This window comes from Cricetulus griseus, chromosome 7 (genome assembly GCF_003668045.3).
Source record: "Cricetulus griseus strain 17A/GY chromosome 7, alternate assembly CriGri-PICRH-1.0, whole genome shotgun sequence".
Classification (NCBI taxonomy): domain Eukaryota; kingdom Metazoa; phylum Chordata; class Mammalia; order Rodentia; family Cricetidae; genus Cricetulus; species Cricetulus griseus.
In genome coordinates this window covers 58105317-58175664 of record NC_048600.1, presented here as the reverse complement: position 1 = coordinate 58175664, position 70348 = coordinate 58105317, and the positions used below count along the sequence as shown (strand labels likewise).

The window sequence follows — 70348 nt, the reverse complement described above, 5'->3', positions numbered from 1 at the left end:
TCTCAAGTGGCCACATCAGTAAGCAGGCCTGTGTTTGGTGCACCTCTAAGTGTGGTTTGATTTCTGGGACTGCCAGCTCACAAATAATTACATGGAGACATATTAATTATGAGACTTGGCCTTTAGCTTAGGCTTGGCCCTCAGGAGTGAGATAGTGAAGCTGGGTGGGGGACTTGAGGATGCCAAAAAAGATGGTTTGAGGAAGTGGCCTTGGAGTAGGACCTGAAGGAGGTGAAAGGAAGCAAACAAAGGGCACAAATGGGTTTTGAAAAGCTAGGAACTGGTCAGTGCTGTAGCCTAGAGGAGGCAGGAGAAGGCAGGGCCAAGTGGCAGACGGTGACCGGCCAGTAATGGGGGAGAGGAAGAGCAACAATGTCCCCAGTAGCAGAAACCTCTAGAAGCCACAGAGCCTTGGGCAAGAGATGACTCAGTTGATAAAGGTGATTGTTGTCAAGGCTGACAACCCGAGTTTGATTCCAGGGGACCCACACAGTAGGAGAGAACCAAGTCCTAAAAGTTGTTCCGTGATCTCCACATGTGTGTGGTGACACGTGCTTGCCCCCCCTCTCCAAAGTAATTAAATAAAGTTAAGTAAAAGAAGCAGTTACAGCAACCATGGACCTGTAAGGGGATGTATCATACTCTTCTACACTTTCACCATCAACCATTAGACACAGCCCTCTTGAGCTCCCCTTGAAGACGGTCTCCACCTTCTGTAGTTCCCAGCTTTCTCAAAGAACAGTCAGCAGCATCCACCTGAGGTACTGGCTGCTCAAGATCTGTGCTCTCTCTGTCTTCCTGTCCTCTTTCTCACTCAGCTAGTCTGTGGCTGGCTCTGGGACTGAAGCAGGACACTGGCTTGGGCTCAGAGAAGCCGCTTGAGGCCTTGCCTCCACCTTGCCTCCATTCCAGCTGACAGGGTGCCACTGAGATCCCATTATCCTCCTAACAGTTCTAGAGATCCACTCACTTTAGAGAAGAGGTTTGTGGGAGCAGAACTTGTGAACCACAAAATCACAGAACATCTGAGCTGGACATAAACTCAGAGTCACCAGGTCCAGCTTCGGAGGTGGCTCTGCCACCATAAGGCTCTTATACTGTGGTGTACGCTGGAATGGAGTGAGTGGGTGGAGAGGTGGGGGTGTTTCTTACCTCTCCTTGCGATTGCCAGGAACTACCAAGGCCAAAGTTTTCTTGTGGATATTGCATCAAAGTATCAGGTGATGGATTTTCACACTCTACCACCTGATTCTAATCTGTGTTTGAGTGAGGACCAGGGCTGAGGCTCACACAGCTTCCTAACATCCCAGTGTTGCATTCATTATGCTCCGGGCTGGGCGGGGGTTAGACTGACTTGGACTGGGCCCACTGTTCTGCAGCTTCTCCACTGAGTGTCCTCTACCAACTTCCTGAACCCCTTTGTCCTCATCTGTCAAAAGGGCATCATAGTTATACGCCTACCTTCCATGTCTCTGGAATCTCATGTACAATGCCAAGCTTCTATTGCGAATGCCAATAAGTATGGGCTTTGACTGTTATGGCTCTCTCAAGGCCCAGTACTCCAGTAGGCAGCCCTTCCTCAGGTTAGGCTGAACTGTTCTTACAGCTACAGAAGTGACCTCAAACCCCGTGTTGGTATATGCTGCCTGCCGACTTCAGACCTTTCTATGGTTTTCTGCCATTCTCAGGCAGGCAGGTCAAGGTGCATGCCTTTTGTTTGGCATCCCAGCAGCCTTTGTGGTGTGGGCTCAGCTGCCTCTGTTTCTCAGCTTGCCCATCCCCATGAGAGGGAGGATGTCTGTGATTCTTCCCACCTGCCATGCTTTGTCTCCCATGGGGCTTTTGCATGTCAACATCCCTAATCCCCTAACACATGCCTTTTCTACCTGGCTCCCCGCCCCCTCAACTCCCACTCTCCCTTCAGCAGCTCTGTTGTGACTCTCCCAGTGAAGGTCTGCCTTATCAGACTAATCCTTAGCTTGCCATTCATTCTTGTGGCTTCATGTCACAGTGGACATTTTGCTTTTATCTGTGTGGACATTTAGCCAATGTCTGTCACCTCTGTTAGACCCTACGCTCACCACAGGGTTCCCCAATGCCTAATGTGAAGCTTGTCACATAGTCGCAATTAATTATTTGTTGACTATGCAAATTTGGCAAAGTCTAGCAGCTGTTCAGGGGTTACTTTCCAGAGCTCCTCACAGGTCATGAGAGTGGGAGAGATGTTCCCTCCTTTCACCAGCTGCACTACTCAGGAGAGCAGCCCCTGAACCTCATCTGGACAACACAGTAGAACTGGCCTTGGTGGTGTAGGTTTGGGAGAGCTAGGCCTGAGGATGTGAAAGCAGGAGAGCAAGCCCTACCTCTTGTTCCTTGCTGCACAGGGTGAACTAGCCAGGGCGGTGCTGGAGAGCTCACCTGGGTGATGAGGATGGGAGAACTGGTGGGCTGACCTACCCTGCAAATACCATGATTGAGATGGCCCACTCCAACATCCACCCCATTTGTGATCTGCTGGAGCATGTGAAGGGGCCAGTCCTGCAGATCCAAAGCTACAGGATCTCCATGACACAGGGCCACAACAGGAATCCTAGTGAGGGCCCAGTATACGTAACGTAGCAGAAGCCAGAGACTTTGTGAGTCATTGCACTGAATTCTTGTAAGTAAAGATATATGGACTAAAGAGTATGCTATGTGACTCACTGTGTCTCTCTACAGCTTCCACAATGAAATCTTTTTCTTTTCTCTTAAATTTTATTTCATTTTAGTTTGGAAGGAAAGGTTGCAAGGGCAGATAAAAGGGACGGGGAGATTAGTGGAATAGATGTGTATGATGTGAAAACCATGAAAAAGAAATAAAAAGAAAAAAAAAAAAGCACAAGGAACTAAACAAAAATCCCCAAAACCCACATACAAGCCTGACATGTTTGAGCACAAGTCTGTCCCATTATTGGGGACAGAGACAGGAGGATTGCTGGGGCTCGCTAGCTATCAGCCTAGATCCATGATCAGTGAGAGATGCTGACTCAAGGGAATATGATGGAAAATGATAGAGCAGAACACTTGACGTCCTTCTTTGGCCACACACACACACACACACACACACACACACACACACACACACACACTTCTTCAGGGGAAGCAGAGGCCAGTGTGAAGAGTTAACATGCTGGCAGCTTCTTCCAGTAGAGTTACAGTGTTTTAGGAATTTTAGGCTCCTTTCCTGACTCTACTTTGGAGACAGAAATTAAGATTTGATGCCCAAATTGGATCTGAGATCATCTGGACCAACCCTTCATTTTGCTGAAACCACAAATGTTAATAACATGGCCCGAAACACACGAGGGACCCAAAGACACACAGGACTGGACCTAATTCTTGCTTTCCTCTAGCCGGTGTCCCTGCACTGTTTCAGGCTGTCTCTGCCACACATATGGTGCCCTAAACTCTCCCCTGCGTACAAATGTTAGGAATAGGTGGGGCTGACTTGATTCCTTTTCCTTTTTTTTTTTTTTTTTCTTTTCAGCACAAGATCATGACCACGCTAGAACCTTGGCTTTTGTCTGGGCCTCTGAGTCTAAGGAAGTGCGTGCTGCAGAGGTCTGCTGGTTCTTCCAGTCGCCTGTAGCTTGCTGGAGGTTTGGGTGATAGCTGCGCACCCCCTAGTGGCACAAGTAAGGATGACATGAAGCAAGGAAACGATTTCTTCCTATTATGGTGGGGATGAGCAGGGTGGGTGGGCTGTCAAAGCTTCACTTCAGCTTTGATGCAGTCTGTACTTGCAGAACTCTCTCTCTCTGTCACACTCTCTGTCTCGCCCTTCTTCCTTCCCTCCCTTCCTCCGTCAATGTCTCCCCTTCCCTCCCCATTCTTTACTCACTGGAATCCCAGCCCTGTCAGATCCCATCTTTACTGAAACTTTGATTTTTCTCTTTGCTTCTACATTATTTTTGATTTATTGACATTCTGTATTAAAATATTATTGGTATTGAATTTTTGGTCACTTAAATTTTGTGTGTGAGATGGGTGTCTCATTCTCTCCTGTCATAATCTTGATTATAACCCCGCACAGAAAGAGCCCTAGTACATGGAGTACAGCATGCATTCATCTGGAGAACCTGAGGTCTGTCTTCCTGTCTGGGATGGAAGCTCTCTGCCATGTTGTGATCAGAGTTGGGGTTCTCCAAGCTTCTCCAGAAGGGGCAGCTGCCATTCAAAGAGTGTACTGAATGAGAAAAGACCTTTGGACCAAAGGCCATCTTGTGGCATAAAGATGTGCCATTCTACTTCTTCTTCAGTGCATATATAATGGGAAGACCCAAAGACAGGCCCATGTTCCCGAGACCCTCAAGAAACAGCCAGGGATAAGATGAAGGATTAGGGTCTCACTATGTAGCCCTATCTGGTTTGGGGTTATGCAGATCAGGCTGTCCTCAAGCTCACAGAGATCCACCTGCCTCTGCCTCCTGAGTTCTGGGATTACAGGGGCTCACCATCATGGCTGTTAAAACAATTTGTTAAAGAAGGGAATGGAAAAAAAAAAACTGTTTACAAATGGAGGTGCCACTCGATCTCAGAGACTGATCCATCTATGGGGGCCCTGGACAGGATCCTTGACCACATGTTGATCTGTTTGGGCCACAGAGTCCTGCCAAGTTTCTAGACACTTCTCATTCCCATACCATTTCTGACTCAGTGAGAATGATTAAGTAAACCCTGTTTTATTAACATTGGGTCCACTCTCCACAGGACCAACCAAGGCATTGCTTGCTTTTCCATGACTATCCACCAGGGGGCGGTGAGAGCCAACTGCTTGAGAGTTGCGGCTATATCAGGAAACTCCAGCAGTTGATCTTGGCCTCACACCAGCCTCTTTTATAGAGGCTTCTTTAGCCCGACATGCTGAAAACAGCTGGACCAGGGTAGACTTACCTCAGTGCTATTCATCCCTGTCAGCAGAGGCAGCTGGACCAGGGTAGACTTACCTCAGTGCTATTCATCCCTGTCAGCAAACATCCAGGGATATCCTGCTCTATATCCACTGACTAAATAGAACAGTAAAATGCCCAGGTTCTTGAAGGGCTGTATCATGCTCTGAGAAGGTTCAAGGTTATCCCCACTGGGCACTGGTGGCACAGGCCTTTGATCCCAGCACTTGGGACGCAGAGGCAGGTGGATCTTTGTGGTTTGAGGCCAGTCTGGTCTACAGAGCGAGTTCCAGGACAGCCAGCGCTACACAGAGAAACTGTTTCAGGGGAAAAAATTATCCCCATATTAATGTCACACTCTCTCTGTACCCTGATAATAACTTTTTTTGAGACAGCTTCACCCTCAGCCTAGACTGGCTTTGAATTCAATGCAATCCTCCTGCCTCAGCCAGCTGAATGCTGGAATTACAGGTATAAGCTACCATACTCAGGGTAAATCCGTTTTCTTTTCTTCTCTCCATTTAAATTTTTTTTATTTCATTTTATATTCCAACCATAGTTCTTCCTCCCACCCCCTAGCCTCCCCTCTAGCCTTCCCAGCATTCCTCCCACCCCCGAGCCTCTTCCCACCCCCCAGTCCACTCCTCCTCACGGATAAGGGCTTCCATGAGGAGTCAATATAGTCTGGCTCATTAGGTTGGGGCAGGGCCCAGTTAAGTAGAAGAACTTGGCTATGCCTGTGAGGGTCTGTGTGATCTCCTAGCCTCAAGAATCTCCTCTTCCCAACATCCCAATTCTTTCCGGCCTCAGTCAATCCCTCAAGTGCGCCCATTCTTCCCAGGGCAGAGATGGTGTTTGTACCTGCAGGTAGGTCATTTTGCTTGGGGAACAATCCCTTCAAGTTCTCCCATTGCCCTGTGTCCTGCTTTGGGGCTCAGCTTTTCCACGCAATATGGTTTCTGATTTACAATGCTTTGGCCTATGAATGTTTTGCTTTATGATGGTGCAAAAATAACACACATTCAGTAGAAGCCACCTGGAATTTTGATCTTTCTCCTCACTGAGTATGTGTAGGACAGCGGCCTTTGCAATTCAGGACACTGGCAGTGGGTGACCCATCAGGGTGAATGACTGCTCTTCCATGTGCTGTGTGGCTAGACCCTGATATTCACTGTTGAGTGTATCTTTAATTGAACAGTATTTTAAACTTACTGTGTTTCAGACACAATTCTGATATAAGCCGAGGAGCATCTTGTGGCTTAAAGGAATCCCAGAAAGCTGTGGGAGACAGGGGCAGGAGTGGTAGTGGTTTGTTCCTGATCTATTCAATGGTACAGGGTGTGCATATAAGTGAAAATCTGTAAGTTTCTCACTTAAAAAGTATGCCTGTATACAAGTAGACCTAAGAGATGAACTTAAACACACACACACACACACACACACACACACACACAAATATTTCAGCCACTTCCCTATGCCTGTTTCCATGTGGCAGAATATTTATATTGTTTTCTGTGTTTTTTATGAATTGTATTTCCCATGGGGATAGGAGTTCTGTCTTGCCACTGGTGTATGTAACTCACAGAGTTTAGCCCAATGTCTGTTACTTAACAGATATTATGATAATTAGTGGGTGAACAGAGAAATAATGAATCAAAAGCTTGGATTTAATGATTTTTTTTTAAAAGCAGCAACAGAGGAGGCCATCCTGGGAACAGAAGCTCCCAAGACTGCCAGACCCCAGTCCCAGTCAAAGGGGTCCTCCTCAATCAGCACCCAGCCCAAAAACTCAGTTCCTTTCTGGAGACTTAACTCCAGCTCGTCTATACCTCATTGGGGTCTCCTTGGTCAGCGTAGATGAGGAAGCCCGTGAAGAGGCTGTCGGTCCAGTAAGGGTCGTAAAAGAGTCCGTTCTGCTCCGAGTAGAAGATCTGCAGCCAGACTTCGTCACCCTCCTTGAGAGCTAGGATGGTGGAGCCCGAGGCCACGTCATGGTTGCCGGTGTTGGCATCGAAAGTCCGAATTCGGTACTGGCCATTGTGCACCAGGCCAATGGCCAGATGTTTGTTGGCCAACGTTATGTCGTAGGTGAAGTAGTAGATCCCAGGCACGCTGCAGACGAACTTGCCACTGGATGCATTGTAGTGACCACCCTCATTCATCAGAATCTTGTCAAATTTGATGGGCAGTCGCTCCCGTGGATAGCTCTTGGTCACCGCTACCGAAAAGGCCGACTTGGCACGGCCACTGCCGCAGCTGCAGGGCCCTGGGAGCCCAGGTTCCCCTTTCTTGCCTTTAGGTCCCTTCTTGCCTGGCGTGCCATGCTTCCCTGGGGTACCGCTGACGCCCTTGGGTCCTCGAGGGCCGGCCCGTCCAATGGCTCCAGCTTTGCCCTTTGGTCCTTGTTTTCCACGGTTGCCTGTCCGTCCAGGTGGCCCTGAAACACAGAACAGCTGGCTTTATAAGGGATCTGTAAAACCCGGGCACAGCCCATGACCAGAGAGAATGTGAGGCTTTGGGACACACAGGAGGGAGCAAATGAAGAAGGCATAACTGGAGGCACTTCTCTTGGTCTTCTCAGGAAAACCAGGATTTCCAATCAGGGCAGGAGAATAATTCACTGGACTGGGGATGTATGTAGTTCAGCTGGTAGAGTGCTTGCTAAGCATGTGTGAACTCCTGGGTTCCAGCCCCAACACTGCACAAAACTGGACATGGTGGCATACTCCTAGCACGGTGTGTGAGTGTGTGCCGGGGGGATCAGGAGTTCAAGATCATCTTGGCTACATAGTGAGTTTGAGGCCAGCCTGGGCTACATGAGACTGTCACAGGAAAACAAAAAGAAGGAAGTGGATTTACGGGCTACATAAAGACAGCTGTGAAGTTCACTGAGCAAAAATAGCAGCAGGTACCAGAATTTCCAGGTGCCAGGAAAACAATAATGCCTCCCCATCCCTGGGTTCTCTCAGTGCACAGGACAGAGCCTGGCAAGCACCATCTAAGTGTTAAACATCAGTAGGTAAATCCTGCAGAGCATCCCCAGGTGTTTACTCAGAGAACGTGTCTTGGTTGTGAATACTGATACTTCATAAAGTATACATTTCCCTACAAACAGCATTTTTGGGCCAATGATTCCATAAGAAACATTTGTATTTATGATTCTTTAACACAAAATTTTATTTATTTTATTTTAACCAGTCTCACATGGCCTAGGGATGGTGTGAACACACTGTGAAGCCAAGACTGGCTTTATACTGCAGACTCTTCTCCTACCTCTCAAATGAGGGGATTCCAGTATGAGCCACTGGGCCTGGCTCTTCAACACATTTTAAGCAAAACATATCCGGAAGGGGGCTTGGGTTCTGTCTTAACTCAGCTGTGCATTGGCAGAAGCATGTCAAATACCCATCAAAGGCCTTGCTCCTGAGAGGTTCTGATGCTAGTGAACATCTGAGCATCACCAATGGTTTACATTCACTGAAGTGAAAGAGGGGAAACTTTTAGCAAGTTTTTGACCTGACAAGGTACTTTGTTTCCTCTGTGTAGCATGTAGATGTTTCACTGTGTGATGGCTAATCTTTGTTGTCAACTCAACTGGATCTGAATCAGCTAGGAGACGTGCCTCTGGGCAGGTCTATGAGGGAAGGATTAAACTGAATCAGGAAGATGCTATTGTAGAGTAGATAGCACTTTCTGGTTGTGTCCTAGATATAAAGAGATCTGAGGCAGATGTTGCTGCTTCTGCCTGTCTGCCTTCACTCTCTTCTGGTGAGTGCATCTACCCTGTTGTTACTGCTGCCCTCTGCTGGTGAATGTATCTACCCTGTTGTTACTGCTGCTCTCTGCTGGTGAGTGCATTTATCCTGTTGTTACTGCTGCTCTCTGCTGGTGGGTGCATTTACCCTATTCCCATTGCTCAGGTTATCCTTTGCTGACATTACCAGCCTCTCCAGCCTTCCACTGTGAACTGAAGACTTGTGGCCCGCCTGAAATCCTCCAGATCTTCATTGACAGATTGGGACTGCTGAGGTATCCAACCTCGTGGCCTGAATAGCTACTGAGTTATCAGCCTTTTCCATCATGCATATGGTCATTTTGGACTACCCAACCCACATCATGTAAGCCTACCTAAAAGATCCTGTTTGTAAAGGTTGCAGTCAACAAAGCTGGAAGGATTTGGAGTTCTGAAGATCACTTTGACATCAGATATACAGATGCAGATTTGGAGTTTGTCCTGGTCTTGTTTTGGTGCAGTATTTCCTCACCTTTGGCATGGTAATGTATATTCTGTGTGCCACTGCATGTTGGAAGTATGTGCCTGTTTTTTGTTTGTTTGTTTGTTTGTTTTTTGTTTTTTTTTTTGGGGGGGGTTTCAAGACAGGGTTTCTCTGTGTAGCTTTGGAGCCTATCCTGGCACTCACTCTGGAGACCAGGCTGGCCTTGAACTCACAGAGATCCGCCTGCCTCTGCCTCCCAAGTGCTGGGAAACGCCTGGCTGTGTCTGCTTTTTGATTTTGATTTTACAGGGGGTTACAGATAAGAGATGGCCTTGGTCTTTAATCCCAGCACTCGGGAGGCAGAGGCAGGTGGATCTCTGTGAGTTCGAGGCCAGCCTGGTCTCCAGAGCGAGTGCCAGGATAGGCTCCAAAGCTACACAGAGAAACCCTGTCTTGAAAAACAGAGAGAGAGAGAGAGAGAGAGAGAGAGAGAGAGAGAGAGAGAGATATGGCCCTGAGTCTCACAAGAGAAAGAGACTTTGGACTTTTAAACACTCCTAAGACTGATAGACTATGGTGACTTTTAAACAGCCCTAAGACTAACAGACTATGGAGACTTTTAAAGTTGGACTGAATTCATTTTGTATTATGATATGGCTATAAGCTTATGGGGGCCGGAGAGAGGGATGTGGTGGTTTGAATGAGAATGGCTCCCATAGGCTCATATATTTTCATGCTTAGTTTCCAGATGATGAGCTGCAGGGAATGATTAGAAGGAGGAGGAGTGTCACCCTATTTTATGGAGGAATTTTCTTTTTGTTGTTGTTCGTTTTTAAATTAATTTATTTTTTACATTCCAATCCCAGTTCTCTCTCCCAATCCATCCACTCCCCCCTCCTCCTATCTGCTCCTCAGAGAGGGTAAGGCCTCCCCTAGGAAGTCTACTAGGTCTGTCCCTTCATCTCATTGAGGCAGGACCACGGCATCTCTTCACCCTCCGCACCCCTGTGTCTAGGCTGAGCAAGGTATCTCTCCATATAGAATGGGCTCCGCTAAGTAAGTTTTTGTATTAGTGTTAGATCTTGGACCCACTGCCAGTGGCCTCATATATTGTGCCTAGCACCCTGCAGGACCTCCCAGGGTCCAACCATTTCCATTTTTGTCAGAAGTCTTGGAGGAGTTGGTTCTGTGGAATCTAGTCTCAGGAAATCAGGATAGGGGTGAGTAACCCTGGAACAGTGATTTCAAGACTAGTGCTTCACACAGTTCTTGCCTCTCTCTCTGGTAATCACTTTTATAGATATGGGGACACTGAGGTTAGGGGAGGTTAAGACACTTGTCAAAATTAGTATTCAAGGTTGTACCCAGAGTTTAAGCACTTGCAATTGTGACTTGGTCATCTTAACCTTGCTACCCTGAGTCTTATTCTCCTCATTTGAAACTTGGAATAATAAGGGCATTTGCTTTACGGGAGCGTATTGGTGATCTGATGAATGACTTACTCAAAGTGCCTTGTCAGTGTTAAAATGCTGTGTAAGTAAAAGCTATCATGGGCCTGACAGGGTGGAACATGTACTTAAGTCCCAGGTTTACTCGCTAGCACCAAGAACAGAAAACTGTTCTAATTTCCCTGTGTTTCAGATGTACACATGAGGATGTTGATAAAAGAAAATGGTTGGAAAAAAAAGAATACACACTCATACAAAAAAAAAAAAAAAAGAACAGGGGTGAAAGGTTACAGCTAGAAGGAATGTCCAAGTAAAAGGAACCTAAAGACAGTATCCAATGTGTTCTATGCCACCCTTCACTAGTCTGTGTCAACCACAATGACCAAGTACTTCCACTACCGACTCAAAAATGATACAACCTTGGCAAACGGTGGTACTGCATCTCCCTTTGAAAAGGTGAAGGATGGGTATGGACGAAGCCGTAGGAACGGAGACTTGAGTCATCAGCTGCCATTTCAGAGCATCTAGCTTTAGGGGGATGAGATCAACCCCCAGGGAGAAGCAGAGCCCAGACAAAAAGAGTTAAAACTCTGGGCCAAACGGTTCCTGAAGCGCAGTTCTTGGTCTTTGTAGTTTCGTGAATCAAGTAATCTCACTTGGGTTTATGAATTGGGTTGCAGTCACCTACAAATCACGAACTTTGGATAATAGAGCACAGGTTTGATCAATCCCTCCTCCACCCCACTTAGCAATTCAAATGCTCCACAGAGGCAGGAACACAGGAGTGACAGTCTCCATCTGTTCTCTTCCATTTGGTTAGAAAGATGTACCGATGGGTACTGGTTTCAGGAGCTCTGAAGCACCCCCTCCCCATGACAGATGCTGTCAACTCTGGTGGGAGAAGAAGGCAGGTAGAGGTCTCTCACCTTCTTCTCCGATGTCCCCCTTGTCTCCATCCTGGCCATCTTGGCCATCTTTACCAGGAAAACCCATTCTTCCCACCATTCCTGAGGAGCCTGGTGCTCCTGGAGGGCCAGGTGGGCCTTGGGGACCAGGCAGGCTGCAGACGAGTTGAGGACCACCTTTCTGGAAGTCCCTTCGAGCAAAGGCACCGAGTAGCGGGTCAGCAGCACACGGAAGGGCACAGGCCAAGAGTACCCAGGATATCATGGTGGTCACCTGCGGGCGACAAAAGAGCTGAGGCAGGTGAGAGTGGACATGGTTCTGACACACTAGTGGTCAGTCCAAAGGCATCAATCAGGAGGAGGCATGGGATGCAATTACATTTCTGTCTGTCTCTCTTCCCTGCATCATCCAGCTAGACCAGTGGTTCTCAATCTGTGGGTCGGGAACCCTTTGGGGGTTGAATGACCCTTTCACAGGGCATGCCTAGGGATATAGAAAAACACAAATATTTGCTTTACAATTCATAACAGTAGCAAAATTAGTTATGAAAGGGCGATGGAAATAATTTTATGGTCAGGGTCACCACAAGATGAGGAACTGTATTAAAGGGTCACACCATGAGGAAGGTTGAGGACCACTAATCTAGACAGTGACATCATATTTTTTCCCCCAAGACAGAGTTTCTCTGTGTAGCCCTGGCTGTCCTGGAACTCAGAGATCAGTCTGCCTCTGCCTCCTGAGTGCTGGGATTAGAAGTGTGTGCCACCACCACCTGGCAGTGACATCATATCTTAACAGCATACTTGGATAGCTGAATCCTGTGCTCAGATACTTCGTGGGGGTCTTGAGATCAAGCCATTCGCCATGAGGCTGTCATTCACCCACGTAGCTGAAATGCAGAAAGAACTCCCCCACCCCTAACTCAGGGCTTCAGTCAAATATGCAAAGTGAAAGTATATTGTAGCTGGTGATTTGAAGCTAGACTATTTCTCACAGGGACTTGGTGTTGCTTTGAGTATGAGAAGATGAGGATTCAGAGACTGAGGGATGCTGATTCCTTGTAAGGGTGGTAGCCCTGTTCATGGTAACAACTCCTCTCTAAGTGCTTCCGGTGCCCAGGCCCACATTCAAGGCTCAGAACTGTCAATACACTCCTGCATCTCAATACAACAGCCTTACAGAAAAGCTAGGTGATGGGACTGGCTAGGTCATGTAGCTAGGAGGTGGTAGGCTGGGGTTTGATCCAGGCCACACAGCTCTAAAGATTGTCCCCTCCTACTCCAAGCTAGACCGTTCTTAAGCCTCATGGCATAAGCCCCACTAAGTGTCAGTGTGGGACACAGTGGGAGATCCTCCCCATGTACACCGTACAGACACACACACTCAGGCTTGGAGCAGAAATCAGGGGCTTTGCTTAAGGCCTGTCAACAAGCTATATCTGATGCATGGTCACCAACAGCCTCTCTTCCCAGGGGGAAGCTAGGAGGGAGAAGAAATATGTTGGGCATGACTTCTGCCTACCCAGGTGGCTCTCAGTGGTAACTTGATTAGTGACCTCAGGCTAGCCCCTTTCTCTGTCTGACTCCTAGTTTTCCTACCTGAACAGCAAGGGGCTAGAAGAGATCAGTGGTTTTCAATCTGAGTGTCTATTCAATCAGATTGCGGATTGGGGCCTTGTTAAAATGCAGATGGTGCGGTCCCAGAGGGAGTCCTACCCTCTAAATTTATACTGCATACTTTGTTTTCATAGTAAGTCTCTAATGGTGGCGGGGCTGCTGGTCATCTGAGTCCCAATTTGAGACCCGTTCAGCTCTGACACTGACCCTTTCCCTCTCTAGCCTTCCTTCTCATTGTGGAGATGAAGGGTGACTGGCTCCCACACGGCCTTTGACCCATGATCCCAGTCAGGATTCATGGGTGGCAGGGGTGCTGGGGTCAGAGTGGGGACTTTGCTCAAGCGTTGGAGCTCAGGGTTCTTCCTGGGTCCTTCAACCTCCTACCCCCACCCCCACCCCACACTCTTTGTTTCCCACCCTGCTTTGGTCTTGACGATGACAACTGCCCAGCTCTTTGGCTGCTCCCCTTGGAACAAGATGACTCCTTCTCAGCTCCTGATCCACTCCAGGTCAGGACATCTCTTTTCAGTACTAGAGAGGAGCTAGGGCTCCACCCATCCTGGATAGGTGCTCTACCACTAGACGGCACACCAAGCTCCCTTCTTACTTTTCCTTTTCAGACAAGGTCTCACTAAGTTTCTCAGGCTAGCTTGAGCTCCCCTCCCTGACAGATGTTTGTTCATAAAGGGACAGAGGGACACAGACATAGGTGACCATACTTGGTTGCATTTCTTGTGTCAGGCTTGCTCAGCATAACAAACCATGTATGTTAGTAGTGTACCAATGACAGGTGCTTCTGGAAAACTGGCCCAGACACTACTCAGGTTCATTTCTTTCTTTCTTCTTCCTGCTAAATGAGATGGGTGTTGTGGAAAATGACCTGGTATAATTTGGATTTTCTTTTCCCTGAGTTGGGGATTGAATCCATGTCCTCACGCATGCTAGACAAGTGTTCGGCCATTGAGTCACATTTCGAAGTGCTGTTGTTTAGGAGCTAAAGCACAACTGGGAGTCTTAAAGAATGGAAATTAATTTTCCAAGAAGTTTTGAAATGATCTGGAAATTTGTGACCTATAAACATTTCAGATTAGCAAGAGAGGGAGAGAGGGAGGATGAAGGGAGGGAGAAGGGAGGGAGGTGGAGTGACTTTTACAAGTAGACCACGAGCTCCAAGAACAGCTAAAGTCACAGCCAAGAAACAGCTAGACCAGCGTGGGCACAGGGGCTTATCTATCACGGTGCTCTCTATTCTGCCCCAAAGTACAGACACAAGGCCCCTGAGAGGGAGAAACTTGCTCTCTCCAGTCTATTCTTCTCTGACAGAGAGGGGTCAGTGGCCTCTCTGTCAGCTGGGTTGGAGCAGGTCCCTGAGCCTAAGGGGCGGGCTGCTCTGGGACACACAGGGAGATGTTTTATTTTTATTTTATTTTTCTGGAGCTGGAGCCCAAAGGTTCCTGCAGTCCCAGAGGCATTCCTGCAGCTGGAGCCAGGAATAGCTTTGGAAAGAAAGGCAGGGGACTAGATTTGCTTCCAGAGCTGAAGGGAGAAAAGAGTTTCCTTGCTTCCCAGGCACCTCCGAGAAAAACAAGACTCCAAGTAGCTTTGCTCCCCGCCCTGAGCTCTATGCTCACACCACCACCCACATGATGGCCCTGCTGAGAAAACTGGGAATGGGGATGGCATGCTTAGAAGGTTGGCAGCAAGCCCCCAAGCCACCTAGATGGAGTAATTCTCCCACAGCCTTTGAGATAAACATAGAGCCAACTTGGGAAGGGTGTCAAACCCAGCTCCTTCAGTTATGGGTGATACTGAGGCAGGGAAAAACTGACATTATCGAGCACCCACAATGTTCCAGGGTCTGCATGAAGCTCTTTACCTGCATTGTGTTATTGGAAAGTAGAATAAGCCCTACAAAGGCAAGAATCATCCTTGTTTTCAAAGGGAGGAACCAAGGTTCTAAGAGGTGAAGTGGTTTATCCACTGTCACACCAGCAGGGTGTAGACTTTTCCCATGGCCAACTATCTCTAGTGACCATTCTTACCCCATATTACCTTTCTCCCTTCTACAACTTCCTCCCACACACCCAGGGAAGCAATTCGCTCATGTTTACACAGCTAGTTAGTGGCAGAAGTTATATTTGAACTTGGCGCTGGCTGCCTCTGATACACAAGTGCTTTGCATGCTGCCAGCACTGCTTAGATGTTTTTCCTTCCGAGCATCCCAAATGATAGAGGAGACCTTGAAGCCCATGCCAAATCCACACATAGCATCCTTTGGTATGTTGTATTCTATTTTACAGCTTTATATGCATGCATACCACAGGACTTTGAAAATGCCAAAGGGATATTTCTGCTTTCTCGGGATACTTTGATAATACTTGAGGAAAACCTCTTGTCCTCTGGGGTGTGGTGGTGCATGCCTGTAATCACAACACTCAGGAGGAGGCAGAAGGATCAGGCGTTCCAAGGCATGCTCAACTATATAGCAAGTTCAAGGCCAGCCTTGCCTACATGGGACCCTATCTCAAAAACACACAAAAAAAGGGCCAGTGGGTGGCTCAGAAGTTAAGAGCACTGGCTGATCTAGAGGATCTGGGTTCAATTCCCAGCACCTACATGGTAGTGAACAACTGCCTGTAACTCCAGTTCAATGGGATCCTACACACTCACAGAGACATATCATACAGGCAGCACACCAATGAACATAAAATAAAATTACACACACACACACACACACACACACACACAGAGAGAGAGAGAGAGAGAGAGAGAGAGAGAGAGAGAGAGAGAGAGAGAGAGAACAAAACAATGAAATATTTCCTATTCTTTGAAAAGTCTCTGCTTCAATTGACGTGACCATCCAGAGCCCCGACTCCCACCATAAACCCCTCTGGAGTGTTCATGATGGATCCATCGAGGGTCCCATCCAAGAGATCAGGGTTGGGATTTGCAAAGTCACTTCATCCCATTATTCATTCCTCACTTGGGACTTTCACTACCCCACCCCCCACCCCCCGTACATACTCCACGACTCCCAGCGTTTCCCACGTGCCTCAGCCAGAGCTGAAAACCATCCATCAGACACCTCATTCTCCAAGCCGGTCCACTAACTTCTGGCTATAGGCCACAAACACAGGAACCCCTAACAGACCCCACAAGGCCCTAAATGACCTGGCCTCAGCCTTACCCCAGTCTCTGCTCCTCCCTTCCTTTGTTTGTTGGCTAGCTACAGGGTCTCTATCAGACTGAGGTCCAGCCCCATTGCTCTTAACATAGCACGTTGCCCTGAGGCTCAACTTTCAGCTTCTATTCCAGGTAGTCCCTCACCACCTCTTTGCAGCAGCTCTCCTTTCAGTCCTAGCTCTTTCCTCGATATTGCAGCCACTTGGTGGTTTTTACTTTTTCATCCCTCTTATGCCAAAATCCCACAGTTTCCAACCATCTGTAACTGCAGGGGATCTGACATCCTCATCTAGCATCTGAGGGTACCCCATATATGAGGTGTGAGCACGTACAAATACACACACACACACACACACATACACACACACACACACAAACACACCTTAAAAAAGAGAAATAGCTGCTTAATTTGTGTTTGAGATTCAGAGAGTCTGTAGAAAAAGAAAAGGGGCTCTAAATGCCAGAGGGCACAGAAACCACTAATTCAAGCAATTTTTCTCTTCTATTTGCTTTTTCTTACCTGGCCTAGACAAGAAACTCTCCTTTGGATTGCTCAGACAGAAGTTTGCCTTTCTTTCTGTCCCTGTCTCTAGGAATGAGCTTGCAGAATACTACACATACAGCAAATGTTCCACAAAGAGAGGTTCAATTGGTCAGAAAAAAAAAATAGCCATCACTGGCCCCTTACCTTTTTAAACACTGTCATCTAAATTGTTCTTTCTGACTATGGGTTGGGGAGAAAAGCTTCATCAAGTCTTCTTGCTAAAGGGGAAAATAGCCATAGTTAAATCCCAGAAATGGAATTATGAGGTGTTAAACTTGGATGAGTTCTGAAGTCTGGCTTTAATCTCTCTGGTCCTGGGCTTCTAGCCTCTCAGGAAAGTAGCTAGTGATTCATGAATACGCATGTTCCAGGAAAGCCCTGGGAGCCCACGGCTCCAGCCTGGAGTCTACTGTAGGGCAAGAACCATCTCCCTCCACACTTCACAGGACATAGCCTCTGGCTCATTCTTGAGGGCCTTCTGCCAAGACATTGTTATGAGAAGGGGCAGAGGTGGGGACACTGGCCTTGCCTGTATTTTTCTGGAATGTGGTCTGCAAGTGCAAATGCCAGGAATGCTTGTCTGGGCCTTGAGTGAGGCCATTAGGCCTAGGTGCTGACTAGGCTTTGCTCGAAGATCTGAAGATCTCAAACAATTTTTTTTTCTCAGTAGAAAAGAGTCCTGGGGGAAAAAAGTCACTTGTTTGCTTAACTATTTTATGGACACAATGCCATTTTTTTTTCAGATTTATTTTTATTAAGTATACAGTGTTCTGCTTGCATGTATACCTGCACACCAGAAGAGGGCACTAGATCTCATTACAAGAAGGTTGTGAGACACCATGTGGTTGCTGGGAATTGAACTCAGGTCCTCTGGAAGAACAGCTAGTGCTCTTGACCCCTGAGCCATCTCTCTAGCCCCACAATGCCATTTTTAACCCATAGAGTCTATGTCAAAAATGAGATTACACCTCTAAACATCCATCCCAGGGGTTGACACACCAAACACTGCAGCTGGCCACCTGTACCATCCTAACCTGATCCCCAGAAGTCCTCTCAGCTGCCCACCTCATCCTTGAAGCCTCAGGTCTAGTCTCATCTCCTTGGGAACACTGCTCACACTCTACAGCATCTGATTCATAATGCTCTTGGGTTGCCCTGTTGGGGGCCCTGCCTGTCCCTGTTTTTAACACTGGAGCCTAGTACAGTGTGTATGTTCAATATGAATTAAGTGACTTTGGATGCAATGGTCACTCATAATCCATGAAATAGCAACAGGATTTTGATACATTTGTGGTTGACAGAGCCACACTTAGCTACTAAGAATGTAGAGACCTGAGTGCTAAGACTGCAGTTCAGTTGAGGCTCACAGTCCCCTCCTCCACCTGGAGACTGTGGAGTGATGCCCTGCCTTGCCCCATCCCCAGCAGAAGAGGGCCTCCAGATGGGATCCAACAGAGCAGTTCTTCTTTGCACAGCTTTAGAAGGAACAGGCTGGTGGCTGGGGTTAACGAGAGCTTACTTGCAGATGGATGAAGACTGTTAAAAATCTGCTTTGATGGCAGTGAGAACTCTCTAATGGAAAACACCCTCCTTCCCCAATTCCAGGAAGCAAATTAGAAGCAGTCCTTTCCCAGTTTCTCTAAATGTTGAGGTGGCCTGGAAGAGAGGGCCGACTGGAGCTCCTACAGAGCTTTCTGGACATCCCCTTTTCTGTGATCTCAATTTTGGAGCCCACTTGGAAATTGCACTGCCCAGAAGAGAGAGAGAGAGAGGATTTCAAAGAGGACACAGAGAGTTGAAAAGCATAGGGTCTTCTTGCTGAGACATATTTTAATCTCTCCTTCTTTTCTCCCTCCCCATTCTTGGCTCTGCCTAGGAACAGAGGTCTAAAGATAAATTATGACCTAATGAGAGGTCCCAGGAGTTGGATCTGGCTCTGCTTGTCTCAGCAAGCATTTCTGAAGGCACGCAGGAAGTCAGTCTTGGAATTAATATCGAAGGATCCTATTTTCATCTATATATCCATGTCAGGATCTTTGAAATCAGCAAACATAACATTCAACATGGTGGGCAGTGCAGGTCAGCCCTCTGGCCCAGGCTGATTCAGGACTGAGCCTCCAATGAAGAATTGGCTACAGGAGTCAGCCGGGTGGAGCCAGGCTCCTGGTAACTGAAATGGAGACTGGCAAACTCCACCTTGCCTATGGCTATTATGCCACATGGAGGACCAAGGAGGCCAGTGAAGGAGAAGAATTCGGTTGCTGAGTAGGATGTGAGAAGCAGTGGAAGAGAGCTGAGGGTGTTTGCTCTTCTGTCTCCATGTCTCCAGTGGGTCAGCCTTGGCATGGCAGACCTATATGGTTGGGGAGAATGATTGGAGGGCACTGTCCAACAGGAAAAGGACACAAGCCATATATGTCATTTAAAATGATCTCGTGGTGACATTAAAAAAGAAGCAGGTGAAATTAAATTCAGTGTTATTTAGGTCAATGTAATCTTCAAAAAAATCATTAGTGAGACATTTTACAATCTTTGAAACATATTCTTTCTTAAATGTGATTTTATTTTATGTGTATGAGTGTTTTGCTTGCATGTATATATTTGCACCATGTGTGTGTCTGGTGTCTGTGGAAGCCAGAAGAGGGATTCGGATACATCGGAACTGGAGTATTGAACGGTGTGATACACTGTGGGCACGCTGGGAATTGAACCTGAATCCTCTGGAAGAGTAGTCAGTGCTCTTCACTGCTGAGTCATCTCTCCAGGCCCATATTTCATAATACCTAATTAACACTAACTTTTGAAACCCTGTGAGGATTTTCACACTTGTGACTCAATTTTAATATTATTTATTAATGTGCATTGATTGATTGGTTGATTTGTGTGTGTGTGCGCGCGCGCGCGCGTGCGCACGCGCGCGCGCATGAGAGCTTGCACATACTAAAGTGTATCACAGAGTACATATGGACGTTAGTGGACAACTCATAGGACTGTGTTCTTTCCTTCCACTTTCAGGGTTTGGGGTATTGAACTCAGGTTGGCTCTACCCGCATGACAGTCCTCTGTAGCGTTTCAGGGGCTCCACCTCCCTCTTCTGGCCTCCAATGGCACAGCATGCAAATGGTGCGCATACCTACATCCCGGCAAAATACTCACGACGCTTACACTCCAGACACGTTGGACTCTAAAGAAGGTTGTAAGCCTCAAACTTCCTCCTAGTCAAACCTTACAATGTGTAAGGACTGGCTCAGAGAGGCTGAAAAGCAGCCCTGTCACTGGGGAAATTCCATCTTTGTGAGAGTCATCGGTTGGTAGCTGGGGATATGGCTCAGTGGATAAAGTGCTCTGCCACACAAGTGTCAAGATCTGAGGCTAGGCCCCCAGCATCCGAAGAAAAGCCAGTGTACTTGTTACCTCAGTGCCGGCGGTGAAGGGACAGGTGGATCCCTGAAGCTTAGCTGAAATGCCACAGTCGGCATTACAGTGTGCTTTTAATTTGCTTTCTAACTTTAAGATAATTGCTATGTTCAAATATAATTTCTAGGGCTGGGGAGATGACTCTGTGGAGCTGACTCATGTTCTATGCTCCAATGAAGGCCTGGGTTCATTCAAATTTCTAGAACGCATGTAAAGCCAAGGACAGAAGTGTGCGTCTATAAACACAGCGCTCCTATAAGATGGAGTCCTGTGTCACTATTTGTAGAGACACAGGACTCCTTGGAGATTCACAGGACAGCTAGAAGTAAACATGAGACTGAGACTCCAACAAGGTGGAAGATGAGACTCCACACCTGAACTTGTCCTGTGCTCTCTGCATGTACACTGACGCATGGATGTGCCCACACTCAGGTACCTGGACATGCAGAGAGAGGGAGGCAGAGAGAGGAAATCCCTTGATTTTCTGGGGGACCAGGCATCCTTCAGGCCCTGTACTTCTCTTCACTTTGCAGAAGACAAAACAGAGCCCAGAAAAATGGAAAACCATCTTCCCATGTCAAACATATTTGGGGAAATCAGGCCTGCCAATGCCAGTCCCATTCTGCTAGCAGGAGAGACCCTAAGAGGTTAGTGATGTCTGCATGACTGGGCATATGTGCCAAGAAATAAGCCAGTTACAGAAGAAGACACATCTAGGAGAGGACACATCTAGGAGAGGATCATTGACTTTAGAAAGGGCTTGGCATAGAATTGTTTTCAAAACTGGGGCTAGAATAGAAGGGGTTTAACTGAGCAATTCGATTTGTGCAGGGTTCCTTTCATAGTGGCAAATGCAGTTTTCAGGGCTCTGACTGGCAGGAAAAGGTTGGGGAAGCCTAAGCATCAGTCTGCTACCTCTTAGGGAACCCCTGGGAGCAGGAAGCATCAGTACCAGAATATAGAGAAGATGCCCAGCCAGCAGGGTCAGAATTAGACAGAAAAGAATGCAGAGACAAAAAGTGGCTTCCTGACTGGGCTTGGTGGCCCACACCTTTAATCCCAGCACTCGGGAGGCAGAGGCAGGTGGATCTCTGTGAGTTTGAGACCAGCCTGGTCTACAAGAGCTAGTTTCAGGACAGCCTCCAAAGCCACAGAGAAACCCTGTCTTGAAAAACAAAAACAACAACAATAAACAAAACAAAACAAAACAAAACAAAAAAGTGCCTTCCTGGGGTGGGGAACAATACTCAAAAGGATGAGGACCTGATTTGATCCCCAGAAGCCACATCAAAACTAAACAAGATGTAGAAGGTGCCCAGCATGGTGGAATGTGCTTGTAATTTCATTCCTGGAGAAGCAGAGACAGGGAGATCTTTGGGAATCCAGAGCCAGCCAGGCTAGCCTATTTGGTGAACTCCAGGCCTATGAGAGACCCTGACTGGGGGTGGGTGGGGATGGACAGCTCCTAAGGAACAATGCCTGAGACTGTCCTCTGACCTCTACATTACTCAAGCGCACGTGTGCTCACCAACACACATACACACACACACACACACACACACACACACACACACACACACACTTTCTTGCTGACTCTGAACTTGTGTAAAGAATTCCAATTCACCAGTACAAGTAGGACAAGTGTGATGTACCTGCCAGGATCTGAGAAGACCTCATACATTTAAATGTTGTATACTAGCTGAATTAGAAAGAAGTGATGTCTAGAGAGATGTGTGGAGGGGTGAGTTAGTTGATGGTGGAAAGTTGAGAATTCCGTGTAGCAACCAGACAACAGAAAATCCATGCAGAAGGGAGAGCAGAAATCAAACCACGAGAGGAGAGGCTTTTAAAAAAAATAATAATGCTAAATGCCAATGTCATCATTAGTGCTGCTGGCCTAGTGTAGACAGTCTCTGGCAGATGATCATTTAAGGGAAGGTTGCAAACCAAACAGTTTTATGGTGGCAGAGCAGAGGAGCACCACACTGAGATGTATAAAGGCCTTCTTTTGTTACAGAAGGGACTAGGCTGGGAGGCCACTGCCAGCCACTGTGATGGTTTGGTTAAGTGTTAAGGTCCTGTGGTGGGTCACAGAACAGTGGGGACAGAGAATATGAACACTATATAGATATAAATGAGGCTTGGATGCTGGGCCTATGGCGTGCATGTTGAATGCTTGCAGAGCACTCACAAAACCCTGGTTTTGAGCCTCAGCACTGAATAAATCTGATGTGGTGGCACACACCTGCAATCCCAGCACTCAGTAGGCAGAAGCAGGAGGCCCAGCAGGAGTCAAAGGTCATACTCAACTACATAGTGAGTTTGAAGCTAGTCTGGGCTGTCTCAAACCAAACAAAGACAGGGCTTTGAGACAAGCAGTTTGAGGAAGGAGTGGGAGTGAAGAGGACTGTGAAGAACTTGTAATTTTCTCACCGTCATTTACTGTATCTTTCCGAGTTCAATCTACTCCCCCATTTTAATGTATTTAAAGAAATGCCCAGAGTAAATGAGATAATGGGTCCAATTAATATTAACTCTGTGATTTCAGGTATCCAACTCCGACATAAAGGGTTAAGTGCCTTTGCCATCTGTACAGCCCTAAGCCTGTCCTTAAAGTAACTGAGTGAGTTTCTCCTTTGAAGATAGTGATAACTCATTGTCATGGAAACGAAAGCGCACAAGTTCAGGGCCCGAGGGCTTGGCATCAAATAGGTGCACAGTAAACTGCAAGGCTCTTTTCCTTCTTAACCCGTGAGCCACCGGTCGGAGCCTGGCACATGGCATGCTCTTTAGAAATGTTTGAATTCAGACTATAATGCCCAAGACAGAGGGGGAGAGGCAGAAGCTTCTCATTCCCGTCCCGGGGAGAGCTCTCTGCTACCTCATCTCGCGCCTACAGCATCCAAGGTTCCTCCAGGTCCGCCCCACTCTCTGCCCTGCGGGGCACGACACTCACCCTCTCTACCCCGCGCCACGTCCAGCTCTGGTGGTTCTCGGTCCTGCCTGCAGCAGCGGGAGATGCGGGCCCCAGGCATAGTTTTCCCATCCCGTCATGGGAGGGAGCGCCTTCCTTCCCGGTCACGTGCACTGGCCAGCAGCTGGCGCTCTTTTTCCCTTTGGATTTCAGAAAGACTTCCAGAGGCAGTGACAACTTGGGTGTGTGATGCATTTATGTGTGTGGAAGTTGTGGGAGCATTTGAGGTTTCGTACTTGAGGCATGGTTATTGGTGTGTTTGCCAGTGTCTGCAGAACCATCTCTGTGTACACGTGGGCATCTATATCTCGGTGGATCCGAGGCTGTCGGTAGAGAACATTTCCGTGTACACTGGATGTGCGTGTACTGGAGAGTGATTACAAATTATACATACGTATCTAATAGTATGTGTGTGCGTATGCACATGTGCAAGTATAGGGTGAAGGCTGAATTTAGTATGTAACTGGAATGTGAATTATATACCGGGTGTGTGGCTAGTTATCTGTGCCAGGTGAATTGACGAGGTTTCAGTGGCTCCTTTTCTGTCCACACACACACACACACACACACACACACACACACACACACACACACACACACACACAGAGAGAGAGAGAGAGAGAGAGAGAGAGAGAGAGAGAGAGAGAGAGAGAGATTGTGTGGATTTTCTCTGGATGTTAATGTCCACACATATGGGGACAGGTGACTCTGTGCTCCAGCCCTCATCTCTCTCCTCTGAAGACAATGACTCTTTCCTCACCCCACTGACTCTCAGGCCTACCTCAAATCATGCAGAGAGAGATGGGATCCACTGGATGGTCTCAGCCCTAAACACAGGTCGATTCCATCTCAACAACAAGCAGATACTAGATTACCCAGAGGCCTGTTATTAGCTTCTCTCCATCCCTTCCTCCTCTGCTCCCTTCCTCTAGCTGCTAGTGTGCCCCTGGGCAGTAGGGGCATCTGTCTAACAGCTGTCACAAGATGCAAAGTTTAAAGACAGAATTTGAATGCAGACATGCCTTCAAAGCCCAATGCTGGTTCCACCACCCTAGACAAGTCAGTGAACTGCATCGCTTGTATTTCACTTTCTAACAAGTGGGGAGAATAATCATGACCTCACTCACCTGCACCTGCCTTCCTTCCCATAGCCGTGACCCTCACCCATAAGGCATTTAGGAAGCTAGCAAGCTATGCAGAGACTCATCATTGATATTACATAAATCTGTAATGATAATAAATGCTATACTAATAGCATTATTATGTCTTATCTAAAGCATTATATGTTATATAACATAAAATAAATAAATTATATAAAGAGATGAGTTAGTGGGTTCAATGTTTACTCAACAAATCTAAAAATTAAATTACGTTTATTTATTTATTTATTTATTTATTTATGTGTGCTTGTGTGTGTGTAGAGGTCATTGGGTCTCACACTGGACATGCTAGATCACCCTCCCATGTGGTCTCCATGAAGGGTACCGATTTACATCTAAAGTATTAACTTTAGAGTCCTTTTCTGTCTTGAGTCATAGCTTCCTGCCATTTGGGAGAACCTTCTTGTGACAAGAGACAGTGACATTTCCACATAAGAAGAATTAGAAAGTACAGAGTGCTGTGGCTATTTTATTAAAGCCTTTGTTCTGATCCTTGTAATAGTTGAGATAAAAGTCCTATTCTCTTACTCTTCCTCTCTCTTTAAACTAGCTTCAATGAGTTCCTGTCAGTTACTATAGAAGGAGACCCACCGCAGTATTCCCCATGCTAGTTCAAGCCTTCCTCTTGTAGGAAGTTCCTCCAATACAGAATGATGTGAACAAAAAGCTTTCTTTGAATTGTTAACTGATGAATTATTAACTGAGGAGCGATTGGGTCCCCACAATCTCTCTGTGCTTCTCTTCTGAACTCTGAGGATGCTGTGTTAATAGTTTGACACATTGTAGGTGGAGCAACACACCATAGACACAGCAAGCAGTGTGAACCAGCCTCCAGCCTGCTTACCTGAAACATCACTATCAAAAGCCCTTCTCAGTGGCCCCCACTGGTGAGAGTCATGTACTGGTTTGTGTACCTCTTGCTTACATTGGGTAGATGAGCAGTCCCTGGTCTAGGTTGCATCTTGAGTCTTTAGACTCACAAAGGAGGAAAAGTCCTGCAAAAGAGTTCAGGCCAAGGTCCCCATTCCATGCACAATGCCAGGAGGCCTCCGGACCTGTTAGTGACTTGAAACTTGAAAGTTGTGGAATAAAATGAAATCCAAGATCTTTTGACTTACACCCATAGCTAAAATATGGATCACTCTCTTTGCCCTTTTCAACCCCTCTCTTACTCCACTCTTGGCACAAAAGTGTCTACAAGCCATTATTGAGTCATTCCAAAAGCTGGTGGCCAAGACCCAAGAATTCAGATGTTTATTTTCAATACAGGGCTTAGTGATGGTGAAGTTCCCCAGGATGAGGTCATTCAATATGGAGTGTCAGTAATGAAGCAAGCTTGGGGAGACAGCTGTTGGTTTGGTGGTCATGCTGTCGTTGTATGGACTTCTGCGTTGGTGGGCCTGGGGAACTGTGCTCATGGTTGTAATGCCATTTGATGGAAAAGATCAAGTTAAAAGGCCATAAGGCTGGAGCAGACACTAGCTACTTCTGTCACTTGGGATGAAACAAGTCAGTCAGCCCAAGAGAAAGTTTGTAGATTTATACTACATATACATTTTGTTTTGGTGTTGTTTTGGACCCAGCAGTTCTGTTTCCAGGAATCTGTTCTGGAAGTATGCTGTATGTGTTTGAAACCATTTGAACTAACAAAGAACTTTAAACACTTAGGGGGCAAGTTAAATAAATCATTACACATTTGTATACAAACAAAAGTTCATAAAAGCAAAACCTAGAAGGGAATGCAAAGGATTCCATCCGAGTGTGGTGGAGCACACCTTTCTTTCAGCACCCAGGAGGTTGAACAGGAACATCGTGAGTTTGAGTGCAGCCTGGGCTACCAAGTGAAATGCTGGGTTTTTGTTTGTTTGTTTGTTTAATTATTAATCAAGTAAACCTTATTCCCTAGAGAGAGAAACTGGAAAATTGGAGAGAGGCACATTTATTTTCCATTCTGTGTCTTGGAATGATGTGTGTTTGAAAGCCATGGGAGTGTTTTACTAACTTAATGTCCTGCTTTCTAATAAAGTGAAGATAAAGGACTGTGTGTTAGTTCTTACAGAATCTTCCTTTGCTGTTATGGATGGGACAGATCAGTGGGTGTGGCAGAGACTTCAGAAAATTATCGGTGAACGCCCTACGACAACACACTTTATTTAGGGAGATGGTGAAAATGGAAGTCTGTTCTTCCCTTGCATAGCAGAGAGGACTGGGGCACAGTGATGGGTCTTTCCCAGGTTACATTAGTGAGAGGGAGCTGAGGCGACCTCACCCCTTGACCCTGGGCACAAGTTCCTCTCCTAGAGCATGGATAGAGTAGTTTCCATGAGAAGGGAAAGAAACAGAGGGAGTCTCTAGAGCAGATGGTTTCAGGAAAACTGAAGCCCTGAAGGGACTGGAGCTCTGGCAGAAATGAAATTAGACCAAAATAGACACTGCATGCATGTCTTCAACAGGAAGCGGCCAGAAAAGCTCCAACCAAATTCCAGATGTAACTTGCCAGGCTGGGGCTGGAGCAATTTCATTTTTAAAATCAGATGAAAGAAAGAAGGAAGAAAGAAAGAAAGGGAAGGAAGGGAGGAAGAAAGAAAAGAAAAGAAAAGGCCCTTGAGATGGCTTTTCAAATGCATGGTTCAGAAACCAAAAAGCTGGCACCACTAGCTCATGCCTGTAATCCCTGTGAGGCTGAGGAAGGAGGACTACTATGAGTTTGGGGCAAGCCTGGGCTCTACAAGGTGTCAGAGTGAGACCAGGGTCATAAAACAAAACAGACATATTGTTTGAAGGAGTGCCTCAAACAGTTTTGCAGAATCAAGCTTTGAGGAGAAGGTATGGACAAGACTTACCATGTTTCTGTCAGTATAATCATGTAATCTTGGGAGAGCAAAAGTAAAGTAAAGTCTCCATCTCTGCTGTTTGGCTGGGAGAAAAAGGAAGAAACCCCAGATTAGGAAGTGAGATGTGAATGAACTGGAATTCTGAGCTCAATTCTGGAATTGAGCTCAGTCTGCAGCTGTTTGTATCTGGAGGAGTTCAATGCACTTAAGGAGCACTCAGAAAAGACTTCTGCTTATTAGGTCTACTCAACTCACACCTGGCAGATGTATTTGCCCACAGTAAACTATATATGTGCACATACTCATCTCTTTGATGATTTATACCCTCCATGATATGGGGACAGAGAAGCTGAGCTTTGGACCTGAGATGGTTGCAAAGTGCCACATGTGTGAGTTACATCATAAGAGTAAAACATGTTCTTTAGAAAAAAAAAGTCAAATTAAGAGACAGAGTCTTGCTATGTAGCCCTCTCTGACCTTGAACCTGAGCATTATGTAATCCCATTGAACATCATGCTAGTCCATTTCATTAATGACATAATGCAGATTGGCTCTAGGGTAGTAGCAAGTAGCCTCCAGGATTTAGTAAAAATGGTGTGAATCAGAGAACCAAATTTGTTGAAGTTTCTGATGTTTTAATACTCTGAAACATATTGCAACAGCCATCTCATAGCCAAAGGCAAGTTACTATTTCTCATTACTTACCATGGTGGTGAAGCACAATGCTTGACAGTCTTTTGGCCCTTTGGAGTGGTAGTTTCCCAACCCATTTACCAAGTAATCCATAATCCAGAGACCAGAGCATGAAAGGCTTGAAGCAAGCGTGGCTTTAATGCTATCTGCATGGCCATCTGGAGCTTTGAACCCAGCAGATCCAATGACACTTGATTGAACAAATAGAGATTCTATATGGAGCCCATGGCAAATGCCAACAGAAGAATTAAAATCTCCAGGGCTTTCGAGAAAATCCACACTCTGAGAAATATATCATGCTCTGCTGCTAAGTCTTGTGAAGACCAAGCCCTTTACTATGGGACTAGATGCTACTTGATCCAACGGGTCATAAATTGGATTAGTGGACATGAAAGAGAGGAGACAAGGGATAAAGATGTGGAAGGCACAGGATTTACCTGGGTAGCATAATAAACAGTTCAATTCTTCTGACACACCACACCCACAGTGCAGCAGCTGCCTCCTCCTCCTCTTTCCTCCTCTCCTTCCCCTTCTCCTCCTCCTCCTCCTCCTCCTCCCCCTTCTCCTCCTCCTCCTCCTTCTTTTAATTTATAGCTTTGTCTGCAAGGGCGGGGGAGAAGGGTCCCTTTCAATCAGCTGACTGGAATCAAGAAACTTCGGCCTGGTCTACAGTGTATTCTGACCAACACTATAGCACAGGCTGATTGCTGTAAAAAACCTTCAGCATTACAAGTTCAATTTCCTGATGAAACAGAATGCCCCTGAGGAAGAGTTCTGACCATGACATTTGTTGTCTACCGTGTCTGAACCAAGTAATACCCGGAATTATGGATGAATGATGCAGCAGTTAAGGGCAAATATTAAAGTTTGGTGGTTGGTCAGAGACTTGCAAGTAAAATAGACATTAAAAAATAAGTAGAGAATTAGGATCTCAGAATGTGTATCTGGGGAGATGCAAACACAGCTGCACTCTAAGTGACTGAACCCCAGAGCTCATCTGTGGTCATAAGGAGTCATTTTGGAATAAACAAAGGAAATTTAGTCAAGAATATGCTCATGTGATCAGCAGAGTGTAGAAACCCCTAAAAACTCCCAGTGGAGACTCCATTTGCAGTTCCAAGGTGTTCCATGCTCCCACTGGTGGTGCCTGGTAGGAGACACAGCTCAGCTCCAAGGCCCTTAATCAATTTCCTAAGTGCTGCAGTGCCTCTTTGTTACAAAATTAGCTGATTGGGGATATCCTTCTGTATATATGTTTCTCTTATTGGTTGATGAATAAAAACACTGATTGTCCAGTAGCCAGGCAGGACGTATAGGCAAGGCTACCAGACGAGGAGAATTCTGGTGAGAGGATGCAAAGAGAAGCCACCAGGGAGATGTAGCCATGTAGCCTCCAAGGGAGTAACAGGTCTGAAATTCTCCGGTAAGATAAGGCCATGGAGGGGCTGGAGAGATGGCTCAGAGGTTAAGAGCACTGATTGCTCTTCCAGAGGTCCTGAGTTCAATTCCCAGCAACCACATGGTGGCTCACAACCATCCATTATGAGACCTGGTGTCCTCTTCTGGTGTGCAGATATACATGGAAGCATACATACAACATGGAATGTTGTATATATAATAAATAAATAAAATCTTTTTAAAAAAGATAAGGCCATGTAAAAATACATAGATTAATAGAAATGGATTAATGATTAAGAGAGAGCTAGCCAATAAGAAGCCTAAGCCATCAGCTAAACAGTTTATAATTAATATACATCTCTGTGTGTTTATTTGGGACTAAATGGCTGTGGGATCAGGCAGAACAGAAACTCCAACTGCAATTAACAGCATAAAACCATACATACTTGTCAGGCATTGGTGGCGCACGCCTTTAATCCCAGCACTCGGGAGGCAGAGACAGGCGGATCTCTGTGAGGATAGGCTCCAAAGCTACACAGAGAAACCCTGTCTCGAAAAACCAAAGCACACACACACACACACACACACACACACACACACACACACACACTTATTACCTTGCTATTCTGTCGGGCAAAAGTCCAAGTTCAGTCTCATGGGCTGAAGTCAAAGTGTCAGCAGGGAAGATCACTCTGGAAGTTCAGTAGACAGTCTGTGTTCCTGCCATTTGCAATATACTTTGGCCTATGGCACCTTCTGTTTTCCTTAAAGCTGGTTGTGTAGCATTTCCATCTCTTCCCAAGTCCCCAATTTTTACATTTGCTTCTACACTGAGTGACATTCCTATTCTGTCTTTGTGAAGACAGTAGACCAATGAGCAATCTTGTAGTGGCATACCCACAAGGTTATGTCAGTGGGAAATAGGCTCATTTGAGAGGCCGCTATTCTACAAACTGCAGGCCTTGATATGGGATGGCAATCAGAGTTCACAACTGTCCTCTGCAGGTCTCTTGGTGGTGGTGGGGGGCAGCCCTTGGCTATGATGGATGTCTTTATTTTACACTGCTGATGTCCTGTTTCCTTTTCCTATGATGGACTAAAAATCTGTTATCATTGTCATTTTGGGTTCTGCAAAGTGAGTGAGCTCTGTCATAATTAATGCTGGCTTCCTTGTGCCACCAAACAAACAGCCAAAGAACAGGGTGCTTTTCTGGCTGCAATGCCTTTGATTACTGTGTTAGTTACTTTTCTATTGCTGTGGCAAAACCACCATAACCAAGCATATTTATAGAAAGAAGGGTTTAGGGGCTGGAGAGATGACTCAGTGGTTAAGATCACTGGTTGCTCTTCCAGAGGTCCCAAGTTCAATTCCCAATGACCACATGGTGGCTCACAGCCATCTCTAGTGGAATCTGATGCCCTCTTCTGGCATAAAGTCGTACATGCAGGCAGAGCACTCATACACATTAAATAAATAAATAAATAAATAAATAAATAAATAAATCTTCGTTAAGAAACAAAGAGAAGGGTTTATTTGGTCTTACAGTTCCAGAGACATTGAAGTCCAACACCATCATGGTAGGGAAGCCTGACAGGAAGCAGACATAGCAGCTGGGGCAGCTCACAACTCAACATGCAAGCGGGAAGTGGAAAGAAGACTATTCAAAATGGCTCAAATTTTTAAACTCTTAAAACCTGCCTCATTGACATACATCCTCCATCAAGGCCACCCCTCCTAAGCCTTCCCAAACACCAATTGAAGACCAGTCATTCAAATGCCAGAGACTATGGGAGACATTCCTCACACAAACCATGACAGTTACCAAGGACAAACTGGGCTGCTGCTACACAAGCAAGAAAGACCATGTGTAGGATATCAGTGGATAAAGCCACTTCTCAGAGCTTCTGTGCCAAATAGTAAATGTTCATGAGAAATAGTCATTCTTGAACTGGGTGTGGTGACAAATACCTAACCTATCATCTCAGCACTTAGCAGGCAGACAGGAAGGTTAAGAGTTTGAAGACAGCCTACACAAGGAGATCTTGCCACCCCAAAGTAAGACAATAACAGAAGCAAAGCAAAGTTCCTGCCAATCTGGATGTCCTTTCATTTTTATGCCCAACTGTTCTGGCTAGTTCCTCCAAGCATCATGTTAAGCAGATACCTTTGTCATTCCCTGATCTTATGGGAAAGATGTTCTCTCATCCATTATTATTGTGTTAGCTAAGGTTATTCATAAATGCTCATCATGAAGTTAAAAAAGTTTACTGTTTTTAGTTTTGAGGTTTTTTTCACTAAATAGTGTTGGGTTTTCTCAAATGCTTTCCCCGTGTCTATTGAAATGATCTTATGTTTTATTTCCTCTCTCAATATGTTAAATTACACTGATTTTGACCTTGAATAGTCATTGCATACTCAGAACAAATTCCGCTTGGTCATAGAGTATAATCTATATTATGTTGCAAGATTCAGTTTACTGGTACATTTTAAGGAGTCTTAAGAACATGTTCTTAGAGAATATTGGTTTGATTTTTTTGTTTTGTTTTGTTTTTTTTGTTTTTTGAGACAGGGTTTCTCTGTGTAGCTTTGGAGCCTATCCTGGTACTTGCTCTGGAGACCAGGCTGGCCTTGAACTCACAAAGATCCGCCTGCCTCCGCCCTCTGAGTGCTGGGATTTAAGGCGTGTGCCACCAATGCCCAGCTTGGTTTGATATTTTCTTGTAATATATGTTGGATATTACTAACTTGTGTTCTTCCTTCTTCCACATTTTTTTAGTTTGCAAAATATGGGTTCTTTTTTTTTTTTTAATATTTGGTGGAATTTATCAGATGGCGGTCAAGCCACCTGGACCTGAACTTTTTTCTATTGGGATTCTTTGATTTACTATTTTGGTTCACATGGGTTTGTCACCTGTGGTGGTTTGAATGAAATGTCCCCTGTAGTCTCAGGCATTTGACGACTTAATCTCCAGTTAAATTCCTGTGTGGTTACTTTGAGAGCTTCTGCTGGGACTCAGAGAAACTCCGCCCACAGGTGGGGACCAAGGAAGGAGTCACTAGTGGCCCCTCCTTACCACTTCCTTGATTTCTATCTCACTGTGATCCTCCTCCTAACATATGGTCTACCACTGTGCTGCCATGTGTAGTAGAGCCTTCACCAAAGCTGGCAAAGCTGCGCCACACACTCCTGGACCTCTAGAAATCATTTCAGTGTAATATTAAAAAATCTGGTAAATAGGGTTGGAGAGATGGATCAGAGGTTAAGAGCACCAACTGCTCTTCCAGAGGTCCTGAGTTCATTTCCAGCAACCACATGGTGGCTCACAACCTTCCGTAATGAGATCCGCTGCCCTCTTCTGGTGTGCAGATATACATGGAAGCAGAAAGTTGTATAAATAATAAATAAAATCTTAAAAAAAAATCTGGTAAATAGCCAGGTGGTGGTGATGCATGCCTTTAATCCCAGCACTTTGGGAGGCAGAGGTAGGCCTCTGTGAGTTTAAGTCCAGCCTGGTTTAGAGAGTGAGTTCCAGGACAGGCTTCAAAGCTACACAGAGAAACCCTGTCTTGAAAAACAAAACCCAAAAATTTGGTAAATGTTCTTTATTTGTTAAAGTGTGCTCAGATTTTTTTGTTTGTTTTTTTTTTTTTTTCTTGAATCAGTTTTGGAAATATAAGTCTTCCTAGGAGAATTTTCCAGTTTCTTTTAGGTTATCTAATTATTGTTTATAGCACTTATGGAAACATTTAAACATTTTTTCAAGGTTGTTAGTAATTTCTCCTCTTTCATTTGTGACTTTGAGGTTTTTATGCCTATGACAGTAGATAAAAGTATGCCGTTTTTTTATTGATCTTGTGTGTGTGTGTGTGTGTGTGTGTGTGTGTGTGTGTGTGTGTGTGTTACATGCACAAAAGTACACCCATGAATGCACATGTCCAGGCCTGAGGAGGACATAGGGTATTTTACCTATCACTCTTTGTCTTATTAGGTCTCTTATTGAACCAGAAGTTTGCTGTTTTGGTTAGCTGGTTAGTAAGCTCTCAGGACTCACCTGACTCCAAACCCTAGTGCTGGGCTTACAGGCATGTATAACCATGCCTAACTTTTCATTTGGGTCATGAGAATTTGAACTCAGGTCCTTATACTTGCAGAGCACATGCTCATGCCCACAGAGCCATCTCCTTAGCTACTTATTTATCTTTTCAACAGACCAGCTCTTGGTTTTATTGATTTTTCTCTATTTCACTTACTTCTGTCCTTATGTTTTTTTCTTCCTTCTTGCTTTGGATTAGTTTCATTTATGAAGGTATAAGTCCAGGTCTTCTTCTTCTTCTTCTTCTTCTTCTTCTTCTTCTTCTTCTTCTTCTTCTTCTTCTTCTTCTTCTTCCTCTTCCTCTTCCTCTTTCTCTTCTTCCTTCTCCTTCTCCTACTCCTCCTTCTCCTTCTCCTTCTCCTCCTCTTTCTTCTGATCTTACTGTGTGGCTCTGGCTGTCCTGGAACTCACTAAGCAGACCCAAGCAGTCCTCAAACACACAGAAATCTACCTGACTCTGCCTCCACTGTACTAGCATTAAAGGTGTACACCACCAACCCTGGCTGTTTTCTTCTTTTTTACACAGCATTTACAGCTATACATTTCCTTTGAGCATGGATTCTGGTGCATCTCATGATTTTGGCATTTTGTCCTCATTATTTTTAAAATATGTTCTAATTTTCCTTTGGGATCATTCTTTGATGACCTGGACCAGCAAATCATTCTTCAATGAGAGGTTCCTGAGAGATAGGACCAGAAGATCAGAAGACAATGACATAGAAAAGTTTGGGATCAGGAGGTCTTGCACAGGCTATATCTTAATGCTGAGCAAGCTTATTAAGAAGTGCAAAACCATACACAGTTTTTAGTGAGAAATGTGACGGTGTCAGCAGGAAGCTACCATACAATGGGATAAGTCAGCAGTATGCTAATCAAACAATGTTACACAAAGGGAACACAGGATTTCTCAAGGGCACCACAGACTGAGTACACAGAGGCCTGGGACTGATAACGACAGCCCCTTAGGCTAGAAAGAGTTGGGTTTTTAGGATCTGAAGCAACAGCTCCCCTAAGGCCCTGGACTGGAGCCACTGTTGGCTCTGCCAAGCACTCTGATTTTATAGGAGCTGTGTGCCCTAAACACTTTGACATGTTAGTTATTTGGGAATGGTTGAGTATTTTATGTAAAGATTATTACTAGAGTTAATGTATGAATGTAGCATGTAAGGGCAAATAGTTAATGCTATTGCTAGTAAATTTCAGAATTGAGCCTTTTTGCATTCTTATTCTGGGAAGAAACTACCTTTATAGAGAGGCTAATTCTAAGCTGGGTGGTGGTGGTGGTGCATGCCTTTAATACCAGCATTTGGGAGGCAGAGGCTGGTGAATCCCGTGAGTCCCAGGCCAGCCTGGTCTCCAGAGTGAGTGCCAGGAGAGCCAGGATTACATAGAGAAACCCTGTCTTGAAAAATCAAAAAAAAAAAAAAAAAAAAAAAAAAAGAAAAAAGAAAAAGAAAAGGTAATTCTAGCTTAACAAAAGGCAAAACTATTTACTGAATAGAAATTGCCCTTCTCTCCAGCCCTGAGGAGAAATTTCAGTCTGAGTAGAAAGGTATGAATGTTGCTGGCCAAAGGGGTGGAATGTGCTAGTAATCTAATCAGCTATTGCTCTAATGTCTTACAGTATTGCCCTTCCCTCACTTTATACTCTGTGGTGTGGCGACTAGTGTGGTACCATGCATTCTTTGCCACCTGCCTTACCCTTTGTTTTATAAATCAGAGGTGCAAGACATAGGAGACACCTAGAGGAAGGTTGGGGCACTTGCTCCCTCTCTTTTGATTGCTGCTGCCGCCAGTATCATCTCTCCAGATTCTTCACATTGAAAACAAGTTTCTTCCAAGTGATAGCTGATGTGTTTGTAGGTTTCCCACATTCCCCAGACCACCACAGTATGCTCAGAGCTGGCAGCACCTGCAGGCTGGCGGCTGTCCTTCAGACTTCTGAGCCCCTAAGGCATCAACACTGGCCAACCCTGACACCCTTAGGTATGGTCTGGTGCTATCTGGTTCCACCAGAGTTCTGTCTGGCAAGTTTGAGACATCAGAAGTCCAGGGTGGATATCGTAGATTTGAATTAATACCTTTTTCTTTAAAAAATATTTATTATTTTTGAATTATGTATATATGTGTATACGCATATATAAATTGTGTGTGTGCGCACACACATGCACACATGAGTAGAGGGAGGCTGCGTGGAGGCCAGACACTTGGCTCCTCTGGAGCTGGAGTTACAGGTGGTTGTGAGTCTCCTGGTGTGAGTGCTGGGAACTGAACTTGGATCCCTTGTAAGCCCAATACACACTCCTAACTGCTGAGCCATGTCTTCAGGCTCTAATACCCTTTCCATAAATGTTTAATGTCACATTTGTGGTATCTCAGCACGTTTGCTCACACCCAAACCTGCAGATAGTGACACCTAGTGGTTATAAACTTTCATCATATTTGATTTGTACCAACATGCATATTATTATGGGAAATGTATTTGCTAGTGGTTTTTAAAACTTTCCCTTTTTAATTTGTATGTCTTTGGGTATGTGTGAAAGTCACATGTGCGTAGGCCATCTTGTTTATAGTTTATACTCTCGTCACTCAAGACAGTTGAGCTGTCATAGAAAAATACATACAAGGAGAAGTGTGGTGTGAGGAAGTCATGGTGAATGAACAGTGCAGGGAAAGTGGTTGAGGCCAGTGCACACTGGTCCATGGCAACTGCCTGGAACTCGTTTAGAAATGGGGTCCCCTCATCTTACCACAGGACTGTGAGCCAGAATCGTGGTGAGGAGCAGCCATAACAGCCTAGCACATGCTTGCCTGACCTTGCCTTGGTCACTAGGGGTTCAGATGCCTGCCTTGTGGCAAGGAAGCAATCAAAAGTTAGCTGGTGGTGCTATGCTTTATGGCTCTGGGTGTGCTTTACAGACAAGTGCACAGCAATGACATGCAGAGCATAGCAATCACCCTGGGAAGTAACAACCAGTTGACCAATCAACACAGGGCAAGTCTGGAGAAACACTAATCCTGAGCCTGTGTGTACCCCTAGACACTCCCCTAACTCTGCCCTATAAGATCTCTATGCCATAGCTTCGCTCCGTCTTTCCTAGCCATCTGCCATGGTGGGTGGATGAAAGGCCCGATCTAACATGGGGTTAGCTCCTTAAACAACTACAATAAATAGCCTTGTGCTGTTTGCATCAAGCTTTCAACTCCTCCTGGTGATTGGGGTCATCGAGGTCCTGGACCGAGATCCTGGGGGCCTTAGCCTCCAGGGGTCTTTCAGGTGAAGATTTTCACTGTGGGACTTGGTCAGATTTCAATCCCTAATTTGGACAAACTCAGAGATTAGCTAGATTTTGTGTTCAGGGATTAGTGGTTTCATGCTCAGTTAGTTGGTCAGGGTGTATTTCTCTCACTGGCTCTGGGTTCAGGGCCAGGTAGTAGTTCTTTCTTTCTTTCTTTCTTTCTTTCTTTCTTTCTTTCTTTCTTTCTTTCTTTTTTGGGGGGGTTCGAGACAGGGTTTCTCTGTACTGCTTTGGAGGTTGTCCTGGAACTCTCTCTGTAAACCAGGGTGGTCTCGAATTTACAGAGATCTGCCTGCCTGTGCCTCCCGAGTGCTAGGATTAAAGGCATGCACCACCAACGCCCAGCTATCTGGATGTATTTCTGTGGCTGGTCGTTTTACCCTGTACCTCACACAAGAGATTTATTGGGAGGGAGAAAACCAGGCGGGTAGCTGCTTCTGCTCAGGTGAGAAACAGCAGAGAAGTGAGCAGAAGGCAAGGTTTATATAGAGTGTTTTGGGGAGGGGGATAGAACTTTTTAGGGTGAAACTTTCCAGGGTAGAAATTGGTGGGATTTCAAATCCAGAGATTGGGACTTTTACTCTGTGGGGTGGGGGGCTGGGTCCAGCAGTTAGGGCAGTTAAGAGTGCTCTGTGGGTGGAACTTGGCATTTGGAGGTCCTCAGAGGTGGGGCCTGGCCACTTGTGTGGCTCGAGGGGCTTACAAACAGAGCATCCCCCAGTTTTCTAGGCAGTCCTGGTGACAAGTACATGAGGATTCAACAATGACTGTGACATGTGGCACCTTTTTCACACAGGCAACAAATTCTGATTTTTCTCCTAGCAAAGAAGAGACACCATCAGTATACATGGGGCCACACATGTCAAGTGCCAGGCTGTGTTTCAGAAAAAAAAAAAAATCTCTGAAGAGACAGGACACATTGGCTTCTTTCTTGGAAGGCTACAAGTATTGCAGAACAGCAACTCCTGTGGTTTCTCTCCCTTTTATGTATCATAGGAATGCCATCAGCTGGCTGCAGACAACCCTGTCAATTGCTTCAGCAAGCTATAAGCCCACCTTCAGAGGACTAGCTCTGAGACCTTCTAGAACATTCTATCCTGGCTCATTTTTATCAATTCTAGAATGGATTGTTGAAAACAAAAAGGCAGTTGCTGAAGTTTCTTCTGGGCATCTGGGCCCAGAATGATTTGTGCTATTTTGAGGGCACAAGGTTTGACTAATTTTCCAGTTGTGTGTGGTTTAAGGACCCTTCTCCTGGGCATATAGATATGCAAATTGATATGATGCCTGCAGTAAGGTACTCTCATGTGATCCAAGTGTTTTCAACTGACCAGATTGTGCTGGTATATGCTTCTGGCTACTGAGATTATACCAGGCAACACCACCATGCTGACTTTGGAAATGGCCTGACAGTTTTGATGGCTAGAGGTCAGAACTTGAAAATATGTTGTACACAACACACACCATGGATGCTGAGTGCCATCCACACCCAGTATACAGGTGAACCAGTAATGATCCCATTTGCAGTCATCATCCCATTTGCATTTCTTTGACATGGCACATAAAAATTCACAGGGAATGTTCCAGAAACACCATGGAATTGTGCTTTGGAGTAAAATACAACCCTGAATTTAAATGAAGCCACATTACAAGCTAGTGGGTCACTATATGCTATCCTGTTGAAAGACCCCGGGAGGCTCAGGGCCCCAGGATCTCGGTCCAGGAACGCAGCCACCCCAATCACCAGGCGGAGGCGAAAGCTTGATGCAAGAAGCTTTATTGTAGTTGTTTAACGAGCTAACACCATGTTTGCTTGGGTCTTTCATCCATCCACAATGGTGGATGGCTAGAAAGATGGCTCAAAGCGTCTGCATAGAGATCTTATAGGGCAGGGTAAGGGGGCTATAGAGGAGGCTCAACAATTAGGATCACTGGCTGATCTTGAAGAGCACCATGGTTCTGATCCCAGAATCTACATGGTAGCCCACCAACTCCAGTTACAGGGGATCTAATTCCTTCTTTTAACCTCCGTGGGCAAGAACTCGGTGCACAGATATACATGCAGGCAAAAATCCTCATACTTATGAAATAAATAAATGTAAATAAATGCATTAAAATAAGTAACGATACTTTCTTCAACAGCTTCCATCTACCCTTCCCATGACTTACAACATGTGGTTGAATGTTCTAGAGTCAAACCATCTTAGAGAGAAGAAATTTTCAGTGTGTGTGTGTGTGTGTGTGTGTGTGTGTGTGTGTGTGTGAGTGTGTGTGTGTGTGTGTGTGTGTGTGTGTGTGTGTGTGTGTGTGTGTGTGTGTGTGTGTGTGTGTGATCAACCTGTGGAGTACAGAGACTGGATTTAGTTGGTCAGGTTTGCTGGACAAGCGCCTTTACACTCTGAGCTAGCTCCCTAGGCCTTTTATCACCACTCTAGTTTTTATTTTTTTGTGGGGGGGCGGGCACAGATGGGGACAAGCTTGTTGCCCTGCAACACCCCAAGTATCTCATATTGACCTGAAACATGCCACGATCCTCCTGCCTCAGCCTCTCAAATGACGTGATTATGAGCCAACACACCAGGCTGAAAAGACATTTCATTTCAATGTAAAAGACAAGATTGTGTGTGTGTGCATGTGCACGCACGCACGCTCCCATGTTCGTGAGTGGTGTATATGTAGTGTATATGTTTGCCTAATTGTGCACAGAGGCCAGAGGAAGCTGTCAATGGGATATCTATAGGTCATGGCTAGCTTTGTACATAGTCCTGGGATCCGAATTCAGGTCATCAGGCCAGAGCTCAGCAAGTGCTCTTCCACTGTGCCCAGCCTAGGGGTTGGCATGAACTCATATTACAGATTTTATTAAACAGTCAAGGTAGAGACTAGGAAACCTGTCAAAGAAATTGCAAAAGGCCACAGCCATCTAAGCCAGAAACCGAGGCCTTAACAACTAAAGGAACCAACATTTGAATCTGACACATCTGTGGGTTGCCATGCTTTAACTTCTGGAAATCAAGCAAGCTGTTTGGAGTTAAGCACATGTGTTAACTGTAAGGTATGAACAACTTACACTCCGAGAGATGCATTACAGACAACACCAAAGCTACAGCCCACAGTTCCGACCCTGGAAAGGGTGACTGTTTATGAGATACTAAAACAAAAGCTTACAAAGCAGGGCACAGTGGTTGCACACCTGTAACCCCAGCACTTGGGAGATGGAGGTAGTATGTTTGTCTTCAGCTACACATTGTGAGGTTAGCCTGGGCTACATGAGACCCTGTATAGAAGAAAAAAAAAATCAAAGATCATGTCCACATAAATCTAAGTACTGTTCTGTGCACCCCCAATTTAACAATAGTAGGATTTTGGGTATTATAATTCTAAAATCGGATTAGGCCTCAGGTAGGATTAGAAATGTTTAAGTTTGATAAGGGATGCTGTCATTTTCTTGACAAACTCAAAATAAGTCAACCCAGGTGTTTTTTTTTTTTTTTTTTTTTTTTTTTTTTTTTTTTTTTTTTTTTTTTTTTACACTCCTCTAATCAATTTCTCTACCAAATAGTTACCTGGCACTACAAACACTCAGCTAAATATCTCAATGAAATCTATATTGACAAAATACACAAAATAGATAGCAGTGACTGACTTTGTGTTAAACCACCTGTGTTGAGGTAGGGACAGAACACAATTTTGGCCTTTATGATCAGAGATCTATTTGCACTATAGTTTTATGTGCTTGTGGGGATACATGAGCATAGCATGTGTGTAGAGGTCAGAGAACAACCTGTTCCTTGGGTGCTGCTCACTGGCCTGGTACTTACAGATTGGGCTGGGCTGGCTGACCATCTGTCTGTCTGCCTCCCCAGGGTTGGGATTATAAGCACAACCAATGGATCTGGCTGGCTTGCTTTCTTTCTCTTTCATGTGGACCCTGGAGCTCCAACTCACATCCTCAGGCTTTCAAGGCAAGCCCTGTGTGACTGAGTGAATTCCCCAAGCCTGCATTGTAGTTTTAGCTTCAATCTGAATACTGACACACTGTAATTTGATTTAGTTGCTTTTCCTCTGCCATATCTGAGATGCTGACTTCACACAGTATCCCAGAAGTCAGTTTGGAACTCCTTTGTTGAGTCGGTGTACTCAGATCAAGTTCTTACAATCGTACTGTGTTAGCATTGTCTTTGCCATGTTTTTATGCAAAGAAGGCCGAGGATCACAGCAGTATCAGCTATGAAGATAGAAGGAAGTCATCCTTAAGATGTTTTTAAGAACCTTCAGCTTCAAGTTTTTCTGCACTTCAAATTTTATGAAGTGACACCTGCTGGATATGCAGACAAGGTAGCTAGGTGTCTAAGATCTTTTGTAACTGTTATGAAGACTAGAATTAAATGCCATACAGTAGTAAAAACCACATCTTCTATCAAAAAAGGGAGTTCCATGTCTAAAAAATTCATGTTCAGCAAGGTAAGTGTGAAGCAGTCAATGCTGACAATTCAAAAGCTAAACATTTTAGATGTAAGGTACGAAGAAATGCAAGAAAACTCAAAATTTAATAATCAAGTGAAAAATAGATTTATTATTCAGATTATGGAGAACAGATAATTTTACATGCCCTGGATATTTCCTTCTGGCGATGCAGATGTAGGTAGAGTATCTGTTGTTAAAACTAAGAAAATCTTAGAAGGCAAAAACTATTTGCTGTTCAAAACCAAGAAAATCTTAGGAGGCAAAACTGAATACTATAAAAGAACTGCAATTACTAGTGACATCACAACTGGAAGTACCAATAACTGAACAACTGGAGCTTTGGTTGTAAGAGCGAGGTCCTTCCTACAACTCGGTGCTGCTATACACAAGAGACCAGAGACCACACACAGCTTGAGACCCAATTATGGAACAGATGCCTTCTTTTTTCTTTTTTTCCCCCCCTTACATTTGAAATCATCATGCTCTGTAGCCTAGGATGGCTTCAAACTTTTATTCATTAAGGCAAAGCCTTACATAGTGCAGTCTGTTCTCAAGCTTGCTATGTAGCTGAGGGTGGCTCTTGCACAATCTCCTGAGCACTAGGATTATAGGTGTATACCACCACACTTGGCTAGCCTTGAACTCTTCATCCCCCTGCCTCTCTCAACCACTCTCAGGTGCTGGCATCACAGGCTTGATGAGCCACCGTGCCAGGCTCTGCAAGGACACTCTTGAGAGGAAGACAGCCAAAGTCTCTTTCCAAGTCTAATTGAAATGGATGATTTTTAACCTTAGCTCACAACGGTACTCTCTTTCTTGTTCGCTTTGTTTCTTTACTGTGGAAAATGATTTTGAGACTTCTAAAAGCTTTATTAATGTCAGGCAGTAAAGAGGATGGACAAGGATCTTCTATAGTCAGCAAGGAGCCGGAATGAACATCCTGTGTATGCATTCCAGTAACTAGTTATAGTTACTACTGTCCCAGGAAAGAGGCCATGGGGTCATCTGGCCTCTGCCGTTTCATTCTGTAGGCCTCCATTTCCTCTTCAGTGGGCTCCCGGGTTTCATATATGCTGTTGTAAGGCCTCTTCCGCTCATCAATCTGCATGATCTCCTTGACATGGAGAAGGCGGGCCTCCTCTGCATTCAGTGCCTGCGGTGAGAGGTAAAAAAGCTCCTTAAATCTCTATCACGGGGCTTTTGTTCAAAAGAACATGAAAGACCCCAGGAAATATGAAGTGCAATATCGAACCCCACAGTATTTGAAGGAACCCAGGAGTCAGCTCCTGTACCGTGAAACTATAACTAGTTACTACTTGGGGCATTTGATAATTTCCATAGAGCACAAAATGTTTGATGACATTTTTTTGTCAGTTGAAGAAATTTGGTAGAGGGGCTGGTGAGATGACTCAGTGGGTAAAGGCAACTGCTGCTAACCCTGATGACTTGTGTTCAATCTCCAGAATCCACATGACTGAAAGAGAACCAACCCCTGCCAGTTGACTTCTGAAATCTGCATAGGTACACACACACACACACACACACACACACACACACACACCACACACACACACACACACACACACACACACACACACACACACTCAGACACACAACATAAATACTCAGACTCACAAAACTGCCCCTATGTTTTCAAATATTTGCAGGCAGGGTGATAATGCCCCAATGTTCCCACAGATAATGACTCCGGCTGTTTGTCACTTTACTTCTTAGACGTCACAAAGTACCTTTTTCAGTTTCTCTTGCTTCCTGTCCTCATCGTCGCTGTCGGAACTGCTCTTCCGGTGTTTCTTCTTCTTCTTTTTCTTCTTCTTCTCCTCTTTTAGTTTTTCCTGATGCAGCTGACAAGAGAATAGAAATCCCATGTGAACACCGAGCTCAGGCACAGTTTTACCGCCCCTGCCCCCAGCCCCAGGATTTAACAATTCAGAACAAAGGATTACAGACTTACTTCCATGAGGGTTTGAGGTTTCTTTACAGATTCTTCGCCAGTTGCATCATTTATAATACATTCCTCTGAGTTCTGTGGGCAAAGAAATACAATTTGAGTTGAAGACTACAATTACAAATCATTTGAAGAACAGGTTAGAGTCTGAAACATGAGAAGATGTGTTTTTCTGCAGGGTTTGTCTGTCTTACACCTTAAAGAACTAGAAGACAAGGGCTGGGATGTAGCTTGGTTGCCAGAGTCCTTGCTTAGCCTGCAAAACCCCAGGTCTATCTCCAGCACCTCCTAAAGCCAGGCCTGAGTACATGCCTGTAGTCTCAGCATCTGGGAGGCATGGCATTACAATCACAAGTTCAAGGTCACCGCTGGCTAGAGTGAATTCAGTTAGCTAAGCCTACATGAAACCTTGCTTCACCCCTTACCAATCTCCTCCAGAAAAAGAACTAGAGCATAATTACTTACAACACTCTCCTTCCCAGCTTCTCCAGTACAATAGGAATACTTGAAGAATGAGTGGCAACATTTGTATCCCCACCGGCCGTCTTTCCAGTAAGATCCCCAGATGTGCTGCAGAGAGACAAAAGAGGATTTGAAAAGGAACCTGAAATGAGGGATTTTACAGGGGGTGGTGGCACATGCCTTTAATCCCAGCACTGGGGAGGCATAGGCAGACAGATCTCTGAATTTGAGGCCAGCCTGGTCTACAGAGTGAGTTCCTGGACAGCCAGAGCTACACAGAGAAACCCTGGAAACCCTATCTTGAAAAACCAAATCAAAACAAAAATGACAATGGGGGGAAAAAAAAACAACAAAAACAAAACTAACACACAAAAAAAGTCTATGAAAAAATTGAATATACTTGATTTCTCTTAAGTCAAGGGGTGGGGCATCCTAAGCCTACATTTTTCCTTGTTAATAAGTGGCTCTTGCTGAACAGTGCATATACCTTGTTAAACTTATTATGTTAACAGTTTGTAAGGTCTGTTTGGCTCATTCCACTCTACACAGTACAGCTACTGTTAGATTTTTGAGCCTTGATGTAAAAAAATTAGCTTGGTTAGTTTAGATATATAACAAATGAGACTGTAGCTCAGTGGTAGAATATGGCTCAGCATGTATGAGTTCAATCCCCACCACCAGAAAATACATCCATACATCAATATGCTTTATGATGTAATGAACAATAAAACACCATCACCTACTAGACATTCTTGTCAAAATATTTAGGTTCTATTAAATCTAGGTTTTGGACCTAATTTCTTGTTTTAAGAAATGTAGGGGCCGGGCTTGGTGAAGCAAACTTTTAATCCCCACACTCAGAGGCAGGCAGATTTGAGTTAGAGGCCAGTTAGGTCTACAGAATGCGTTCTAGGACAGTCAGAGCTACACACAGACACCAGTCTCTTGGGGGTTGTTGGGTGTGTGGTGGGGGTGCGGGGTGGGATGGGGGTGGGGGTGGAGTGTGGGTGGTGGTGCACACCAACAAATAATCAATGCAGACTTAATTGGACTTGACCAAAAATACAGCTATCAAATGTATTTTTTTATGTATAGGTTTTTAAAAAGTAAGGAAGGGGCCAGTGAGAAGGCTCAGAGGGTAATGTGCCTAGCACACAAGGCAGATGGGCCTGAGAGGATCCCTGAACTCACATAAAAGTGGAAGGAGAAAACCAACTCCACTAACTTAACCTCTGCACATGTGTGTGTACACACACTGAGTAAAGCCAAATGAATTAAGCAGTTTATGTCAGTTTCTGAGGCACGACAGGTAGCGGGACTATCTAGAATTCTCATTTTTTGGGAGATGTATGAGAGAGTGATTATAAGTGAAATATCCTACCTGCAATTTCCAAATGGTTATGCCAAAAATTAGTAAGTACAATGTGTATTTATTTACATACCAGTGTACATTCAAACCTAGACAAAGTCTAAACAGACAAAAATGTTTTGATTTTAGGTAGGCATGCAGGCGAATACAGTAATAGCTTTAATTTTTCTCATTTATAGAAAAAAATTCGTAGAACACAGCTAAAATGCCAACAATAATAAAGAAAAAGCAATGATGGCCAGGGTGTTAAGTGAGAAACGGTGCGGAGCTGAGCACTTACCGTGTGGTTGTGGATCTTCACATCTTCCTCATACTTGGAGCAGGCCACAGCCCGCTCCTGACCTTTAATAACTGTTCCATGCCTGGAGTACTCCACATAGTCTTCTGTCTGGGCCAACAGCAGCTCAGCTGGAGGAGCATCCAAGTGTTCTTGGCCACCATACTAAAAGGACAATGGACACTATTAAACCCATTTTATAACCAAGTCTTTATATGAAGTATTTATGAAAGGTCTTATTTTCAAAGGGAATAAATGAACATTTTTTTTTTTTTTTAACTAGCTTTCCTGATGAAACTGTGAAAAAACACCACGAATTCTTCCCACTTAAATAAGACATTTCTACTGCTACTTATCTGGTAGCCAAGGCTGGTTTCAAGACGGCCATAAATTCCTCTTTCTTTAGGTGCCTGTCTGATATCCTTTGCCTCATGACTCTACTGGTTCTTCCATCAGGAGATGGAGTCAATTTCTCCATCCCTGGAATCTGGATGTGACTATGTTACTTTTCCCCACCAATGGGAAGCTAGCAAAAGTGACGAAAGCAAAGGTGTGCTTTGTGCACTGGGGCACACATTTTTCTAGCTATGTCCCAGAACCCCAAGAAACCATTTTAGATAGCTGGGTTAGGCAATGAGAAGACAAGACTGTGTGATGCAGTCTTGAGCAGTCCTGTATCAGGGAACCCAAAGGACAGAAAGAAGTGTGAGAAATAATACACATCTACCTTAAGTACTGAATCTTGGGGAGCAGGGGCGTGATTGCTGCCAAAGTCTATACCAACAAAATCAGCATTAGGACAGGACTATGCCCCATGGGTTAAAAGGGACTCTTTGTACTGCATACCAAGTTTAATGCTTCTTAGGCAGAAGGTAATGTCGTTTTTTTTTAGTGGTACCTTTTCCAGGATGCTTTCCTTCTGCTGCTCCTTGAAGTCTTCTTTTTTAACTTTGAAGGACTTATACAGCAGCTCTAATTTTGTAGGATCTGCCTGGAGATGTACTTCAGATCCCTTGTCATAGGCTTCCCAAGCGAACACTAGAGTAATTCAAAGTATCTCAGTAAGTTGCTAGTTCACTGCATTTTTTTCTAAAAGCAAGCTTTAAGTAACTGTTAATAGCACCCCCTCCCCCAGCATCTTTTCTTTCTTGCCTGCTGACTTTTTCTTAAGAGCTGCCTCAAACGTGTGGCAATCCACCTGTCTCAGTCTCCTAAGTAGTAGGGTCACAGACATATGCCACCATGCTTGTTTTATAACCCCCAATTTACACTTATTTACACTTTTACACTTATTTATCTGAGTGTGCAAATGTGTGTGATCATTCATGCCATACAACACGACAGGTAAGAGGACAACTTGGTTCTCTCCATCCACCATGGAAACACTGGGGACAGAATTGCTTGATTCCAGGCACCCTTAGCCACCTTGCTGGCTCTCATCTCCATAGCTCATAAAAAAGGCCTTGGTATTCCCAGTCAGTATTACACTCCTTTACTACCAGTACTTAGGAGGGAGGCAGAGGCAGGTGCATCTCTGTGAGGTCAGCCTGGTCTACAGAGTAGAGTTTTAGGACAGGCTCCAAAGCTACACAGAAAAAAAATAAAACAAAACAAAAAAGAAAAAAAGGGGGAAAAAAGGCCTTGGTATAGAACTATTACTTACATTGTGTTTGAGCCATTGAAATGGTGTCTCCTGTGTATCTAACAAAGTTATCTCCAGCATAACTCACTCTGTAAGCACAGATTTTAAAAAGTTAAGAAATTGTTTCCCATTAAGAAAAACTCATTCACAAAATCAAGTTAGACAGCATTAACTCCCCCCGCCCCACTCTGAAGTCTGTAAATTTAACTGGATACTTACTCATCTGGATTCTTTCCTGCATTGGCATAAGGATTCTCTCTCATCGCTCTAGTTTTTGGATCATAATAGGCAGAATTTGGATCTAAATTTCGCAAATACTAGAAGAAAAAATATTTCAAGGTTGAATTAACATTTATTTATAGCAATAAAGGATTCAACAGGGCAGAGGAGTGGATTCTGATCAAAACAACATCCATACATGTTTCTAGTATGGTAAAAAGCACACGATGCTGTCCTTTGGAGTGACTCTAATCACGATAATCAAACGGCACACAGACACAGCGCAAGCAGAGGAAGGTGTGGAAATACTGTCATAGCTGTAGGTAGGTCAGGCTGACAACACTTACTTTTGCGATATCTTCTCGAATCCTGAGATTCCGAACAGTAATGCGCCTCTTTGAGTCAAAATTCTGCCCCGGCATGTCGATATCATCCGCGTATTTGTCTTCATCTTCATCTTCACTGTTATGATCCTTTTCCTGAAAGGAAGAGATACTGGTGAGAAAACCAAGCAAAAAGTTGCAGCACTCAGTTCCTTTTTTCCTTTAAATAACAAAGGCTTATCTGTGTGACTTAGAGCTAAAGACTACAATTACTACAAGCCACTGAAACAAAAAGAATGTGCAGCCAGAAAAGACAAGCATGTATTACCATCTGAGAATTGGGTTCCTCTTCTCCCCACTGATGTTTTGGAGAATTCTGCATTAAGAAAGAAGGAAAACCATTTGTAAGTCCCTTTGACTTAATTTACTGATTACTTAGCATTTTAAAAACATATAAATGGGTATGGGTGAGTGGTACAGTGTCTGTCTACCATGCACCAGGCCTTGGGTTTGATCCTTAGCAGTGAAGAAAAAGAGGGAGGGAGGGCAGGAAGGAAGGCTGGCTGGTTCATTTTAACTCAATAAATTCTCATACTTCTCACTTGTATTGAGCATATATATTCTGACACAAGTGTGCTATGGTAAACACTTAGTGTCTGCAAAACCAGAAAACAAATACATTTTATTGATACAGGATGTCTTGTGTGTGTGTGTGTGTGTGTGTGTGTGTTGTGTTTCCTTAGAGGTCAGAAGATAACACTGGATTGCTTGGAGCTGGGGTCATAGGCAGATGTGGGTGCTGGGAACTGAACTCAAGGGCTCTGTAAGAGCAACAAGTGTTCTTAACCACTCTCTAGCCTTTGGCTATAGGATTAAAATCATACAAAGTAATAGGAAGTTTAAGATGACCAAGGAACCCATTAAATACTCATTAATATTTGTTTTAGTCATTAGATGCATCATGTCCATTAAGCCTGATGAATTTTTATTTTATTTATTTAGTATTGGGTCAGCACATGCTGCTGTGTATATGTGAAGGTCAGAGTACAACTCTGTGAAGTTAGTATTTTCCTTTCACCTTTATATGGGTTCTTGAGCTCAAATCCAAGTTGCCAAGCTTGCATGGCAAGTTCCTTTTCCCACTGAACCATCTCACTGGCCCCAAACCTCACTAATTTTTAAAAATGAAGTCAAAATAGAAAATGTTGTCAGGATGTGGTAGTTTGAATGTAATTGACCTCCATAATCTCATAGGGAGATTAGGAGGTGTGGCTTTGTTGGAGTGGGTATGGCCTTGTTAGAAGTGTGTCACTGTGAGGGTGGGCTTTGAGGTTTCCTATGCTCAGGATATCACCCAGTGCCTCAGTTGATTTCCTTTTGCTTCCAAGATATAGGACTCTCAGCTATCTCTACAGTACCATGTTTGTTGCCACATTCCCTGTCAGGATAAGAGACTGAACCTCTAGAGCGCTATAAGGAGCTACCACAATTAAATACTTTCTTTATAAAAGTTGCCATGGTCCTGGTGTCTCTTCACAGCAATAGAAACCCTAAGACAGGACATTCGTAACCTGGGTTCAAACCCCACCATAGCACATATGCATAAAGTCAGAAAACAAGAAACCTGGTATTATGGGTCTTTTTCTGTGATGGTCTTCTATTTTTTTTATATATCACTAAAATATACAGTAGCTAATATTGCTAATGAGGTCTTAAATGCTATTTTAAGAGTGAAGGACTAGTGTATGCAGTTCAGTGCTGGAACTCCAGTACTTAGGAGGAACAGAAGTTCAGTTCCTCCCTAACTTCAAACATATAAAAATGAATTCTTGTTCTATGTTTCATTTCATTATTTAAAAGCAGTGGTTCTCAGCCTTCCTAATGCTATGACCCTTTAATATTTGTTGTGGTGACCCCCCAACCATAAAATTATCTTTGTTGCTATTTCATAACTATAATTTGGCTACTGTTATGAGTTGCAATGTAAATATTTGTGTTTTCTGATGGTCTTAAGCAACCCCCATGAAAGGGTCATTCAACCTCCAAAGGGTTCATAACCCACAGGTTGAGAACCGCTGTTTAAAAAAGCCTGAATATTTTATATCTTTACTTACAGCTTGTTCCATTAATTTTCCAGAGGCTAACTCTTCTTGCAATTTCTGAGCTTTCAAAGTTCGTTTTGCCTAAAAAATAGAGACATTTAAATTTTACTTACAACATTTAAAGTGAGTGGTTTTAGAACTTTGAGAAATGGACATTAGAGCACCAATCGGGAGATCCTGTCTAAAATAAAAAAGAAAAGAAAAAGAAAGAAAGGAAAGAAAGAAAGGGCTTATGGAGAGTTAGACCCTTTAATGAACAAGCCTTGATGTAAGCAGATCCAAGTGGCAGCAATGATAACTACAGAGAGTGAGCCCGAACAACAGTGGTAGATGCTGCTGCCTCCAGGTGACTGGTTGGTTGTTCTTGGGCAGGTTCGGGTTACTATATATTCTAATGCTCAAGAAAACTCAAAATCTAGATCTTTATGTACAAACGCATGATTTTGCAAGGCATGGCAGCACGTGTCTATAATCCTAGCATATTGGAGTTAGAAGCTCAGAACTACCCTTGGCTACATATTTATAGTCACCGGGAGTTCAAGGTCAGTCAAGGCTACATGTAACCCTTAAAACTAAAAACAGAACAAGATAGAAGCTGACCCCAAAAACAACTTGTGATTTTAAGTATAACCTGTTATTCCTTAAGAAAACAACAACAGTATAGACTATATGACAACTGTTTTGAAGGAATTTGGGTAAGAAGGTAGAATCATTGTTTAAAAACAAAATCAAAAACCTGAAGTTAGATTAAAATGTAGCTTTCTGAAACAGGTTACCTATTCTGCCATGGTATGTGTGAGCACCATAAAGAAGACACAAGCTTAAACACAAGTTGTATATATATATATATATAGCCTGTGGGTAAAGACTTCAGGACTTCAAAAAGCCAAAAGCAGCTGGGTGTGATGCTGCACACCTTTGATCCTGGCACAGGAATTTTTTAATCAGGAGACAGAGATAGGAGAACCTCTGTAAGTCTTAGGCTAGCCTGATCTGCATAGTGAGATCTAGGCAATCCAGGGCTACATAGTAAGACTTTGCCCCAATAAATAAATAAATAAATAAATAAATAAAAGATTTGGATGTTCTTAGGGTTAGTACCTTTGGTCACACTGGAACTAAAAAATAAAAGACTCAAGAAACTGCTGCCAGCCAGGCATGGTGGCACTTGCCTTTAATCCCAGCATTTGGGAGACAGAGGCAGGAATTCAAGGCCAGCCTGGTATACACAGCCAAGTTTCAGGACAGCTAGAACTATATAGAAAGACCCTGTCTCAAGGGAAAGAGAGAAAAACTGCCCTAAGCAGGGTACCACAGTGTTTCCACCACTGAATCAGACATGCTACTATGAAAAACAGCACATCTTCACAGTGCCCTAAGACATTGTCAGGTTAGAGATACAGCAGATTGGATCTTCTCTATGTTAATAGAGAAGCTGGGAACTGACTCACCAGGTCAACTTTGGCATATTCCTCAACGATTTTCATGTGCTCCTCTGGATTATAGCCGTTCCACCGGTCCCTCTTCCCATCATAGTCAAACATCAGCTGAGGCTGGATGTGCTCATCTGGAGCGATGTTAGTGCTTGTAAATTTAGCTCCAACCCGCCTTGGCCGCTGAAAAACAGCAGATATTTTCCTAAGAATTTGTGGCACAAAGGAAGATTTCATGCAACTCTTGAACAGTCAGCGTGGACATGATGTGGGGTTTTTAGGCTCTGTTTTATCAGGCAGTCTTCAGGCAGGAAACCTTGATGATGCTGGACTAATTTCACGCAAATTAATTTTTATTGTTCTAAAATAATTTTAGGAAAACAGAAGTCCTCTGACCAGGGGAAAACCAAAAGCTTGCTGACAGTTTCCCAACAGGATCAGAGCTGAGCTTACCTCAAAGCACTCTTTCTTTTTGTGTGTCATGGCCCCACAATTTTCACATGCCCCTTTGCGGTACTTGGTAGTTATAGAATTCTATTAAAAGACAGAGAAAAACAAAACAGATATCTTGTTTACCAGAGTCATTCAGAAATAACTTTGGCTCTCACTGTCTTGTCTACTGAATGACTTTATTTGTTAAAAAGAAACCAGCTAGTCTTCATGTTCTGGGATGACCAAGTTTAAGGATTTCAATAATACAAAATTCATGTAAGAAAAGACTGTAACTAACATTGTATACACTGTGAATCTCAACACCAGGGTCCCAGAACTCCTCCCCACTTTAAACAGCATCACATTAAAGGTTCTCAAGTTCTTCACACAAAATCTCCACCCACAAAAGACACATAGGTTGCCACATACCTCCTTCACACCTCTCTTGTACCATTCCCCAGAGGAACTGAATTGCTTCTGTTTCTCTGGCTGTGGTCTCTGATGTTTTAACGTGGGTCTTTTTGAGGGATCAATGTACCACGGAACCGAAGAAATGTATTGAGGAATATGAGGGTTGATGTCTCTGTAATAAAATTTAAGTAAAATTGTAAAGCAGAAAGTTTGAAAATGACTATTTAATCATGAAGGTTGTGGGCACAGAAGCCACGAACAGAAATCCTGCAGTGGGATGGGGGAGGGAAGATGGTTGCTATCTCACAAACAGAAGAACTAAAAGTAAAGACATAAATTTATATTACAGCGAGGAACACTATAATCAAGATGCTAAGACTATATTTTTGATTAAGCTGTCCACTAAGAAGTGAACTGTATGAGGTCAATCCTTGGCTTTGCTTGACACAAGGAGTGCCTGACAGTTCATCAACTGGGATAAGGAAGAGATACAAGCAATCTTAGTTATTGTAAATGTTACAGAATCATGATTAAATCAACTATTAGTTAAAATAAAAAAGAGACTAAGGATGCACCAGAACAGAGACAGAGGGAGGATCTATCAAAGCTAGAAGTTAAACTAAAGTCTACAGCCAACTGATTAAAACAACCACACAGGCATTATTATTGACATGTGAAAAACTCAAAGTAAAAGTCTGTAAAAGTAGCTACTCTAGTCTGAGGAGAGCAACAAGTAAAAAAGGATAATTACTATTCATTATATGCTCTTTAGTATTATTTGATCACTACAATACTTATATACATATGAGTTTGATAAAACCAGAAAGAAGAGTGAAAATTCTGTAACTGTAAAGGCCAGTTTCCTACCCAAGCAAAGGATGAGAGCCTGATGAAGAGGGCATGAATGTGAACAGATCATGTAAGAAACAACTTACTTTCCCTCTTCATCAACTTCTGCAGGTGCATTGCCCAATTTTCTCTGTTCTTCTAGCTCCTTCTTTTTCCTCCAGTCCTCTCTGGTCATCTTCTTTGGCTCCTCCAAACTCATCTCTTTTGACCCTGACATGGGTGTGGCATTAACTGTATCTACAGCTGCGGCCGACATGATGAACTGGCTTCCTCTAAAAAGGGAAGGGATTTCTTACAGTAAAGGAGGTCTTCAGGAAGATAGCCACATTGACTACTAAAGTGTCCTAATTAATGATAAACACTGAGTTTTAGCATAGTTTCTCTCACCTTCACTTTTTCCCTCCCTCTCTCTTAGTTTTCAAACTTTTTGAGGTGTTGTGATCAAAACTGGGTGCTTGCACAAACTAAGCAGCAGTGCCCAGTCTCATGTGTTCATATTCTTTCACAGTGCCTGCAATGGAGGGTTTCTTTACATTCTCAAGCTACATTGTGTTTGTTTTCTATGTATGTGGGGGTGGGGTAGGGCAGGGATTGAGCATGCTATGTACGGAGAGGTAAGGGGTCAACTTGTAGGAACTGGTTCTCTCCAGTCACCATTTGGGTCCCAGGCATGAAACCCAGATCATCAGGGTTGGCAGCAGATGCCTTTACCTGCTGAACCATCTCACTGGTTCTAAGGGTTTCTTTTTCTTCCTCAAAAGGCTCTACAAACTGGGCATTTTAATATACAACTTTAATCCCAATACTTGGAAAGCAGAGGCAATGTGGATCTCTGGGGATAGGAGGCTAATCTGCTCTATGTATAGAACTCATGGTTAGTCAAGGCTAACCAGTTCTCTCAAAACACCAACTTACATATGGAGAAAGCCATGTATACAAAATTTAAAATTTCAAAGGCTTTAATACAGATATTCCTAAATTAGCCCTCCTGCATATCTTAAACTTTAATACCAGTCAAATAAATACAGAGCCCATCACTGTTTTCCACGAATGCCCCATGCCTTAACAATTTAATCACCTTCGTTTTTTTGGGGGGGTGTGGTGTGGTGTGGTGTGGTTTGAGACAGAGTTTCTCTGTGGCTTTGGAGGCTGTCCTGGAAATAGCTCTGTGGACTAGGCTGGTTCGAACTCCGGAGTGCTGGGATTAAAGGCCTGTGACACCACCACCCGGCTTAATCACCTTTGTTTTAACAACTACCATTTCTTTAATTTATTCCTGACCAGTGACTTAAGAAGACCGTCTCAAACAAATTTAATGTAATTTAATTATACCGTCACCTACTCTTCATAGCATCCCTAATTTACAATGAGGAAACAAGTTTGGAGGTTAATACCTCCAGCCACCAGCGTTGGTGGCACATGCCTTTAATCCCAACACTTGAGAGGCAGAGGCTGGAGGATCTCTGTGAGTGCCAGGATAGGCTCCAAAGCTACAGAGAAACCCTTTCTGGAAAAACAAAACAAAACAAAACAAAAAAACCCTCCAGCCAACAACACATCAGAGAGAGATCCAGGTTTTAAACCCAAGCCTGACTTTACTGTCAGTCCTTTAAATCATGTTACACACCACAGGCCCTGGAGTGTATGCCTGCCACATTCAAGGTTTCGACAGACTGAAGTATTGCTGTCATTAGATTACACTGTTCTGCCGAGGGACCTACAGATTAGAACAGTGACAATTCCTACTCAAAGAATGCAACATAGACGTTCTAATTGGACTCTCGCATCACCTCCCCCAAAATAAGAGCATCCCCTTTAACGAGGGAACTGAAACTCAAAGGTAATGTGTGAAATTACCAATATGGAGCCAGGTAAAAATACAAGGGAATTTAATAAGGGAAAAGCTTTACATACAGAGCGACCTAGCCAGCGGAAGGGGCAGCAGTCAGTACAGCAAGCTGACGATGAAAGAGAAAGAACGAAGGCCCACAAGCGATGCTCACTCTTAACCCTTCCCTACATCACCCTGACCACCCATACGAGGGCGTGGTCAGACACACCTGTAGCCAGCCCCTAAGCAGGCCTGACTACAACATCCCCTAAATAAAGGCATTCTTGAGGCCTGGCATTGGTGGCACGCGCCTTTAATCCCAGCACTCGGGAGGAAGAGGCAGGCGGATCTCTGTGAGTTCGGGCCAGCCTGGTCTCCAGAGCGAGTGCCAGGATAGGCTCCAAAGCAGCACGGAGAAACCCTGTCTCGAAAAATCGAAAAAGAAAAGTAATTTAAACTTTTGCGGGGTGTTGGTGGCGCACGCCTATAATCCCAGACTCGGGAGGCAGAGGCTGGAGGATCTCTGTGAGTTCGGGGCCAGCCTGGTCTACAAGAGCTAGTTCCAGGATAGGCTCCAAAGCTGCACAGAGAAACCCTGTCTCGAAAAACCAAAACAACAACAACAAAAAACCAAAACAAAGGCATTCTTCTGGGGACAGAGGCGTCCGCCTCCCTATGACCAGGACTCTTTCCTTGAGGACTCAGCCTCTGTCCGGCTGGACCCGAGGGTTGCGCCTGCGCCCCGGGCGGTAGTCTTTTCCCCCCCATCCCGGTCCGCGGTCTTTCCGCGGGTCGTCACCACGAGGACTCACTGCAGGAAATGCCCGCTCCCCCGAGGCTCCCAGTTCGTCTGCTGAGTCTCGGAACCCTAACTTACCCAGTCCGGCCGCAGGCCACGCCAAAGCAGCCGCCGCGAACGAAGTAATCCGGTAATGTTTACTTCCGGGTTCCCTGTCTTCGTCCGGCAGCCCAGCGATAACTTCCGGAAGGACGACACATGCGCACTCTCAAGTGCTTGGAGATTTTTTTTTTTTAAACAAACAAGACCGCGGTCTGTGCAAGTAGTTCGTTGTGCACCCTGCAGGGAGAATGGTGGCAGTGCAGCTTTGTGCCCCCCGCAGGGTTGAACCCTTGTTCCTTCTAGAATTTTAGCAAAAATGTTTACTGAAAAAAACCAAGAAGGTAGGCATAATGGCCCACGCCTTTAATCCCAGCAGAGATAGGCAGATCTTTGAATTCCTGGCCAGTGACATAATAAGATCCTATCTCAAACAAACAAATTTAAATAGTCCCCCATAAGACAGAAAACATTAAACAAATTACTGGAAAATAGATTTTAGTGGAATTTCTTTCTTTCTTTTTAAATCATTGTTTTATTTTAGATGTATGAGTTTTCACATCATTGGCGTCAGATCCCTAAACCACAGGTCCTCTGCAGGAACAGCAAGCTCTCTGAGCTATTCCCTGGAAAAATTTCTTTGTGCTGTCTTGTGGTTATTTACGATTCCCCACATGAATTCCTCTTCAAATATAGATGAATATAGCTAACATCCCTGCCTCAGTCGAAGAGCCCAAAGTTATAGATTGTGGAGATTTAATTAGCCAGGCCAAAGCCAGAATGCTTTTCCAGAGGAATTACAGAACTTTCTGGACAAGAAGGAGTAATTGTCCCCCAGGTCTGAGTTCTCAAGAAGATTCTAGAGATACCAAGAAGGTAGAGGTCATAGCTGGTGAGTGTTTTTTGCAAAGCTGGATTAGAAGAAACTTGTATTAGCTAAGGACTCAGCATTCTACACGAGGGTAGTTTACCAACCAAAAGGGTATATTACTCCCCAGTAACAGGTGGGAATCACAGGGCTCAGCTAGGGACATCATCACTAAGAAAACAAATGGCCCTTTAAAGACACTGTGGTTATGTAATTTACTTGCAGTGGGACCTGGGCATAACCATGTTTCCTGTTGGTGAGAAAGGGAGAAAAACCTCTCAAGGAATTAGAGAATATCCATGTGGAAGCTGTGAGAATTTATGCAGATTTCTTTTAGAAACCAAAACTTTTGTGTGCTAGTGATTTAATATGAAGAAGCAGCATTTAGAAGGAGATGCAAGGAGAAAGCAGATTAAGGGAATAACAGGATTAGGGCAGAGGAAGGACAGTAAAGGTGTAAGTCCTTAGCTAATAAAAGGGAGTCCTGCATTTCAGAGTGTTACAAACCTCTCTCTGAAACATTGAGAAAACTTTTCAAAATAAAGGTACATTCCTCAAATTTTATCAGCACCATTTTTTTTTTTTTTTTTTTTTTTTTTTTTTTTGTTGTTGTTGTTGTTGTTCAAGACAGGGTTTCCCTGTGTAGCTCTGGCTGTCATGGAACTTGTTCTGTAGACCAGGCTGACCTCAAACTCACAGAGATCCACCCACCTCTGCCTCCTCAGTTCTGGGATTAAAGGTGTGAGCTAACACTGACTTTGGTCTACAGAGCTAAACTAGTTCCAGGACAGCTCGGGCTGTTGCACAGAGAAACCCATCACCCAGACTGGGTCACATGAAACCCTGTTATAAAAAAAAAAAAAAAAAAAAAAAAAAAAGTCTTACAAGTTTAAAGTAGCGAAACGACGTTTTTGTTATTGGACCAATGCTTCCTCACAGGTCCACACTGTGGATAACAAAAAGTCCATCAGGAGTTTTGAGCAATGTATGACCCTAGTTTTTTAATTTCTGGGAGAGAGAGAGAGAGACGCTGGAGGGGGGCGGTAACTAAAAACTTCGGTTGGTCTCATTGGTTGTCAGACTCTAGGCCCCGCCTCCTCTCGCATGGTCCAATTGAAGCGCGAGTTGTGTTTTAAACCGCGGAGTGCGGTGTCGTTGGTGGCGCAGTCTTGGGTGAGTTTAGTTGCTGTGTGAGGGTGTTGTGCGTGAGCTCCGGGTGGCTAGGGGCAGACTGGAGACCGAAGCAGGGTCGGGATCTGAACCTCACTCGGCCCCGAGTCCCTGGGCGCTCTTGACGTGCTTGACCCGCGGCGACGCTGTTTTAATTTAAATTTTTTTCTCCCCTGCCTCCCTCTTCAAGGTCTCAAGCAGCCCCGGCTGGTCTCGAACTTGTTATGTTCTTGAGACCAACCCTGAATATCCGAACCTCGTGCCTTCTCCTCCCTAGCGCTGCGGTTACAGCCGGGAGACAGTTTTGATGGGTGCCAACTTCACTTGCCTTCTCTTTAGGAGTTTAGTATTTCTGACTCTGAAGGTTTTAAGGTTCTTAAATTGAAGGTTTAAGATTTAGTTTAATTCTTATTTTTTTGTGCACATGTGTCCTGGGTAGACTTTGGTCTCCGTTGCCGCTTAGCTCTTCATGCCTTCCCCAATAGGTCTCTCCTCTAGAGTAATCCAGGATGGCTACGCTGATCTTTATTGATAAGGATAATGAAGAACCAGGCAGCCGTTTGGCATCCAAGGATGGGTTGAAGCTGGCGTCTGGTGGTAAGTATTGGCTGGCTTCAAATATACAGGTGTTGGGAGTGGATGATGGTTGTGGTCTAGAGACCATAGCATTTAGTGTACTTTGTGGTTGATTAGAGTCAGGTTTCATATATTTTCATGCTTATTATCTTTTTAACTTTAGAAAAGGTGTCATGTAGTTCAGACTGGCCTCTACTTCCCTTTATAACCTAGAGAGATCTTGAACTTCTGAGCCTTCTGCCCCCACCTGCCCAGTGCAGTGATTATAGGCATGGTCACCATGCCTGGTTTATGCAATGCTGTGGATTGAACTCGGGGCTTCTCAAATGCTAGGCAAGCACTCTACATACTAATCAAGTCCCCAGGCTCTATGCTTAATCTATTTGTTGAAGCAGAAACCCCCACCCCCATGTAGCTTTAACTGGATTGAAACTTGCTATGTAGATCAGGCTGGCCTTGAACTCAGAGATCCACTTGTCCTCTGCCTCCTCAAGTGCTAGAATTAAAGACACATGCCTGGCTTCATGATTATTGTCTTTTTTTTTCCCCCCCAAGACAGGGTTTCTCAGTAACAATCCTGGCTGTCCTGGTACTTGATTTGTAGACCAGGCTGGGCTTGAACTCACAGATCCACCTGCCTCTGTCTCCTGAGTTCTGGGATTAAAGGTGTGTGCCACCATGCCTGGTTGTCAGATTATTGTTTCTGTCAAGGTTTCTCTATGTAGCTTTGGAGCCTGTCCTGGAACTCAGTCTGTAGACCAGGCTGGCCCTGAACTCACAGAGAGATCTGCCTGCCTCCCGAGTGATGGGATCAAAGGCGTGTGCCACCACTGCCCGGCTTCATCTTACTGTCTTACTGAGGTTATTTAACAGTGTGCTAAAATGCCAAAAACAAAGCATGGGTTTGTGAGTGAGAACTGGGTCAAGTTGAGGTGTTTATATGGCCTAATCTTTAAGAACACCATATTTACTTACATATTTGTATATGTGTGGGGGCATTCACACATGTTCCATGGTGTGCCTGTGGGAGTCAGTTCTCCTTACACTTTGTGGGGGCTGGGGATTGAACTCAGGCAGTCAGGTTTGGCAGACTTTATTTATTCTCAGGATTATACTTTTTCTCAATAGTCAAAGCCTCAGATGGGAAATTGCAGATCTCAGCGCCACAAGTTGGCAAAGTGTTCAATGCTCCAGTCTTGCCTAAAGCCAGCAGAAAAGCTTTGGGAACTGTCAACAGGGTTACAGAAAAGCCAGTGAAGATCAATAGACCCCTCAAACAGAAGCAACCAACTTTGACTGTGAAAAAGGTGAGTTCGGGATAGGAAGATGGGGGGTGTGTTCATGCTTTAGCACCTAAAAAAAAAAAATTATTATTTCGTATGTGCATTAATGTGCATGTGTGTGGGCACCCGAGGACACCAGAAGAGGGCATTGGGTGCTTTGGAACTGGAAGTACAGGCAGTTAGTTGTGAGCTGCCTTACATGGGTGCTAGGAACTGAATCCAGCTCCTTTGGAAAAGCAGCAGGTGCTCTTAACCATTGAGCCATCGCAAGCCCCGCTGTAGTACTTCTGATGCTTAAAAATGGACTTCTAGGTCTTCTACCTGGCTTTCTTCCAAGTAGGAGATAAATAGCGGTCCATAAACAAACGAGCAGAGGAGAATCACACTGTGTACTGCTCCTGGTTGCTCAGCACCCTTGAGATTGTAACTAATGCCTCAGCTCTCCTTAACAAGTTTCAGGAAGCAGCTGGTTAGAAGCCACCAGCAGGTGTGTGAAGTACTCAGCTGGGTTTGATAGACACCTGCAATCCTAACACTTGGGAAGCTGAAGCTGGAGGATGGGCTGGTTGGAGGCCAGCCTGAGCTACAGCCCCACCTCCAAGTCTGGCACACACAAATGTATGAGATAAGATCCAGAGCACCCAGGTTTCTGTTTTGGCCTACTGCTATTGTCAGCCTGGTATTCTTCAGATGTTTTATGTTTTGCTGCTGCTTAAGCCCATATATTTAAGGGAACATAAACTTCTTAATATTAGCCAGGCAAATGATTAAGGTAACAGTGGCAGAAAAATCATACTTTTATAAGGTAAAAATGACTCCCAGGATTGGCTACTATTCTGGGGTGCCTCAAGCCTATCTTCTCTACTGTTAGGTTTGAACAGTCGAGTTGATTAACTTAACTTAAAAAAAATACTTAGTTTGTATGTGTGGATGTTTGCCTGTGTGGTATATGAGTGTACCATGTGCCTGAGGAGGAGATAAAGGAACATTGATTCCTTTGAGCTGGAGTTACAGATAGCTTGAGCCACCCTGTGGGTGCTGGGAACTGAACCTGGATCCTCTGTAGGAGGATTAAATGCTCTTAACCACTGAGTCACCCATCTCTCCAGCTCCTTAGCTTTTGTATCTGTGTAGCGCAGGGCCTGCTCATGTGATGGCATGCATTTCAAGGTCGGTGGACAACTTCCAGGAGTCACTTCTCTTCTTGTCTTTTGACTGAATCCTGAAAACCAAGGATCAGAACACAGAATTGACAAATTTTAAAGTGAAATCATCATTTGAAGAGGCCCTCCAACCTCACTTCTATTCTCACAGGTGCTTATTCTCTTGGGTTTTTCTAGACCATTGAGAAGGCTCCTAAGACACAACAAGTCTCTGTTCCTGCTTCTGATGACGCCTACCCAGAAATAGAAAAGTTCTTCCCCTTCAATCCTCTAGGTAAGGTCTTTGTATGGTGGAAATGCCCTTGGCTTGAGATTCTCTTAGACTCTAATGTCATGTGACTGTAATGTATTGCTCCAGACTCTGGGACTATCTGAATAAACAGACTTGTTCAGGTGGAATCACTTGCCAGGGTATCACCTTCCGGTCAGGGGGAGAATGGGAGCAAAGATGTTGAAGAAAATCAGAAGCTCAAGGTCATCATTATGTGAGTTCAAGGCCAACCTGGTCTACACAGCTATGTGAGCTCCAGGATAGCCAGGGCTACATAAAGAGACCATGTCTCAAAACGGTGTACCATTTGATATCGCCTCTGATGTCATCAGAAAGGGCCAAGTGTAGCTGGGCTTGGTGGTGCACGCCTTTAATCCCAGGCAGAGGCAGGCAGATCTCTGAGTTCGAGACCAACCAGGGCTGTGTAGAGAGACCCTGTCTCAAAAAAAGAAAAGGCCAAGTCTAAAGTAATATAAGAGAAATTTCCAAAGCAACATCATGTTAACTATTGCAGGTGAGTATTCTACAATTTTAACCTTTTTTTTATATTTGAGTTCTGTCATTGTCAAAATTTTCCTTGAAGTGTGATAGCCTTTCTTCATTCCTTGAGAGGTTATGACACAAAAATATCCTTTATAGATGAAAATTGTTTTCCAGGAAAAAATCCTGATTTGGCTTACAACTCAGATCATTGCCAATCCCTTCTCTATGACCTCAGTGTGGTCACATTTTCTCCTGGTGTGCAGAAGTTCTTGTTTTATTACAGAGTCTTTGACAGGGTTGGGGACTTACATTGTAGCTAGGTGGCTTCAAATGCATGGTGATGCTCTTGTCTCAGCCTTCCAAGTACTCATAGTCATGAGCTTCTGCCAGATTCCTATCACAGAGTCTATTAAAGATACTTCAAGAGTTTTTACAATTATACTGCAGTAACTTAATTAACTGGCTATTATTGAATTGGCTTTTTTTTTTTTTTTTTTTTTTTTTGGTTTTTCGAGACAGGTTTCTCTGTGTAGCTTTGGAGCCTACCCTGGCACTTGCTCTGGAGACCAGGCTGGCCTTGAACTCAGAGATCCACCTGCCTCTGCCTCTGGAGTGTTGGGATTAAAGGCAACGCCTGGCGATTGAATTGGCTTGTTTGTTTGTTTGTTTGTTTTTGAGACAGGATTTTGTAGCTTTGAAGCCAGTCCTGGAACTCTCTGTGTAGACCAGGCTGGCCTTGAACTCACAGAGATCTGCCTGCCTCTGCCTCCCAAGTCCTGGGACTGAAGGCATGCACCACGTCCTGATGCTCACTTCCCTGTGTGACAGATTTTGAGAGTTTCGACCTGCCCGAGGAGCACCAGATTGCACATCTCCCCTTGAGTGGAGTGCCTCTCATGATCCTGAATGAGGAGAGTGGGCTTGAGAAGCTGCTGCACCTGGACCCCCCTTCGCCTCTGAAGACGCCTTTTCTACCGTGGGAATCCAGTAAGTGAGCCACTTGTTATGTAACGCTTGCACTGCTGTGGGGACAGAATTGTCCGGGTGAGCCTGGGTGCAGCTTCTGCCCTGTGGACCACTGAGGCCAAATTTCAGAACACTAAGAACATTTCCTCAGTCATGATGTCTTAATCCCAAATGAAGTAATTCTGGAATCTGGTCAGCCTTTGGTCATAGCAGAAGATGAGATTTAACATAGCTTCTTAGACTTTGAGGTGAAATCTGTATAACCAGGACTGGATGGCATTCCAGGTTCCATCCATAGCTAGCAGAGGACCAGGACACCTGTGCCGCAATGCGGACAGACAGTACCTTCTCACTGCTGAAAGCTGAAGGTCTTAGTTGGAACTGGCCGTCAGAAGACACCATCAGACCACCTGCTCTGATGACGCAGGTGACCCGTCCTATTTTAGGATTTAGACATTCCTTTTGTTCTAAAGAACAAGTAGGTTCACATACTTTTAAGACCTGCTTCTTGATGATGGTCAGTTCTGAGGCTCCTGCCACATTTAAGAAATCCGAATGTTGTGTGAGATTCATTAGATAAATGGATTTAGGATGGAAGTAGCAGCTGATGTTTGTTATGGATAATGGCTATAGGATTTGCAGAAACCTAATGAGAAACTCCTCTTTTTCCAGATCCCTTGCTATCTCCTTCCAGCGTTCTCTCCAACCTGGATGTTGAATTGCCACCTGTTTGTTATGATGAAGATATTTAAACTTCTTACTCCTTTATAGTTTATGTATGTTGTATTAATAAAGCATTTGTGTGTGGGGGATGTGAATTCTAACTAACCTGTGTTTGGTATTTCTTCTTGTTATTAGACAATACCACCGTTTTCCTTTGAAAACCTATACCCTTCACCATGTACTTTTGGTGGCTATTAACTAGTGACAGCTATTAGATCTCTTAATTAGAAGAGCTGCTTCCAGCTCATTAAGTATTTATTGTTAGGCATTCTTTATTACCAGTTCTATTTAGTTCTAGAGACTTTAATATTCAGCAATGAGAGTTTAAAAGGCTCTAAACTTCTGAGAACCCAGCTTCTCCAGCTTCCTTGGCATTCAGTTAGGTACTTTTGAAGATCATTACAGATAATTTACTTACAGTAGGGCTCACTCACCTCCTATAGGAATCAGTTGTTTATCCAACTGAGGACATAACTATTTGATAAGCATTAATGCATTTGACACATGGAGCTGGTACCTTTTTTTTTTTTTAAGTTTGTTTTTTAAAGTCTATTGAATAATTTTTCAGTTGAATTAATTTATTGGGTTTCTGTTTCCTTTTAGTTTTATGTTCATTGGTGTTTTGTCATGGGTGTCAGGTCCCCTGGAACTGGAATTATAGACAGTTGTGAGCTGCCATGTGGGTCCTGGGAATTGAACCCACTTCCTCTGGAAGAGCAGTTAGTACTCTTAACCACTGAGCCATCTCTCCATCCCTGGTACCTTTGTTTTTGAAGGGGGCATGTTTTGTCCACTGGCACAGTATGCCAGTCTCTGAAGTGTGATAAGTTTTGCAAAAGAGGAAGTTTATCTATGGGGCACTTAGTCCTGAGGAGGGAGGAGCCTCACATCTCCGGATACCTGTGGGAATGAAGAGTGATCTGAAGGCTGGAGGAAGTGCTTCAGGGCAGGGAAAGTGAAGTTCTTGGGTGTGTCTCTGCAGCTGGGAAGACACTACTAGGCCGCTGTTGTCCAGGGTACCCAGAGGGCTTTTCCTTTTCAGGCATTTTCCCTTAAAATGTATTTTGTCATTTCATGGAGCTCTGGATTGGTGGGCCATGCCCTCAACTTTTTTTTCTTCCAGACAGGGTTTCTCTGTAGCCGTGGCTGTCCTGGGTCTACACCAGGCTGACCTTGAACTCAGAGATCCACCAGCCTCTGCCTCCCAAGTGATGGGATTAAACGTGTGTGCCACCACCACCACGGGACTTTTGGATACTTTTTGTTTTCTCTTTGGCACAGTGGCTGTCTTAATTTACTGCTATTTCAGTCAGCATTTGTGACTCCCGCAGTTACTGGCCTGCTTCTTTTCAGTGCCCCAGTTGTTCAGACCAAAGCCTGGTGGGAATGGCTTTCTGCCAACACTGGCTCTGCTGCTGCTGCTGCTAAAGGTAACTTTAACTAAATCTCTATCTTTTTATTTATACATAAGACTTAGATGCGGGGCATTGGTGGCACATGCCTTTAACCTCAGCATTTGGGAGGCAGAGACAGGCAGATTTCAGTGAGTTTGAGGCCAGCCTGGTCTACAGAGCAAGTTCCAGGACAGCCAGGACTGTCACACAGAGAAGCCCTGTCTCAACAAACAAAAAACCTTTAAGATTCAAAGGCTAGGGTGAAAACTTGCTAGCTCTGAGAGGTTGAGTTGCAATTAGCTAACCCTCTCCTCTTGTTGGTGTCTCCCAAAGAGACTCTTTCCACTCCACCAAAAACAAAAAGGCCTTGCTGTTCCAAATGCCTCTCTCCCACCCTCCCCCACCTCTGTGTGTGTGTGTGTGTGTGTGTGTGTGTGTGTGTGTGTGTGTGTGTGTGTGTGTGTGTGTGTGTGTGTGTCTCCTGTTGAGGGGTGTCTAGGTTGTGTCCAAGTTCTGGTTATTAACAAATAATGTTGCTATGAACATAGTTGAGCAAATGTGTGGTGTGAATGTGCCTCCTTTGGGTATATTCCTCAAAGTGATATTGCAGGGTCTTGAGGTAGGTTGATCCCTAATTTTCCTGAGGGATCCCCTTACTGATTTCCACAGTGGCTGTACAAGTTTGCACTCCCACCAGCAATGGAGGAGTGTTCCCCTTTTTCCACATCCTCTCCAGCATAAGCAGTCATTGCTGTTTTTGATCTCAGCCATTCTGACAGTAAAATGGAATCTCAAGAGGACTTTGGATTTGCATTTCCCTGGTGACTAAGAATGTTGAGCATTTCCTTAAGTGTCTTTCTGTCATTTGAGATTATTCTGTTGAGAATTCTGTTTAGATTTGTACCTCATTTTTTAATTGGATTATTTGGTAGTTTGATGTCTAGTTTATTGAGTTCTTTGTGTATATTTTTGAGATCAGCCCTCTGTCAGATGTGGGATTGGTGAAGATGTGTTGTTTTTCTTGGTGAGTAAGCAGAGTTTGGTTTCCAGAATCAACATTGCACAGCTCACAGCTGGCCTGTGACTCCAGTGCCAGGGGGTCTGGATCTGATATCCTCTCTGACCTCTGTGGGCACCTGAACTCATGCACAAACTCTGCTCCCCAGGTCACATAATTAAAATAAAGCAAAGCAGACATAAAATCCCATAATGTGGGTGTGCAAACTGGGGCTGTTGAATCTTATGGGATGGAATCCTGCAGTTCAATAATGACCCTGATGGGTGTTGTGTAGTGCACTCTGGCTCTTCTAATGAAATACACCAGACTGGGTAGCTCAAATCTTGGAGATTTACTCTCACAGGCCTGGAGGTTAGAACTTCCAAGACCCAGATGGTGACAGAGGTGGTTCCTTTGGAGGAGGACTCTTTTCTGGACTTGCAGATAGAGGAGCAGTACCAGAATGGACCAATATGTACACTGGGGGGTGGGGGAGGTGAGGGGAAAATAATGGTACTGCCTGATGACCTGAGATTTTAGGGTCCATGCAGGGAGTGTGGTCTGGAACTACAGTGAGGGCCCAGGAGGACACCATTTGCCTCTGTTGTGGGTGGAGCGGAGATTCTCCCCACCAATGCTCCTGGAGAGGTGAAGGTTGGTGAGTAAAGAAGACTTGGCGTCCAGAGGACAGGATGGTACTCTGGAATGTCCTGTAGGAAACTGCTCATCTTAGTCTGCTTCCTGTTGCTGTGACAAAGACTACTACCAAAAGCAACTTGGGGAGCAGAGAGTTTATTTATCATTGAGGGGAGCCAGGGCAGGAACTCAAGCAGGGCTGGAACCTGGAGGCAGGAACTGAAGCAGAGGCCATCAAATGCTGCTTACTGACTTGCTCAATGGTATACTCAGCCTGTTTTGCCATTTTTGCCATTAACTTATTCTTTAACAACTGAGCCATCTCCACAGCCCCAGCCTGATGTCTTATACAGCTGAGGACCACCTGCCTGGGGGTTGCACCACACACACTGGGCTTTCCCACATCAAGCAATAATCAAGAAAATGTTTCACAGACTTGCATATGGGCAAATATGATGGAGGCCTTTTCCCAGAAATTTCACCTTCCCAGATGACTTTGTTTTGGGTCAAGTTAATAAACTACTAACCAGCACACTGCTGTAAAGGATACACACACACACACACACACACACACACACACACATACACTCTTTAAAGTCTCCCTATGCATTTGGGGCTGGTTTTGAACTCAAAATCCTGCTCCAGTCTCCTGGTGCTAGGATAACAGGCATATGATCACCACATCCAGCTACATCTTTAGCATGCATGGGTGTGTCATTATATTGGTGTGTGATACCAAACTTCTTGGTCTACGTGGAATCGTGTGAAGATTTGTTACAAGTTCTCTTCCTAGAAACTGAAATAATAGGCACCAACAGCTTATTATTTTTGGTAATAAGGGGCAAGAGTTATATAGGATTAAGCCAGAGACCATCTTCATTGCTTGAAGGGTTCTCTCCTGAGGTTTATTATCTCAATGGTGGCTGTATGCAGAGCATAGGGGAAGAAATCTGCCTCAGAATACACAAAATTGCCAGGAAAAGCAAAAGAATGGGGGATGAGGGAGAGCATGGAGCGGAGCTTAGGAAGTAAACAAGAACACGATAGGCGCAAGGAACTCCCTGAACACATGGCTACCAGAAGAGCAGAGGCCTCTGTCCAATTGCCTTTTAGAGTAGCAATTCCCAGTGGTTGTCTAGAGAACCCCAGGGGTACTCAAGACTTTTGCAGGAATATGTGAGGTCGAGTTTCCTCTGATAACAGCACAAGAGGTTATATACCACGTTTTAGCACTCTCTCATTTGTCCACAGGAGCACAGTAGTATTTTCCAGAAGGGGCATTAAGTGTGAGATGACAGAAGACTGACTACAGAAGCAGCTACAAGAATCCAGCTGTCATTTATGAGCCAGATATTGAAGAGATTTGCAAATGTGAAGCAATGCCAGCTTCCTCACTTGCTTCTTGTTTTGAGAAAAAGGTTATTTTTTATAGACTATGTTGTGTTGATGTTAACATCTCATTATAGTCATGTTGAAGTCAATCAGTAAATATTTAGATTTCCTCAGATATATAAATATTGACAGAATTTTTTTTTTTTCAAGACAGGGTTTCTCTGTGTAGCTTTGGAGCCTGTCCTGGTACTTGCTCTAGAGAGCTGGCAGGCCTCGAACTCACAGAGATCCACCTGCCTCTGCCTCCCGAGTGCTGGGATTAAAGGCATGAGTGCTGGGATTAAAGGCGTGCGCCACCAAAGCCCGACTTGACAGAATCTTTATAGATCAAATTTTTTTGTGATCTTTAGTAACCTTTTGTGTGTGTGTGTTCATCTTTGTGCAGGTGTATGTGCACGGGTTTGAGCGTGCGTGTGTGCGTGCGTGGGTGCGTGGTGGGGGCACAGAGGACAATCTCTGGCATTAGGAGCCATGCACTTTTCATTTTGTTGTTTTGACAGGGTTTCTCTGTGAAGTCCTGCCCATCCTGGACTCACTCTGTAGACCAGGCTGGCCTCAAACTCTGAGATCCGCCTGCCTCAGAGATGTGCCACCATCGTCTGGCAGATACAGGCCTAGCCTGGACCTGATCAAGTCATTAGAGTGGCTGAGCAGTAGCTCAGAGTGCTTGCTTCCTGCTTCTACAATGCTGGGATGACAAGAACACACTACCATGCTTGGCTTTAAAAAGAATTATATTTATTTCTTGTGTGTGTGTGTGTGTGTGTGTGTGTGTGTGTGTTTGAGCATGGCATATATGTCATTATTTCACATGGGGGAGATCAGAGGACACACCTACAGGAAGTTGGTTGTCTCCTTCCTGTGGTAGAATATTATTTTAAAGTGTGTATTGTGAAGTTTTCTTCAAGTCCCACTGCTTCAGCCCCAAATGAACACACAGAGATGCTATATTAATTATTAATCTGTTGGCTGATGGCTAGTTATTAGTTATTAACCCATTTCTATTAACCTATGTATTTCTACCCGGTCTCATCTTATTGGAGAACACCTGGCACCTCCTATCCTCCCGGTACCTCCAAGGTGTCTCTCAAGGTTTCTTCCTGCCTACCTTTCCCAGAATTCTCCTTGTCTTCTAGCCCTGCCTATCTTACTGCCTCTACTGGCTATTGTCCAAACAGTGTTTTATTCATCAACCAATAAGAGAAACATACACAGAAGGACATCCTCCATCAGGTGTGTGACTTTTATTTATGCTGCATTTGTTTAACTCCATGAAGCTGTGATTCTTTGCCTGTCTAAAACACCTGATGGTCTAATAAAGAGCTGAATGGTCAATAGCAAGGCAGGAGCAAGGATAGGCAGGGCTGGCAGGCAGAGAGTATAAATAGAAGGAGAAGCAAGGACAGAGGAGCAGCAAGAGAGCAAGGAGAGGAAGACCTTAGGTGCCAGCCATGGAGTAAGAAGGAAGGTAAGATATACAGAAGTAAGAAAGATAAAAGCCCAGGGGGAAATAGGTAGATGGGTTAATTTAAGTTAAGGAAAGCTGGCCAGCAACAAGCCAAGCTAAGGCCGGACATTCATAAGTAGTAATAAGGCTCTGTGTGCTCTTTATTTGGGAACTGGGAGGTGGGCCCCTCAAAAAAGTCCAAAGAGTAAAAACTGCACAATACCTTCCACCTCTTAGATACCAAAAATCAAAATCAGATCACCAGACCTAATGGTGCTAAGTGCCTTTATCCATTAAGCCACCAGGTGTGGTGGTGTTAAGTGCCTTTATCCCCTAAGCCGTCTTGCCAGCCCTTGCCACCCCGCCCCCCATCTAAATTGAGATTAAACCCAGGTCTGTGCTTGCAAGGTACACACCTTAGCAACGGAGCCATCACACAGCTCTGATCTTTAATAATTTTAAGGAGTGTAACAAAATCTTGAGACCAACCCATTTGAGAATTGCTAGTGCAGGGAGATGAGTTTATAGACTTCGTGGTTAATGTGCTTGGGTTCAACCCCCGACATTGTCATCTTAGGTAAGTTATTTGCCTTCTCTGAGACTTAATTTCCTTTTCTATAGACTGTTACTTATTCAGTGACCCAGAGCAACAAGTGATAGCATAGGACACTGGTCATTTTAAAAATGTTCATTATTTTATCAAGTAAAAAGTAAGATAGGAGCCAGATGGTGGCGGCACATGCCTTTAATCCCAACACTCGGGAGGCAAAGGCAGGCGGATCTCTGTGAGTTCGAGACCAGACTTGTCTACAACAGCTAGTTCCAGGACAGCCTCCAAAGCTACAGAGAAACCCTGTCTCGAAAAACCAAAAAGAAAAGAAAAGAAAAAGAAAAAAAGTAAGATGGGGTTCTGCTCTGTGGAGTTCCTGTGCTAAGATCTGTGAAGGTTGTACAATGGCATAAGTCACAGCTGCTGCTCTGAAGGGTCCTGTCACTCTGCAGAACAGAGATGTCACGACTTCCAGTCTGTACCTTGGGGTTGGGTTCCAAGCCTGCCTGGGACTTATGATCCGACTTTGAAGTTGTCACTTCCTCTGGGAAAAGCCACATAATAAAGGCATCTATGGTCCACTGAAGAGACAGCAAATTTCTGCTTGTCCATTTCAGGCATACTGTCAAATTAAGTCAGTTGATTTTTGCTTTTTTATTTGAGAACAACTGCCAAGTCGTTCCTCCGCTTTGTCTCCATAATCTTTCTTTTGGGGAGTTCTGTAATCATGCCACTAGAGGGCGCCCTCTCTTGCTCACTTGCTTTCCTTTCCGCAAATAGTCTCAGCTGAGACTGGGCGGTGAATGGAGATCTATGTCTGTAAGGACACTCCTAGCTTGATGGCTGTCGCCAATTTTGCTTTTAAAATCCTCTTTTTTGACACGGGCTCATATCACCCAGGCTGATTTTAAACTTGCTGGGTAGCTGAGGCTCTGAACTCTGATTTTCTTGCCTTCTGTTGCCAAGCACTGTAATGAGAGGCATGTGTCACCACACCCAGGCCAGCTCTTGTTTTTAAAGTCACCCATATTTACTGAAATGTCTTTAAGTAAAACTGGCATGGCCGGATGGTCATAGCTGCCACTGCCCAGCCTTT

General features: G+C 44.5%; 3 protein-coding genes across 5 annotated transcripts; 1 reads left to right on the top strand and 2 right to left on the bottom strand.

The window, feature by feature from the left end:
* Positions 1-6574: 6574 nt before the first annotated feature.
* On the bottom strand, positions 6575-23346 carry C1qtnf2 (C1q and TNF related 2). 2 transcript variants are annotated; one of them, XM_027425247.2, is made up of 4 exons: positions 23216-23346; positions 16987-17060; positions 11520-11772; positions 6752-7365 (listed from the first exon to the last, which is right to left on the bottom strand). In XM_027425247.2, exons 2-4 carry the CDS (start codon positions 17002-17004, stop codon positions 6752-6754), a joined length of 885 nt encoding a protein of 294 aa, XP_027281048.1. In that variant the 5' UTR covers positions 17005-17060; positions 23216-23346. The 2 variants fall into 2 exon arrangements, with proteins under 2 accessions (XP_027281046.1, XP_027281048.1); XM_027425245.2 differs by lacking the exon at positions 16987-17060 and having other exon boundaries at positions 6575-7365; positions 23216-23329.
* Positions 23347-41260: 17914 nt separating this feature from the next.
* Slu7 (SLU7 homolog, splicing factor) lies at positions 41261-55499 on the bottom strand. The gene is made up of 16 exons (XM_027425244.2): positions 55373-55499; positions 52751-52936; positions 51834-51987; positions 51426-51506; positions 50991-51155; positions 49552-49620; positions 47766-47813; positions 47462-47593; positions 47115-47212; positions 46917-46984; positions 46152-46291; positions 45257-45418; positions 43611-43715; positions 43152-43223; positions 42928-43041; positions 41261-42332 (listed from the first exon to the last, which is right to left on the bottom strand). Exons 2-16 carry the CDS (start codon positions 52918-52920, stop codon positions 42153-42155), a joined length of 1758 nt encoding a protein of 585 aa, XP_027281045.1. The 5' UTR covers positions 52921-52936; positions 55373-55499; the 3' UTR covers positions 41261-42152.
* A 1807-nt stretch (positions 55500-57306) lies between these two features.
* Positions 57307-62941, top strand: Pttg1 (PTTG1 regulator of sister chromatid separation, securin). Of its 2 annotated transcripts, XM_027425243.2 has the most exons (6): positions 57307-57374; positions 57857-57968; positions 59076-59254; positions 60571-60667; positions 61976-62134; positions 62786-62941. In XM_027425243.2, exons 2-6 carry the CDS (start codon positions 57881-57883, stop codon positions 62863-62865), a joined length of 603 nt encoding a protein of 200 aa, XP_027281044.1. In that variant the 5' UTR covers positions 57307-57374; positions 57857-57880; the 3' UTR covers positions 62866-62941. The 2 variants fall into 2 exon arrangements, with proteins under 2 accessions (XP_027281044.1, XP_027281043.1); XM_027425242.2 differs by lacking the exon at positions 57307-57374 and having other exon boundaries at positions 57387-57968.
* Positions 62942-70348: the final 7407 nt, after the last annotated feature.

Coding starts and splice junctions, on each gene's coding strand:
- C1qtnf2 (XM_027425245.2), bottom strand. CDS start 23,305: ATGGGAAAACTATGCCTGGGGCCCGCATCTCCCGCTGCTGCAGGCAGG. Junction 11,773..23,215: donor CGTGGCGCGGGGTAGAGAGG/GTGAGTGTCGTG, acceptor TGTCGCCCGCAG/GTGACCACCATGATATCCTG. Junction 7,366..11,519: donor GGGGGACATCGGAGAAGAAG/GTGAGAGACCTC, acceptor TCTGTGTTTCAG/GGCCACCTGGACGGACAGGC.
- Pttg1 (XM_027425243.2), top strand. CDS start 57,881: ATGGCTACGCTGATCTTTATTGATAAGGATAATGAAGAACCAGGCAGC. Junction 59,255..60,570: donor CAACTTTGACTGTGAAAAAG/GTGAGTTCGGGA, acceptor GGGTTTTTCTAG/ACCATTGAGAAGGCTCCTAA. Junction 62,135..62,785: donor TTTTCTACCGTGGGAATCCA/GTAAGTGAGCCA, acceptor CTCTTTTTCCAG/ATCCCTTGCTATCTCCTTCC.
- Slu7 (XM_027425244.2), bottom strand. CDS start 52,920: ATGTCGGCCGCAGCTGTAGATACAGTTAATGCCACACCCATGTCAGGG. Junction 47,814..49,551: donor GAAAATTAATGGAACAAGCT/GTAAGTAAAGAT, acceptor TTCTTAATGCAG/AATTCTCCAAAACATCAGTG. Junction 46,985..47,114: donor GCAGGAAAGAATCCAGATGA/GTAAGTATCCAG, acceptor CTGTGCTTACAG/AGTGAGTTATGCTGGAGATA.